General features: G+C 39.1%; 1 protein-coding gene and 1 pseudogene across 1 annotated transcript; both read left to right on the forward strand.

Moving 5' to 3' along the window:
* The first annotated feature begins 14,913 nt into the window (after nucleotides 1–14,913).
* LOC137766689 (nuclear receptor subfamily 2 group C member 2-like) lies at nucleotides 14,914–41,752 on the forward strand (annotated as a pseudogene).
* Nucleotides 41,753–56,540: 14,788 nt separating this feature from the next.
* SGO1 (shugoshin 1) lies at nucleotides 56,541–70,577 on the forward strand. Its single transcript, XM_068547300.1, has 8 exons — nucleotides 56,541–56,691; nucleotides 59,935–60,088; nucleotides 60,173–60,369; nucleotides 63,955–64,031; nucleotides 66,087–66,145; nucleotides 66,657–67,472; nucleotides 69,835–70,024; nucleotides 70,231–70,577. Exons 2-8 carry the CDS (start codon nucleotides 59,947–59,949, stop codon nucleotides 70,334–70,336), a joined length of 1,587 nt encoding a protein of 528 aa, XP_068403401.1. The 5' UTR covers nucleotides 56,541–56,691; nucleotides 59,935–59,946; the 3' UTR covers nucleotides 70,337–70,577.
* Nucleotides 70,578–72,089: the final 1,512 nt, after the last annotated feature.

Consider the following 72,089-nt stretch of genomic DNA (forward strand, 5'->3'; position numbering starts at 1 on the left):
CCTCAATGTGATGCAAAACAGTCAGGATGCAATCGAATTTGACCTAATTACAAGAGTGGCTTTTCATCATGTTGGCACTGATTAAGGGCTTAGTTTACATTTAGGGAATGCCCCTCCTTTAAATGGCATGTGCATTAATCCATCCTATGTTGCTGACAGGAAAGCTCAGTTGTAATGCATTGTCAGGTATTTTTATCTCATGTGAGAGCTTGCTCTCATGAGCAATTATAACCTAATTAAAGTCATTAACGTTTACTCTTCTGGAAAATACAGTTATTCATAGGTATCAGAATCTTTCATGCTTTTCTATCTCCTATACAATTTATATTTTGTTTCTCACTTCTGACACTCTTCAGGAGTTATTTTCCTGTCACCCTAAAACAGAAATGTACCCTGTGGCAATGTTTTCGATATAGCTATTTGCAGTTAAATTGAATAAAAAATGAATAATGTGTTTATTAAAAGTATCAGGAGCGGAGATGCAACTTTTCTCATTATGTTGTATTACTGTTTCTGCTGAGATATAAAATATTAATAATTTTATAACATAAATAGTAGATTAAGCTTTGAAAAGTCATAACATCTACTGGAACATATCTGGACTGGAAACTCTTTCACCCAGTGGCAATATCCTTTAAATCAAAGTAAAATATAAATAAGGTACAAACTTTTAAAATTTTATTTTCCTGGGAAGTGTTTTCATTTCTTAAAACTAGAATACATTTTTATACTGATATTATAATATTACTATAAATATTATATAAATGCACTCTCCAGTATACCTACAGGGTCCTTTACCAAATAATATACATATTGTAAAAGTAAGAAAGATAAAGAAATCATTTTATACTATTTGCTTAGCATTGCTCATGCTACATACTCTATTTCGAAAGACAAATAAGCTTAAATATTAATGGACAATAATGACTTATATGGCTTTTTTAAGGTTTACCATACCAGACACTGGTTTAAAATCTTTGCATCGCCTCAGTAACTCCTGACACCTTATTCATATTATCCTCTTTTAACAGAAGGGGAAACTAGGGCCCAGAAAGGTTAAGTAATGTGCCAAGAGTCAACCAGCCAGTAAATGATGGAGCCAAGGTACAAACCCACACAGTTTGACTCTAGTGCTCGACTTCTACTGGCTTTTCCTTGCTATTCTCTCTCTTAAATTTAGGGCTTCTCCCTTTTCAAAGTTGTGGTCATTCACGTGCTATCTACAAGTTTCGAACGCCCCTGCTACTCCTTCCCTGCTTCTGGGACAATATTGCAAGGTAGATTTTTTTAAGTCTATATTCAGACACCAAGCCTGCCACTTACATTTCATGGATCTAAGTTTGTCTTTTAAACTCTCTAAGCCTCAGTCTCCTCACCTGTAAAGCAGTAGCTACTTCATAGAACTGTCTGGAGGATTAAACATGGAACGCACATAAAGCACTTCACTAAGTGCCTGGCTGATAGCAAGCACTTGATAAACATTGACTATTACGATTACCATGGCTTTATGTTCAACAAAGGGCAGTCATGCATAGGATCCGCTGTTATGGAGGTTAGAGATTTTCCTACATCATCAAACCAAACACAATTTCATATCTGTTACAAAGCTGTGTTGGTTTTGGTTTGGGTTTTTTTTTTTTTTTTTTATTTGATCACTAAAAGGGAGGGTCTTTCAATAACGTGGATAAGCTCTGTGAAATAACCTATGATCTTCCTGTTGGAGTTGCAGATCTTTCTGATAGGTAAAGAATACAAATTAAACAATAGGAAAGTATCTGTGCCTTTTAAGCCATTTTTTTTCCATTTTTATTTACATTTATAACATCTTTATTGGAGTATAATTACCTTACAATGTTGTGTTAGTTTCTGCTGTATAACAAAGTGAATCAGCTATACGTATACAAATATCCCCATATCTCCTCCCTCTTGCGTCTCCCTCCCACCCTCCCTATCCCACCCCTCTAGGTGGTCACAAAGCACTGAGGTGATCTCCCTGTGCTATGCGGCTGCTTCCCACTAGCTATCTATTTTACATTTGGTAGTGTATATATGTCCATGTCACTCTCTCACTTCGTCTCAGCTTATCCTTCCCGCTCCCCATGTCCTCAAGTCCATTCTCTCTGTCTGTGTCTTTATTCCTGTCCTGCCCCTAGGTTCTTCAGAACCATTTTTTTTTTAGATCCCATATATATGTGTTAGCATACGGTATTTGTTTTTCTCTTTCTGACTTACTTCACTCTGTATGATAGACTCTAGGTCCATCCACCTCATTACAAATACCTCAATTTCGTTTCTCTTTATGTAAGCCAAATTTTTTAAATGAAATTTTCTAATGGTATATCGAAATAATGACAGTGAATCACAAAAATAAGTAAGAATTAAAGTCCTACTGCCTTTATTTACTTCAGCACTCTTTATTAAAGCCAACAAGCAATTCCTAGAAAACAGTATCTTGAAATTAACACCCTTATGTGTATGTTCTTATTTATACAATATTTTTAAGAATATTTTTACCCAAACTTACTATCCCTTGATTTGTGAGTGTTGTTAGCAATAGTGGTTTCCAGATTTTTAATCACTCTAAAGACAATGACAATTTTAACCATGTGAGGTGCATTATGATAGGATGATATTTTAAAGGTAGAATTACTGTGGAGCTAATGAAGTTTACATTACAGGCTCCCTGTTTGTCTGGGGCCCTTACAGAACCTCTGGGGTGTTCAGTTGGAGATACATTTAGTTTGAGTTTAGTGGGAGTTATTTATGTGGTTTGCAGTCACCTCCCTGCATAGTTATAATTGGCGTTCCTGATGTACAAATTGATTCCAAAATACTCCTACAGCCCACTGTAGTGAATTATCCAGCATCATTTTGCTAAGATGAGAGACAGAAGTCATATAGTGATATGAACATGGCTATGGTATCCAGGACTGCACAGCAGAGAAAAAGCGAGATTGTAAATATTTGGAGCCAGAAGATAGTCTGTGGAAAATTATTATACAGATGTACTGGCAGTTAATTAGCAAAAATATTGTTTCTCTAGATCTTGTGATGTTTTAGGGGTTTTTTTCAGCTTTTCTACATTTTCAATTTGTTACTTTTTCTGAATTTTAAATAAATGTGGACTTCCGTGCCCAATTTAGCTTTATAATTGTGTGTCCTTTTATAAAAAAAGAGCTCTAAACTGTATAGGGCTTCAAGGTCAAATCCCACAAAACCTGGACCTACCCTGAGAATAATAGAAGGCTAATTATCCTATTTCCACACTTCTCCCAGAGAGGGTCACCTACAGGGTCAAATGAAATCTTTCTCAAAGCAAAACAAAAAGAAAACAAGTCTCCTATTAAAAAAAAGAAAAGAAAAAATACAGGTATGAGAGTAGCAGAACCAAGGCAAATTAAGAAATCTTCAAAAACCCTCAATTATTCTTTTTCACATGTCATTATAATCATCCACATCTACATTAATTTCATTATTCCATTCATACAAAGTATACAATGATTTTATCTCAGCTAAGACATCTTCAGTATGAAAGATACTGATGTTATTTTAGAATCAATCTTTTGGAATTTATCCACTACCTGAGAGGAAAGGTTGGCAATATGTAACCTTGATAAAGGCACAAAACTGACCTACCCACACAATAATATAAATATAAAAATCTGTCTTTGATTTTTCAATTTAAGGAAGATCAAAGTAAGAAAGACTGTGACCCAGAATTTTCCAAAAGAGTTCAGTTCGTTCCTGGCAAGGAGCTCCCAAGTCTATAGTAGTCTTTATTTAGTGGCCACCTGAAAATGTTATCTTAAAGGTGTTGGTCAATATTTGAAGTAGCTCTAAAATCTCCAACCTGCCCAGAGAATCCCCAAGGCTGGTATCTATCAACAAACACTTGTGTAACATCTACCAGGCATTTTGTTCTTAGCATCATAAGCTACCTAAAAGCCCATCTTGATCTTACAATAATTGACGTGGCAAGTGAAATAATCATGGACTTTTAGGTGCCATATGAAATGTGCTAAGATATCATCCAATCAGTAGATATTATACCCATTTATCAGACTCCTGGGGTGGGAGGAATTACAGTGTTGAATTCAGCTTGATAAAAAGACTATAGTGAATATAGTTCCCTGTGCTATACAGTAGGTCTTTGTTGTTTATTTATCTGAAAAAGAATATATGTATGTATGTATGAATGTATGTATTGGGTTGGCCAAAAAGTGTCTTCAGTTTTTAAGTAAAAATAAAAGACACATCTTTCATTTTCACCAAGAACTTTATTGAACAATGCAGTCACACTTTTGTTCCACTACCTTCTGTCATTTCTCAGGCAACTTCATAATTCCATCTTTCCAAAACTTTTTATCTTTTTGAGCAAAGAACTGTTCCAGGTGCATTTTACAGTCTTCCAGGGAATTGAAATTTTTTCCATTAAGAGAATTTTGTAAAGACCTAAACAAATGGAAATCCAAAGGTGCAATGTCTGATGAATAGGGTGGGTGAATCAGAACTTCCCAGCCAAGCTGTAACAGTTTTTGTCTGGTCATCAAAAAACATGAGGTCTTGCGGTATCCTGATGGAAGACTACGCATTTTCTGTTGACTAATTCTGGACACTTTTCGTCGAGTGCTGCCTTCAGTTGGTCTAACTGGGAGCTGCACTTGTTGCAATTGTTTCATTTTCCAGAAGGAGCTCATAATAGAGGACTCCTTTCCAATCCCACCATATACACAACATCACCTTCTTTGGATGAAGACCGGCCTTTGGTGTGGTTGGTGGTGGTTCATTTCCCTTGCCCCACAATCTCTTCCATTCCACATTATTGTACAGTATCCACTTTTCATCGCCCGTCACAATTTGGTTTTTGGGGGGGGTTTTTGTTGTTTTTTTTTAACATCTTTATTGGAGCATAATTGCTTTACAATGGTGTGTTAGTTTGTGCTTTATAACAAAGTGAATCAGTTATACATATACATATGTTTTCATATCTCTTCCCTTTTGCATCTCCCTCCCTCCCACCCTCCCTATCCCACCCCTCTAGGTGATCACAAAGCACCGAGCTGATATCCCTGTGCTATGCGGCTGCTTCCCACTAGCTATCTATTTTACATTTGGTAGTGTATATATGTCCATGCCACTCTCTCACTTTGTCCACAATTTGTTTTAAATATGGAACGTTTTCATTACGTTTGAGTAGAGAATTGCATGTGGAAATACAGTCAAGAAGGTTTTTTTCGCTTAACTTATGTGGAACTCAAATGTCAAAGCGATTCACATAACCAAGCTGGTGCAAATGATTTTCAGCACTCAATTTGGGTATTTTGAGTATGTCGGCTATCTCCTGCGTGGTATAACGTTGATTGTTCTCAGTTATTGTTTCGATTTGATCGCTACCAACTTCAACGGGTCTACCTGGCTGTGGAGCATGGTCCAGAGAGAAATCTCCAGCACGAAACTTCACAAAGTACTTTTGACATGTTCCATCAGTCACAGCGCCTTCTCCATACACTGCACAAATCTTTTTTTGCATTTCAGTTGCATTTTCACCTTTCTTGAAATAATAAAGCATAATATGCCAAAAATGTTGCTTTTATTCTTCTATCTTCAATATTAAAATGGTTACACAAAAATTCACCAATTTTGATACGTCTTTTTTTAAATGGACGCTGATATGACAGCTGTCACATACAATCTAACAAAATTGTTTCCAATGAAGTTAAAGACAACTAAGTGCTACTAGAGCCATCTTACGGAAAAAAACCAAACAAACCTTTTGGCCAACCCAATATAACTGAACCAATTTGCTGTACACCTGAGGCTAACACAACATTGTAAATTAACTATACGTCCATTTTTTTTTAATGGTTATAAAAAAAAAAAAAAAGACTAATGTATTGACTGCAACAAGCAAAAGACTTTTGTGCCCAATAAAGTTGACGTTTACTTAAACTCTGGCACAATAATAAAGAATCATAAAACAGGCTTCCCCAAAGGCTATGTATCCCAATATTTGGCAACTGGGGGCATTAGTCTTAAATTTTGCCACTAAGCCATTTTTCCCAAGAAATCTGCTGAAAGAGCATATTGGAATTTCATAGTATTCTAGCTCCACCAAGTGACGGTTTCATCTTGTTGCTGTGTTCCTGCTCATTTGATAACCTCTGAAGAGGATGCTAACAAAATAATACTTTCTACATAAAATATACTCATCCAGCTGATCAAACTTGAGGGTATTTTTCTCTATTCATTCATGGTTTGAAAAAAATCTTGCATTTGAACTTCTGAAATTCTATCCTTCACTCTGCCTTTCTAAAATATCAATATATCAGCTTGAAATACAAAATCATATAATAACAGGATTTCTAAAATTCATTATTTCACTTTCCATTCTGAGTTTATCATTACTTTTGTTGAGGAAAAAAAATGAATGCAAGTTTCTTATTTCCCCCAGATATTTGTGTTTTAGAAATTAAAGTTTATATAACACAGAGCAGTCACCTTATTCTTAAAAAAAACTATCCCCATGTAAGAAAGCATCATAGACACTTTTAAAATATAATTTTTGAAAAGCAAGGGTTTCTGTAGCTCAAAATTCCTGTTTCTCTAGCTCAAAAACTACAGAATAATGGGAGAGGCCTTTTTTGTCAAATAAAAAGCTATATTGTATTTCTATTAATAAAAAGTAATATGGTCATTATTCAAAAGAAGTAATTAACTCCTGACATGGAAACATAGTTTTAAAAGAGAAAAAAAAATTAGAAACTATTTATAATTCCTCCAGCAAAAAGTAGCCAATATTACATTCTTGGTAGATAATATCAGGCTATTTGTTATACATACATTCACATATGTATCTGGGGGTACAAAAATAGTATCAATATAGTACAAGTAATTTTCTAGTTTTCTTTTTTTCTTTATGGAGGTTATAATGTATAACATTATTTTATATAAATGCACAGTCTTCCAAATATGAAATATATTAACCTTTGTATATCAATGTCTCATTAAGCATTTTTGTTGCTGCCAATTTTTTCCTATAACAGACAGCTGTAAATATACAACTTTGCAGAGTATAGTTATATTAATATCAAAAATAATCTTTAAAGCAAAAAGCATTATTAGAAAAAAAGAATTACTACTTCATGAGTAAAAGGGTCATTTCACCAAAATGGTATAAAGATTTTAAACGTGTACACACCTAAAGCATAGTTTTAAAATAAAAGCAAAAATTGCCAGAACTAAAATATGTTGACATTATACAAAGAGTTTTTATATTAGGGATTTTACATTATATAAAATGTATGTTATATATGGAAGTTTTACACACTTTTAGCTATTGCTATATTAGATTCTTATCTACTTACCAAAAAATAGTAAGAATATAGAAAATTTTAACAACATAATTAATAAGCATGTTTAAAAGACATATAAAGAATACTAAACCCAAAAATGAAAGAATACCTAGCCTTTTTCAGAACATAATAATGTATATAAAATTGACCATTTGTTATTAATAAAGCAAAATTCAATAATTTTTAATAATTGTTTTCATGTGAATCATAATGCAATTTTAAAATGACATTACAAAGAATTTTTTAATGCATTTGGAAATTAAGAAATTTTCTAAATAATTCAGACTAAAAGAAAGCATCAACATGAAAATTAGAGAATACATAGAATTGAATTTTAAGTAAAATAATATCTATTAAAATGTTATTATTTAGCTTGTTAGAAAAGAAGAAAAGCTTAAAATTAATTCATTGAGCTTTAACTTAAGATGATAGAAAAAGAACAAAATAAAAAGGTTAAAAAGATAGAAATAAAATAAACAGAAATTAATTTAATAGGTTAAAAAAATCTGAGAAAGAAGATCAATGAACTAAAAGTTGGGTCTTGGAAAATGCTGATAAAATTGACAAACTTCTAGCAAGGTTGATCAGAATAAAATAGATAACCCTTCTCTAAAAATGTTAAAAATAAAAAAGTGGAAATTACTACAGATGCATCATTATAGAGATTAAAAAGAGACTATTATGAATAACTTTATTCCAATAAATGTAAACACTTAGGTGAAGTGCACAAATTCCATACATACATATATATTTATGTATGCATATATACACATATACACACACACACAATCACACACTTTACCCAAACTGAGTCAAGGAGGAATTTTTTTTAACTAACTAATCAAACTAGTTAATTAAAGAAATGGAGTCAATAATCCAAAATATTTACACACACACACACACGCACGCACACACACACACAAACACACACAGGCCTATACATTTTAACAGGTGAGTTTTAACCAAAAATTTAAGAATTTCCTGGTCCAATCTCACATAAATTCTTACAGCTAGAAAAACAAGGTATACTCTCATTTTATGAGGCTAGTACAACTTTGATACCAAAGATAGTATAGGAGAAAAGGCAATATCACAAGTGAACATAAATAAAAATATCCTAAATAAAACATTAGCAACCTGAATCCCACAACTAACTAATTTAAAAGATAACACAACATGATTAGGCTGTGTTTCCTCCCAAGAAATAAGGTTGGTTTCACATTAGAAAACCTATTAATACAATTCACTATATTGACATTGAAGGAGGAAAGGGCATATGATTATCTCAATAGAATCACAAAAAGTATTTCATTCATTCATTCACTTAAGTATTTATTAGTGCTTACTATGTACCAGGCACCATTCCAACGGCTGGAAAAAAATCCCTGCCTCCATGAAATTTGTATTTCAATGAAAATACAATGAGATACAGCAGATGGAGAAAAATTAAGCAAGGGAGAGGATTGTAGGATGCCCAAAAGGGGCAGGATCTTGAAATTTTATGTAAGATTGTCAGGTAAAGCCTCACTGAAAAGGTTACATCTGAGAAAACCTGAAGGAGGTGAGAGACTATGCCCCAGAGGTATGTGGGGGTCTGAGAATTCTGACAGAAGGCCCAGCCAGGGCAATGGCTCTGGAGAGGAGGTTGCCTGAAGGATCTGAAGAACTTCGCGTCTGGGCAGAGTGGAGGGACATTTGAAGGAGTTGATAGAGCATACATCAGAGAGTAGGAAATGAGATCAGATTGCATAGAGCTTTGTAAGGACTTTGGCTTTTACTGCCACGGAGATAGGATGCCACTGAAGGAGTGTAAGCAAAAAAAAAAAAAAAAAAGTGACAAGATGTTATTATACTTTAACCGGATCACTCAAACGACCAGGATCACTCAAACAACCGTATCAGAATAGACTGTAGGTGGGAAGGATGAACCAGGGTGACTAGTGAAGATGCAACAGCAATAATCCTGGCAAGAGATGATAGTGGCTTAAACCAGGATGAGAACACTGAGAAGTCAGTGAATTCTGAATATATTTTGAATGTAGAGACAACATTCTTTGCTGACAAATTGGTTACGGGGTCTAAGAGAAAGAAGAATCAAGGGGAATTCCAAAAGTTTGACCTGTGCAACTAAGAAAATGCAGCATTTATTCATTATTTAATCATTTAAATCAAAAAAAAAACCTTTCACCAAGCTACAAAAATAAAATATCATTGCATTCAAAAAGAAAGTTTTAGGGCAACCACAGACAGGGGAATAAATGGAAAATAAACTTTTTCACCTGAATAGAGAATTGCATACATTCAAACTCCTAAAGCAAGCAGAGAAATGGGGAGTTATCAAGACACTTAGAGCTACAAGACCGAAATTTGCAAGCAAAATGAGTGCCAACTGGGACCACATTTCCTCAACGCTCCATTATGGCTGTCTCACATCAGTCCCCCAGTGAGAAATGGTCTGCCTTCCAAACATTTTTAAGTCCATTTTTTTTTTTGGAACTCAGGATATATTATTCTCATAAAAACAATGTTACAGGCAGGGTAGAACAGCCCACAGAAGTCCAGTTAACTCAAACCATAGATGAATTATATCGTTACTAATAGGCCCAAAGAACCCAACCATCATTAACAGTATTGTTCCTCAAGGAAAACCAAGGCCAACTTCTACCCCAGACACCATAGTGCTAGTTTCCTCTTGATGTACACCTAGGAGTGGGAAGGTAAATTGTCCCCACCTGCTATCCAAAGCCACAGGGAGGGGGGGGGGGATTCCAGTGGTTCCATAAGCATCAGGAAGAAAAATTAGGAAATAAAAAAGCATCCCCCAATCCTAGACCTCCCCACCCTCTTACCCCAACAAAATCTCCAGCTAGACAGTCTCACCGTAACCAGTGGCAGCCAGGAAGAGTCCCAAGCACACCTGGATGCCTCCAGGATCAGAACTTTTGGTCCAGTCCCAGTGAAATGGAGCAGGACGCTATGGTCCTTCCCTACCATGTCCTCCGCCTGCCTTTTGTCTGTGGAGAAACTCGCCAAACAATAAGTTTAATCAGAGAAATGAGAAAATGCAGAAACAAAGGGAAACAGGCAAATAAGACCAAATTATAATAGTTTAGTCATTAAGCAAAGTCAAGGACCTTTAGTCCCTCCTCAAGGGCTATAGATAATATTCTGAGCCGTATCCTGTGAGCTGTTTTGTAGATACTGAAACCCCCATCAGGTGGAAGACGTTAACTACATGATGACCAGACTGTAGGCACGACATAAGCTGCCACAATTCCGAGAGCTGGCCTCAAAAAATGGGAACAAACTGACCCTGGAACTGAAGACTAACTGTACTTAAAACACTCAAGATGACGCTAATCAGACCACTGATAACCAATTTCAAGATGACCGTCAGAGCGGCCTGTGCTGTTTCTGCATGTAGCCCCCTCCCTCTGCCTATAAAAGCTCTTGCTCCCTGATTGTCCGCAGGGGGAGTGAGACTTTGGACAGGAGTCTGCCACCCTCACCCCCAAGTTGTGGCCTCTGAAATAAAGCAAACTTTCCTTTCCACCAACCTTGCCTCTTTATTGGCTTTTGAGCAGCGAGCAGCAGGACCCCACTTTCTGTTACACCAGCTTGCTTTGTGAAGAGGACTTCTGGCAACCAGGCCTGGAGATGAGTCGTCAGGTCAAGATTCCTGTCTAAGATAAGTTTTTGAGTTCTGTATTCAATCAAGAGCTATCTGAACTGTAGCATATAAATATTATCAATAGGAGGTTAGGGGATAATAAGGTACTCCCTTTGCTGATGCAGAAGAAACCAAGAACACATTATTGGGCCAGAGAGGCCCACTGGCCTGTCCTTCACAGCACAGGACAGTGGGTAAATGGACTTCCTGCAGACGCTCTACAGCGCCCTTGGGAGACAAATGGGTAACAGTCACAGTTTCCCCATTTTTCATGAAGAGGAAATGAAGCCCAGAAAGTATAAGTGGCGGACTTCCAGAAAGGTTTTCAAAAAATAAGAAGCGAAACTTCCAAAGTCAGACTCGCCTCTCTCTAGGTGAAAAGTCCTGCATCAAGTGCAAGTATTTCCTGTTGAGACTTACTGAAAATTCTTTTGGGATTTGTTGATGAGAGCTAAGCATTGCTCAGGTCTCATGGGGTGGGGGGAAAATGATAATTTATAACTGTGACATTTTGCAAATGTTTCAACCTCTGCAGAGCTAATTATGTTTCCTAGGGCTTTTCCTAGATTTTTCTTGACTGTTTGAATTAGTGATGAATTACTTGGCATAGCTCTTCTGATTACATATGAAATTAAATCTTCTTACTTCTAGTGGGTTTTACTCCCTTTACTTCTTTTCTCATTATCTGGACTACTCAGAAAGAATACTGATATCTACTCTCATTTCACACAAATGTGTTAGATAATTTTTATGCATACATGTCAGACTTACCAAATTCATCTTCCAACTCTAGAAAAAAGAACCTTGTAGTCTACTTTATGCTCAAGTTATCTTTATATATCTTTATATATATAGATATAAAAGATCTTTACATTTTATTAGGTAACTCCACCTTTCCGTCACAAACAGGACTTCTCAGAAATCTTTTTGGGGCTGTAAGACGTAATACAGTTTTCAAAAGAACTACGACGAATACACAATATAGAAAAGATAAAGAGAAAAATGGACATGATAGTGACAATAGATGCCTCTTATTCTTCAGTTTTTATTTAATCTATAAGAAATTCTTGTTACACTTTCATCTGGCATCTCAGTTGAAGTTCTTCTTTAAGGCATTCAGCAGGCGTGCCTTCTAGAAACTTTTCCTCATTCTAGTAAAAAGAGTAATGTACACTTTAGGAGGGTTCATTTTTTTTTTTCAATTCACTTCTGAAAAGAGAAGATGCCAGCCTTCTCTGACTTCATATGTAATCAGATGGAAGGCCCTTAATATTCGCTGTCTCCCAGTGTTAAGCAGGCAGTTAGCTAGGCAGGAGCAGAGAAGGGGGTGGGGACACAGGCCAAATGGCCGGAAACCACGCATCTTGTAAACAGCGGGGGTCCTTGGGCAAACAAAGAAAAGCGGGAACCTCCAGACTGACAGGAAACCACATATTTTGGGGTGATAGCTGTCCTGCAGGCAGACAAAGAAAAGGGAGAAAAGGCAGGAATCTCTGGCATTCGAATGTAACTTTTTGCTCATTATGACTTCATTACAATAAAATTAGCCGTGCAGATAAGAAGTTCCCATCATGCACCACGGCAATGACACTTCCCTTCAAGGCTAAATAAGGACACAAATCCCTCCTCCCCTCGGGAAGGTGGAGCTGGGCTGAAAATCAGGGAATACGACCCCCCACACCCCTCCCTCCCAGTGACTATTCTGCCCTTTCCTTTCTGTGCTCCACATAACCGGCTTGCCAAAGACACTCTGGGCAGCTACTCACCTGAGCCTGCCCACTCTCCCCTTGAAAGCGTATTATGGCTTAAATAAACCCTCACTTTGCTTTCTTGACCTCCTCCTGTCTCATCTCCAGATACTTTCTGCAATGAGACAGGAACTTTTCACCAGGAACATCTTGGCAGAGGCAGCCAGGAGAACTCCATGAGCCTCAGCCTCTCGCCTCCCTTGTGCTTGAGGCACTGCCTGACTTCCCACTTCTCTCTCTCTGCACCCCCTCACCCCCCACCCCCGATTCTCTGTCGCATTTTGGTACCTACTGCAACTACGTGGCCACAGGTGGAGCCATAAAATCCCCTAGGGCGCTTGTCCCAAGAAATCTCCCACCAGAGGAGTGGGGTCGTGGAAGGGACTAGAGAGAGGATAAGTCTGTCTGCCCACCTCAAGGCGAGTTCCACGCGACGTTTTAGGCACACAGTTAAAAGCATAACACCGCCTCCTCCCCAGGGCTACCCTTATAGGCTTATTATTGGTCTGCCTATGCCTGACTATCCTCTCCTCGCTGCACCCCTACCTCACTCTTACTTTCGTGCCTTACTCTGCTGGAAACGGGAGAAAAGAAATCTGCCAGGCATTTTCCAACCTCGCCCTAGGTTTTGCACTTCTCACTGTACAGGGCACGTCAGGAAAAGTTTCCAGACATCTTCACAGGCAGCTAGGGACCTGAACCATAGGAGCTTTGCCCTCTGGGTTTGCCTTATCCACCATTTAATTAACTGTCATCAGGTCCAATTGTGTGGAAATATAAAATACAACCTTACTTAGAGTTTGTCCCGTGGTTGTGGCCGCTTCAGTCCCTTCAGTCCCTTCAGGAGCTCCGTGGCGCCGCGGGCGGTCTGTGCGTGTACCCCCAGGCGTTGGGAAGGGGGACAGTCCCCTGCAGCACAGTTGGGACCCATGGTGGTGGGACCGTAAGGGTGCCACTCTTCATCCCCCAGCGCTGGGCCGCAGTCCATGGACCGCCAGGCAGCGGGCATCTGTCCCCGCCCCCAACTCCACCCCCGCCTCGCCCTGCAGGGCGGGGCAACTCACCGCAGGGAGCGGGGCGCACATGGCCACTCTCTAGGGATACATGCCCAGGCGGTGACCTGCCCTGCGTCTGCCTCAACTATAACACCATCCTACAGGGACTTCCCTGGCGGTCCAGTGGTTAAGACTCTGCGCTTCCACTGCAGGGGGCTGGAGTGGGTTGGATCTCTGGTCAGAGGACTAAGATCCCACATGCTTCGCAGCACGGTCACAAAAAAAAGAAAAACGAAAATACCATCCTACAGTTATAAAATACCATCCTCTTTTGCAAAAGGCAGGGAAAATGGACAGAAGTTCCTTATGTTCAGGCTCTTAGGGCCCTAAGAAAGAACCCAGAGCTATGCAAGTCCTATGTTAGGGAAACCTTGCTGGCTGGGACTCATTCAGGCTCCACAAATGCCCTCTCTAGTGGCATCCCTGGAGGAACCCAAGCCCCATCTTCAGCCTCTCCGCCTTCCATACCAGAAGTGCAGCCAGACCTTCTTTGCCCCCTTCAGGAAGTAGTAGGTGGGCCTCAGGCCAAAGTCCACACCCCTTGTTCTTTGTCTAACCTCAACCACTGCTGCACTTGCTTAGACAGTTTCTCAGAGGACCCTAGCCGGTTCACCGAAGAATTCCAGGGACCGACTCTCTCCTTTGACCTTACCTGGAAGGAACTAAATATTCCTCTTTCCCACTGCTGCACCACTGAGGAAAAGACCCTTATTTGGCTCAAACATATGCTGATGGATTACTCATTGCCCAACCTCATCAATACCCTGTGGGCCTTACCCCAGTGCCTCTAATGGATCCCAACTGGGACTAACAGCCAGGCCAACCTGGTATCACTGGTAGGGATCACATGATCCTTTGCCTCACTGAAGGGATGAAATGATGCATAATTAAACCTGTTAACTATCATAAGTTTAAAGAGATCACCGAAGGCCAAAATGAAAATCCAGCCCTATTCAGGCCCAAATGGTAGATGCCCTCAGAAAGTATATGAATGTAGACCTAAACATTTTAGAGGGACACACTGTATTTGTAATTCACTTCATTAACCAGTCTGCCCCTGACATCGCCGGGAGCTTCAAAAGCTTGTCATGGGGCCCCAAGACCCCCTCAACCTTCTTACTGATACAGTCTTTAACAATAGAGACCAGGCTGAAGAGGAAAGGAAGAAACAGTGTGACTTAAGAAAGCAAAGATGGAAAGCCAGGCTTCTGGCAGCCATCATGACAAGACCTAAAACACCTCCTGGGAGGAGCTTCAAGAGGCGGAAGAGTAAGACGTGGAGATCACCTTCCTCCCCTCAAATACATCAGAAATACATCTACACATGGAAGTGCTCTTATAGAACACCCACTGAACGCTGGCAGAAGAACTCAGACCTCCCAAAAGGCAAGAAACTCCCCACGTACCTGGGTAGGGCAAAAGAAACAAGAAAAAATAGCGACAAAAGAATAGGGACGGGACCTGCACCAGTGGGAGGGAGCTGTGAAGGAGGAAAGGTTTCCACACACTAGGAAGCCCCTTCATGGGCGGAGACTGTGGGTGGAGGAGGGGGAAGCTTAGGAGCCACGGAGGAGAGCACAGCCACAGGGGTGCAGAGGGCAAAGCAGAGAGATTCCCGCACAGAGGATCGGTGCAAACCAGCACTCACCAGCCCGAGAGGCTTGTCTGCTCCCCCGCCGGGGCGGGTGGGGCTGGGAGCTGAGGCTCGGGCTTCGGTTGGATCGTAGGGCGAGGACTGGGGTTGGCGGCGTGAACACAGCCTGAAGGGGTTAGCGCACCACAGCTAGCCGGGAGGGAGTCTGGGAAAAGATCTGGAGCCGCCGAACAGGCAAGAGAGTTTTTCTTGCCTCTTTGTTTCCTGGTGCGAGAGGAGAGGGGATTAAAAGCGCTGCTTAAATGAGCTCCAGAGACGGGCGCGAGCCGCGGCTATCAGCGCTGACCCCACAGGCGGGCATGAGACGCTAAGGCTGCTGCTGCCGCCACCAAGAAGCCTGTGTGGGAGCACAGGTCACTCTCCACACCGCCCCTCCCGGGAGCCTGTGCAGCCCGCCACTGCCAGGGTCCCGTGATCCAGGGACAACTTCCCCGGGAGAACACACGGCGCACCTCAGGCTGCTGCAACGTCACAACGCCTCTGCTGCTGCAGGCTCACCCCGCCTCCTCCGTACCCCTCCCTCCACCCGGCCTGAGTGAGCCAGAGCCCCCAAATCAGCTGCTTCTTTAACCCCGTCCTGTCTGAGCGAAGAACAGATGCCCTCAGGTGACCTACACGCAGAGGCGGGGCCAAGTCCAAAGCTGAACCCTGGGAGCTGTGCGAACACAGAAGAGAAAGGGAAATCTCTCCCAGCAGCCTCAGGAGCAGCGGATTAAATCTCCACAATCAACTTGATGTACCTGCATCTGTGGAATACCTGAATAGACAACAAATCACCCCAAATTGAGGAGGTGGACTTTGGGAGCAATGATATACATATATTTTTCCCTTTTTCTCTTTTTGTGAATGTGTATGTGTATGCTTCTGTGTGTAATTTTGTCTGTATAGCTTTGCTGTTACCATTTGTCCTAGGGTTCTGTCTGTCCGTTTGGTTTTTTGTTTGTTTGTTTGTTTGTTTAGTATGGTTTTTAGCACTTGTTATCATTGGTGGATTTCTTATACGGTTTGGTTACTCTCTTCTTTCTTTCTTTTTTTTAATTACTTTAAAAAAACTTTTTTTAATAATTATTTTTTATTTTTATTTTAATAACTTTTTAATTTAATTTAATTTAATTTTATCTTCTTTCTTTCTTTCTTTATATTTTTTCTCCCTTTTATTCTGAGCCATGTGGAGGACAGGCTCTTGGTGCTCCAGCTAGGCATCAGGGCTGTGCCTCTGAGGTGGGAGAGCCAACTTCGGGGCACTGGTCCACAAGAGACCTCCCAGCTCCACATAATACCAAACGGCGAAAATCTCCCAGAGATCTCCATCTCAACGCCAAGACCCAGCTCAACTCAATGATCAGCAAGATACAGTGCTGGACACCCTATGCCAAACAACTAGCAAGACAGGAACACAGCCCCATCCATTAGCAGAGAGGCTGCCTAAAATCATAATAAGGTCACAGACACCCCAAAACACACCACCAGACACGGCCTGCCCACCAGAAAGACAAGATACAGCCTCATCCACCAGAACACAGGCACTAGCCCCTCCACTAGGAAGCCTACACAACCCACTGAACCAACTTTAGCCACTGGGGACAGACACCAAAAACAACGGGAACTACGAACCTGCAGCCTGCGAAAAGGAGACCCCAAACACAGTACGATAAGCAAAATGAGAAGACAGAAAAACACACAGCAGATGAAGGAGCAAGGTAAAAACACACCAGACCTAACAACTGAAGAGGAAATAGGCAGTCTACCTGAAAAAGAATTCAGAACAATGATAGTAAAGATGATCCAAAATCTTGGAAATAGAATAGACAAAATGCAAGAAACATTTAACAAGGACCTAGAAGAACTAAAGAGGAGACAAGCAACGATGAACAACACAGTAAACGAAATTAAAAATACTCTAGAAGGGATCAATAGCAGAATAACTGAGGCAGAAGAATGGATAAGTGACCTGGAAGATAAAATAGTGGAAATAACTACTGCAGAGCAGAATAAAAAAAAAATGAAAAGAACTGAGGACAGTCTCAGAGACCTCTGGGACAACATTAAACACACCAACATTCGAATTATAGGGATTCCAGAAAAAGAAGAGAAAAAGAAAGGGACTGAGAAAATATTTGAAGAGATTATAGTGGAAAACTTCCCTAATATGGGAAAGGAAATAGTTAATCAAGTCCAGGAAGCACAGAGAGTCCCTTACACGAAAAATCCAAGGAGAAACATGCCAAGACACATATTAATAAAACTATCAAAAATTAATTACAGGGCTTCCCTGGTGGCGCAGTGGTTATGAATCAGCCTGCCAATGCAGGGGACACGGGTTTGAGCCCTGGTCTGGGAAGATCCCACATGCCGTGGAGCAACTAAGCCCGTGAGCCACAACTACTGAGCCTGCACGCCTGGAGCCTGTGCTCTGCAACGGGAGAGGCCGCAACAGTGAGAGGCACGCACACCGCGATGAAGAGTGGATCCTGCTCGCCGCAACTGTACAAAGCCCTCGCACAGAAATGAAGACCCAACGCAGCCACAAATAAATTAATTAATTAATTAATTTTTTAAAAAAATTAATTACAAAGAAAAAAAATTAAAAGCAGCAAGGGAAAAACAACAAATAATATACAAGGGAATCCCCATAAGCTTAACAGCTGATCTTTCAGCAGAAACTCTGCAAGGCAGAAGGGAGTGCCAGGACACATTAAAAGTGATGAAGGGGGAAAACTTACAACCAAGGTTACTCTACCCAGCAAGGATCTCATTCAGATTTGACAGAGAAAGTAAAATCTTTACAGACAAGCAAAAGCTAAGAGAATTCAGCACCACCAAACCAACTCTACAACAAATGCTAAAGGAACTTCTCTAGGTAGGAAACACAAGAGAAGGAAAAGAACTACAATAACAAACTCAAAACAATTAAGAAAATGGTAATAGGAACATACATATTGATAATTACCTTAAATGTAAATGGATTAAATGCTCCAACCAAAAGACATAGACTGGCTGAATGGATACAAAAACAAGACCCATATATATGCTGCCTACAAGACACCCACCTCAGACATAGGGACACATACAGACTGAAAGTGAGGGGATGGAAAAAGATATTCCATGCAAATGGAAATCAAAGGAAAGCTGGAGTAGCAATTCTCATATCAGACAAAATAGACTTTAAAACAAAGACTATTACAAGAGACAAAGAAGGTCACTATATAATGATCAAGGGATCAATCCAAGAAGAAGATATAACAACTGTAAATAGCAACTGCACCCAACATAGGAGCACCTCAATACTTAAGGCAAATACTAACAGCCATAAAAGGGGAAATCGACAGTAACACAATCATAGTAGGCGACTTTAACAACCCACTTTCACCAATGGACAGATCATCCAAAATGAAAATAAATAAGGAAACACAAGCTTTAAATGATACATTAAACAAGACGTACTTAATTGATAATTATAGGACATTCCACCCAAAAACAACAGAATACACTTTCTTCTCAAGTGCTCATGGAACATTCTCCAGGATAGATCACATCATGGGTCACAAATCAAGCCTTGGTAAATTTAAGAAAATTGAAATCATATCAAGTATATTTTCTGACCACAACGTTATGAGACTAGATATCAATTACAGGAAAAATCTGTAAAAAATACAAACACATGGAGGGTAAACAATACACTACATAATAACCAAGAGATCACTGAAGAAATCAAAGAGGAAATCAAAAAATACCTAGAAACAAATGGCAATGAAAACACGATGACCCAAAACCTATGGGATGCAGCAAAAGCAGTTCTAAGAGGGAAGTTTATAGCAATACAATCCTACCTTAAGAAACAAGAAACATCTCAAATAAACAACCTAACCTTACACCTAAAGCAGTTAGAGAAAGAAGAACAAAAAAACCCCAAAGTTAGCAGAAGTAAAGAAATCATAAAGATCAGATCAGAAATAAATGAAAAAGAAATGAAGGAAATGATAGCAGAGATCAATAAAACTAAAAGCTGGTTCTTTGAGAAGATAAACAAAATTGATACACCATTAGCCAGACTCACCAAGAAAAAAAGGGAGAAGACTCAAATCAATAGAATTAGAAATGAAAAAGGAGAAGTAACAACTGACACTGCAGAAATACAAAGGATCATGAGAGATTTCTACAAGCAACTATATGCGAGTAAAATGGACAACCTGGAAGAAATGGACAAATTCGTAGAAATGCACAACCTTCCAAGACTGAACCAGGAAGAAATAGAAAATACGAACAGACCAATCACAAGCACTTAAATTGAAACTGTGATTTAAAATCTTCCAACAAACAAAAGCCCAGGACCAGATGGCTTCACAGGCGAATTCTACCAAACATTTAGAGAAGAGCTAGCACCTATACTTCTCACACTCTTCCAAAGTAGAACAGAGGGAGGAACAATCCTCAACTCATTGTATGAGGTCACCGTCACCCTGATACCAAAACCAGACAAGGATGTCACAAAGAAAGAAAACTACAGGCCAATATCACTGATGAACATAGAAGCAAAAATCCTCAGCAAAACACTAGCAAACAGTATACAACAGCACATTAAAAGGATCATACAGCATGATAAAGTGGGGTTTATCCCAGGAATGCAAGGATTCTTCAATATACACAAATCAATCAATGTGATACACCATATTAACAAATTGAAGGAGGAAAACCATATGATATTCTCAACAGATGCAGAAACAGCTTTCGACAAAATTCAACACCGATTTATGATAAAAACTCTCCAGAAAGTAGACATAGAGGGAACTTACCTCAACATAATAAAGGCCATATATGACAAACCCACAGCCAACATCGTCCTCAATGGTGAAAAACTGAAACCATTTCCACTAAGATCAGGAACAAGACAAGGTTGCCCACTCTCACCACTATTATTCAACATAGTTTTGGAAGTTTTAACCACAGCAATCAGAGAAGAAAAAGAATTAAAAGGAATCCAAATCGGAAAAGGAGTAAAGCTGTCACTGTTTGCAAATGACGTGATACTATACATAGAGAATCCTAAAGATACTACCAGAAAACTACTAGAGCTAATCAATGAATTTGATAAAGTAGCAGGATACAAAATTAACGCACAGAAATCTCTTGCATTCCTATACACTAATGATGAAAAATCTGAAAGTGAAATTAAGAAAACACTCCCATTTACCATTGCAAAAAAAAAGAATAAAATATGTAGGAATAAACCTACCTAAGGAGACAAAAGACCTGTATGCAGAAAATTATAAGACAATGATGAAAGAAATTAAAGATGATACAAATAGATGGAGAGATATACCATGTTCTTGGATTGGAAGAATCAACATTGTGAAAATGACTCTACTACCCAAAGCAGTCTACAGATTCAATGCAATCCCTATCAAACTACCACTGGCATTTTTCACAGAACTAGAACAAAAAACTTCACAATTTGTATGGAAACACAAAAGACCCCGAATAGCCAAAGCAATCTTGAGAAAGAAAAACAGAGCTGGAGGAATCAGGCTCCCTGACCTCAGACTATACTACAAAGCTACAGTAATCAAGGCAGTATGGTACTGGCACAAAAACAGAAATATAGATCAATGGAACAGGATAGAAAGCCCAGAGCTAAACCCACATACATATGGTCACCTTATCTTTGATAAAGGAGGCAAGAATATACAGTGGAGAAAAGACAGCCTCTTCAATAAGTGGTGCTGGGAAAACTGGACAGCTACATGTAAAGAATGAAATTAGAGCAATCCCTAACACCATACACAAAAATAAACTCAAAATGGATTAAAGACCTAAATGTAAGGCCAGACACTATCAAACTCTTAGAGGAAAACATAGGCAGAACCCTCTATGACATAAATCACAGCAAGATCCTTTTTGACCCACCTCCTAGAGGAATGGAAATAAAAACAAAAATAAACAAATGGGACCTAATGAAACTTAAAAGCTTTTGCACAACAAAGGAAACCATAAATAAGACAAAAAGACAACCCTCAGAATGGGAGAAAATATTTGCAAATGAAGCAACTGACAAAGGATTAATGTCCAAAATTTACAAGCAGCTCATGCAACTCAATATCAAAAAAACAAACAACCCAATCCAAAAATGGGCAGAAGACCTAAATAGACATTTCTCCAAAGAAGATATACAGATTGCCAACAAACACATGAAAGAATGCTCAACATCATTAATCATTAGAGAAATGCAAATCAAAACTACGAGATATCATCTCACACCGGTCAGAATGGTCATCATCAAAACATCTAGAAACAATTAATGCTGGAGAGGGTGTGGAGAAAAGGGAACACTCTTGCACTGTTGGTGGGAATGTAAATTGATACAGCCACTATGGAGAACAGCATGGAGGTTCCTTAAAAAACTAAAAATAGAACGACCATACGACCCAGCAATCCCACTACTGGGCATATACCCTGAGAAATCCATAATTCAAAAAAAGTCATGTACCAAAATATTCATTGCAGCTCTATTTACAATAGCCAGGACATGGAACCAACCTAAATTTCCATCAACAGATGAGTGGATAAAGAAGATGTGGTACATATATACAATGGAATATTACTCAGCCATAAAAATAAATGAAATTGAGTTATTTGTAGTGAGGTGGATGGAGTTAGAGTCTGTCATACAGAGTGAAGTAAGTCAGAAAGAGAAAAACAAATATTGTATGCTAACACTTATATATGGAATCTAAAAAAATGAAAAAAATTGTCATGAAGAACCTGGGGTAAGACGGGAATAAAGATGCAGACCTACTAGAGAATGGACTTGAGGATACGGGGAGGGGGAAGGGTAAGCTGGGACAAAGTGAGAGAGTGACATGGACATATATACACTTCCATATGTAAAATAGAGAGCTAGTGGGAAGTAGCCACATAGCACAAGGAGACCAGCTCGATGCTTTGTGACCACCTAGAGGGGTGGGATAAGGAGGGAGACACAAGAGGGAAGAGATATGGGGATATATGTATATGTATAACTGATTCACTTTGTTATAAAGCAGAAGCTAACACACCATTGTAAAATAATTATACTCCAATAAAGACGTTTAAAAAAAAAACACCTCCTGGTCACCCCAAAAGTACTCCCTGAAGACCCCCGCCAGGAAAGGGAGCCTGTTTTAGCTGTGAGAGCCCCAAACACTGGAGCAAGGAATGCTCAGGAAGCAGGTCCCAGCCTGTTAGGGAAACCACTGACTGAAACCTCCCACCCTGGCCAGGCACCACAGTAATCATCTGCATGAGTTATTTTATGACAGGAAATCCTGGTAAAGAACACGTAACTAACAAGCCACCACCAACCGGAAGAATTCGGCAAAGGTCAAAAGGAGAGAGGAGACCCCAGTCCATAAGTCCATATGTCCTACCAAGCTCCCAGAATCCTCCTTGCTGGAATCCATCTTGGCTGACCAATGCGCACGCCACCAGGAAGGACCCTGAGTCTGAATGATTGGCCAGAGACAACCTGGAAACTAACCCCATCACCATAAAACCTGAGACTGTGAGCCACGTGGCAGAGCAGTTCTCCTGCGTTCCCTTACCCTACTGCTCTCTGCTTGGGCGCCCCTTCCCAATAACATCTCCTGCTTTGTCAGCACATGTGTTTCCTCAGACAATTCATTTCTGAGTGTTAGACAAGAGCCCGCTCTCGGGCCCTGGAAGGGTCCCCGTTCCTGCAACAAGCCTACACCCAAGACGCCATGCCCACTCTGCAAGAAGATGGGCCACTGAAGGAGGGAATGCCCCCAGCTCCAAAGGGATTGAGGAAGCTCCCCGACGCCAGTCATGGCAATGGTTGACTGGGGGACCTGAGACGTCCCAAGGCTCCCAAGAAGACAGTCATCATCACACAGGAGGAACCACGGGTGACCATTGACATGGCAGGTAAACTTGTCCAGTTTCTAGTGGACATGGGAGCCACTTACTCTGTCCTGACTTCTCATGCTGGGCCCCTTGCCCCTGAAACTTCTATTGTCGGGGTAGAAGGAAAACGAAAGCTAAAACATTTCACCACCCCTCTAACCTGCACCTGGGGAAAGACACTTATAACTCACGAGTTTCTTGTCGTGCCTAATGCCCCAGCCCATTATTGGAAAGGGATTTTCTCCCAGCCTTGGGGGGCAACTCTTACTCTCCCTGAAAACCAAAACCAAGGAATATTTTTGTCTGCTCTATGTATTATACAGGACACAAAATATTCCCCCAGAAATTAAAAGAAACTTATAGATCCACAGGTCTGGGATCAGGGAATCCCAGGAAAAGAAAGTTTGTCACTCCTATAAAAATCACTTAAAGGAGGCTAATAACCTCCCTTCCAGGCATCAATACCCTCTATTTCCAGTAAACTCTCTATTTCTCTGCTCTTTTGCTTCTCGTGAAGTCACGTCTCCTTTAACCACACCCATCCTAAGGGTCCTCCTTGTTGTTCACATCAGCACAGCTCCAGTTGACAAACATCCACTATGCCAGGGGTCCCCAACAGCAGAAGGTGAGCGGCGGACGAACGAGCGAAGCTTCATCTGTATTTACAGCCACTCCCCATCGCTCGCAGTACCGCCTGAGCTCCGCCTCCTGTCAGCATTATGGTGAGTTCTATAATTATTTCATTATATTTTACAATGTAATAATAATAGAAATAAGGTGCACAATAAATGTAATGTGCTTGAATCATCCCCAAACCATTCCCCCACCCCCCAGTCCGTGAAAAAATTATCTTCCACGAAACCGGTCCCTGGTGGCAAAAAAGTTGGGGACCGCTGCTCTGTCCAACTCCATGAATGCCATTGCTAAAGTTACTACCTCATCTGACTGTTGGATCTGCCCCGGCAACCACACCTCCCCAGAGGACCTACATCTTTTAGGACTCCCCGCCTCCTTGGGCGACCTGATGGGCTAACAGCAAAATATGCTGTGTTCTCATTTACCACCCAGTAAGGAAGGAAGGACTGGGGCAGGAACCAACTGGGGGCCAAATTCTCTGGAACAGACACCTGCCTCCAAATCAGAGGAAAGGGTATTTCAGCTTTTAGGCAAAGCTAGCCTCTGTTTTTCTGGTATTAGCATCCAGAGACAAAAATTAAGATGGCTTAATGAAACATACTACAATCACACTCTAATTTTTAGTAATCACAGGTGGGTGACAGACACCAACTAGACTGCCAATATCCAACATGTGGGGGATGTCACTATCTGGTGGAAGAACCTAGTGACTGGAATAAACAAAACTAAAGCTCACAATAAAAACATGATAATGGTTAACAATACACAAGAGAAAGCCAACACAGGGAGTAGACAATATTCCAAACTAATGTTTAATATAACTAATAACTATATTCAGATGTACTCCAATTTCTCCCTGTTACAGCTGCTGTATCAAAACTTGAGGTGCCAAGGGAGAAAAAAAAAACACCACAGCTTCAAAAATCTCCAACGTTAAATGACGATGCGTCAGGATTTCAACACATCCCACCTGAAGATGGGGACCATGAACACCCACTGGACAAGGTTGCTGCTTCCTTCTACTCCCCACTAACCATCTCCGCCACTATAAATAACCCCGAGACCCCTCTCTCTGACAGAAAAGCAAAGAGATCTGGACCCTCAGGTAAGGAAAATGCCCATGCTCAGCTGGAAGCAGTTACAGAAGAGGGACTATTGACCCTTGACCCTTAAAAGATTTTAAGGGTCCAGACTCCTTGGGGGGGGGGAATGTTACAGCAGGCAGGTAGCTAGATACAAGCAGAGAAAGGGGGGAATGGGCCAGGTGTCAGGAAACCACATATCTTGTAAACAACAGGGGTCCTTGGGCAGACAAAGGAAAGCAGGAACCTCCAGACTGACAGGAAACCACACATTTGGGGGTGATAAGTGTCCTGGAGGCAAAGGAAGGTTGGAAAAGACAGGAATCTCCAGCATCTGAATGTAACCTTTTGCTCACTGTGCCCTCATTACAATAAAATTAGCCTTGCAGATAAGAAGTTCCCATCATGCACCACTGCTATGACACTTCCCATCAAGGCTAAATAAGGACACAAATCCCTCCTCCCCTCGGGAAGGTGGAGCTGGCATGAAAATCAGGGAATACGACCCCCAAACTCCCTCCCCAATGAATGTTCTGTCCCTTCATTTCTGCCCCCCACATAACCAGCTTGCCAAAGAAACTCAGCGCAGCTACTCACTTGAGCCTGCCTGCTCTCCCTTTGAGAGCATACTATCACTGTCAATGAGAAGGTTGAGGGACTTCCCTGATAGTCCAGTGGTTAGGACTCTGTGCTTCCACTGCAGGGGGCATGGGTTTGATCCCTGGTCAGGGAACTAAGATCCCACAAACTGCACGGTGCGGCCAAAAAAAAAAAAAAAAAAAAGCAGCATGAAGGTTGAGAGGGGTTTGGGGCCCCATGGCAAGTTTTTGTAGCTTCGGACGAATGTCACCAGGATAAGTAGCAAGAAAGAGTAATTAAAAACAACACAAATGCCAAAGAAGAACAATAAGAAAGGCTGGCCATTTTCCCAGTCTGAGGTACAGTTCCTTATGTCCCTGCTGTTGTTTGGAATGTGTGGACCACACTGGCAAATAGATGAAAAAGCCATAGGAGGTCACACAATCACAACAGTCAGCAGAACAATGGAGAGGGGAGAATAAGCCTAACCAAGGAACAAAGGAAGGGACCAGAGGCAAAATGGAATTCCTTCCATTAATCACAAGAGTCTTTGCTTCTTTATTCCCCGTGACACACCATTCCCCCCCAAATCTGAAAATGATATCTAAGAATAAAATGTGCATTTTAGTCTGGAGTCATTTTGTCTTCCACCAGAGGACCGGCCTCCCATGGAAACGGGGACAGAGGCAGGGGGAAGGGAAGCTGCTGGGTTTGCTCTCCTACGGGAGAGGGGCAGCTGCTGTCACAGACACCTCCACTTCAGTAAGAAAGGGATGACCCCAATCAGAGCTGGAGAGAGCTTCTGCTATAGCCAATGACTGGTGAGAAAAAAGTTAAGTCCCATATGTCTCCTACCTGCAAGAATATTATTTCAATATATAATTCAATTCTTTATTCCCTCAGCTTCTCCACTACCAGTTTTTCATAAGATATATATATACCAACATATATAATAATGAATAGGTATGGCCTATGATTTGAAGCATATAAAGTATAATATTTATTAAAATATTTCATATTTATACAATAAAGTATATATTCATTTATTCAACAAATAAATATGAATACATGTAATGAATGGGGTGTGGTCAGCTCTTCCCCAGTCTTGCTTCAAATCTTTACTGATGTTTGTGTTTCACAAAGCAAACAGAAACAGTTTGAAATAAATCATGAAAACTTTCAGGGATATAGCCATGTCAAAGAATATTGATTTATGGGACGAGATGGACACAGTATATGGCTAAGTTTAAAACAACAGTTTATCACTAAGGCTACAAAACAGCATGTCACAGTGTGTGACTTTTAGTTACAGTTATATATTCATTCATCCCTTCAACAAATGTGTATTGCCCATCTACCAGTAGCCAATCACTGTTATACTCACAAAGGTCCTTTGGCCTTGAAGAGTTACATTCTAGACGGGGGTCTGGGGGAAGCAAGCCTGGCAATAAACAATAGATGGAATTAAATAAGTATGTTCTCCAGTATGTTAGAAAATCCTGAATTCTGTGAAGGAAAGCAGAGTGGGGCAGACTAAGGAGGCCCAGAAGTGGTGGGTTTAAGGAAGTGTGGAGTGGGTTTTGGATTTAAATAGGGTTGTCAGGCTGGGCTCTTTTGAGAATGTGAGATCTGAGCAAAGACTAGAAGGTGAGGGGTATTTAAGGAGATGGTCCTGAGGCAGGAGATAGATGGGCTCCAGGCTAGACGTTTACAACCAGCCCCCTGTTTACACTTCCAGATAGAAATAACAACAGGAACAAGGTAAATAGCTGGACTTTGTCTCCAGTGGACACTTTAAAATAACAGTCATGGCAGGGGCAGAGAGGAGCTAAACCCTGCTTGGGTAAAAGATCAAGAGGTCACGTATTTCTCATCCTTGGGGCCAGGGAGGCCTTGACTGCACATGCACAGAAAGGCTCCTCGGGGGTCAAAAGCGGGGGGCCCTGAGTCAAAGAACAAAACAAGACGATTATCCAGATGGAAACAAAGACCGGGAAGACTACCCCTCTATAAATGATTTAAACTTCCCAAAGGCACGACTTTTCTCCGAGCTCACCTGTGCATCTGTCGGCAGGTACTCTGCTTTTGTAATAAACAACTTCCCTTCCTCTCTACCTTCCGTCTCCTTGTCAGAATTCTTTTTTTCAAGGCAGACAAGGACAGGAGCCCAGACTCTAGCCACTGGCCCTCGTGGTCCAGTGGTTAGGATTCAGCACCCTCGCTGCCACGACCAGGGTTCAATCCCGGGTCAGGGAACTAAGGTCTCGCTTCCAGCTGCTACTCACTGGTGTCTCTCGGAAATCAGTCCTACTTGCGAAAGAGCCAGGACAAGGGCCTGAAGATACAGTGTGCCTGGAGTGCATAAGTGACAGCAATGGGGCCAGGGGGCGCTCATGCTGGAAGAACCAAGAGCAGAAAACATGTCAGAAATGGATGGGGAGGGCAGATCCTGGGAGTTTTATAAGACACTGTGTAGTATTATTATCTCCGTATAAACACTAGAAAAGTGTAAGCCAAAAAGGTTGATTTTTTTTTCTGAGTGACAGGATGACAAATACTTCATACTTTCTACATACTTTGCTTTCCAGCTATACTGAAATATCGTTGATATACATCACTGTATAAGTTTAAGGTGTACAGCATAAAGGTTTGACTTACACATATTGTAAAATAATTACCACAACAAGTTTAGTTAGCATGCATCATCTCATACTGATACAATAAAAAGGGAAAGCAAATAAATTCATTTGTACTATTTTTTTTAGATTCCACATATAAGCAATATAATATGATATTTGTCTTTCTCTGTTTGACTTACTTCACTTAGTGTGATAATCTCTAGGTTCATCCATGTTGCTGCAAATGGCATTATTTCATTCTTTTTTATGGCTGAGTAGTATTCCACGGTATATATGTACCACATCTTCTTTATCCATTCCTCTGTCAACAGACATTTAGGTTGCTTCCATGTCCTGGCTACTGTAAATAATGCTGCTATGACCATTGGGGTGCATGTATCTTTTTGAATTATGGTTTTCTCCGGAATATGCCCAGTGGGATTGACATATACACACTGCTGTATATAAAATAGATAACTAATAAAGACCTACTGTATAGCACAGGGCACTCTACTCAATACTCTGTAATGACCTATATGGGAAAAGAATCTAAATAAGAGTGGATACATCTACATGTATAACTGATTCACTTTGCTGTACAGCAGAAACTAACAGAACATTGTAAACCAGCTATACTCTAATAAAAAAAAATTTTTTTTAAGGGAAAGCAAAAAAAGACGAGAAAGATTTTTTCCTTGTGATGAGAACTCTTCGGATCTACTCATTTAACTTCCCTGTACAGTTGACCCGTGAACGACATGGGTTTGAACTGTATGGTCCACTTATAAGCAGATATTTTTCAATAAATATACAAAAATAAACATGTAGAATATCATGCACAAGACTTGAAGTGAATAGCCTGTCTTACATAGGCATATTTATGTAAGTGATAAATATGAGGTGAGTGATATTTAATATAAAATGAATAATGTGTTAGTTTTCTTACTGTTTTATAACTTTGTTTTCAAAGAATTACATTACCGTACAGTATGTCTCTCTCTTGTAATTGGAGATATTGCATTATCAGCCTATCATCACAGGTAAGTGGGTTTTTTTAATGTAACAATGTTTCCATTACTATATTATGAATATGACTATAATACTGTACGCCATAAAAATTTTATAACGATTCATTCATTAGTGTACAAGCGAGGCTACTGTGAAACAACTGATTACACTAGGCTACCATAAAGCAATCATGTTGCTACTGCTTCAATATCAATGCATGAATTGATATACCTGTAAATAAACATAAATTTCTCTTCCACATTATCTTTTCACTTTGAAGTTTAGTGTTAGTCATAAGCATAACATCTACAGTGTATTGCATCACATAAGACAATATTGCTGTAGGTACTGACAGACAGATGATCTATCTTGTAGACAGACACAAATCTAACAGTATCGATAAACACAGTGCAGTACTGTAAATGTATTTTGTCTACCTTATGATTTTCTTAATAACATTTTCTTTTCTCTAGCTTACCTTATTATAAGAATACAGGATAATACATATAACATACAAAATATGTGTTAATCAACTGCTTATGTGATTGGTTAAGCTTCAGGTGAATAGTAGGCTATTAGTAGTTAATTTTTTTTTTTTTAATTTATGTATTTATTTATTTATTTATTTTTGGCTGTGTTGGGTCTTCGTTGCTGCTCATGGGCTTTCTCTAGCTGCGGTGAGCGGGAGCTACTCTTCATTGTGGTGCGCAGGCTTCTCATTGCCATGGCTTCTCTTGTTGTGGAGCACAGGCTCTAAGTGTGCGGGCTTCAGTAGTTGTGGCTTGCAGGCTCAGTAGTTGTGGTGTGCAGGCTCTAGAGCACAGGCTCTGCAGCTGTGGTGCACGAGCTTAGTTGCTCCACAGCATGTGGAATCTTCCCAGACCAGGGATCGAACCTGTGTCCCCTGCATTGGCAGGCGGATTCTTAACCACTGCACCACCAGCGAAGTCCTGTAGTTAAGTTTTTAAGGAGTCAAAAGTTACAGTTAGATTTTCCACTGTGTGTGGGGGGTAGGCGCCCCTAACCCCTGCATTGTTCAAGGGTCAACTGTATATTATATAGCAGTGTTAACCATAGTCATCACACTGTACATGACATCCTAGTGCTTATTTATCTTATAACTGGAAGTCTGTAGCTTTTGACCACCTTCCTCCAATTATGCTTCTTTGTGTACTGGTTTCACAATTAGGAAAAGAAGGAAAAGATATATATCTGATAAGGGGTTAATATCCAAAATATATAAAGAACTCATACAACTCAATAGTTTAAAAAAAATAACCCAATTAAAAATGGGCAAAGAACATAAACAGACATTTTTCCAAAGGTATATAAAAGGCCAACAGGTACATAAAAAGATGCTTAACATCACTAGTCATTTGGGAAATGCAAATTAAAACCACAATGAGATATCATCAAAAAAACAAGAAATAACAAATGCTGGTGTGGATGTGGAGAAAAGGGAACCCTTGTGCACTGTTGGTGGGAATGTAAACTGGTGCAGCCACTGTGGAAAACAGTATAGCGTTTCCTCAAAAAATTAAAAATTGGACTACCATATGATCTGGCAGTTTCACTTCTGGGAATATATCCAAAGGAAATGAAAACACGAAATCAAAAAGATATATGCACCCCCATATTCATAGCAGCATTATTTACAATAGCTAAAATACTTAGGAAGCAACCTAAGTGTCCATCAATGGATGAATGGATAAAGAAGTTGTGGTATATATATAATGGAATGTTATTCAGCCATAAAAAAAATGAGGAAATCCTATCATTTGTGACAACATGTATGAAACTTGACGTTGTTATTGTAGGTGAAGTAAGTCAGAGAAAGACAAATACTGTATGATCTCATTTATATGTGGAATCTAAAAACAAAAGAAAGAAAAACAGAGCAAAACAAACAACAACAACAAAAAACTCATAGAAAAAAATCAGACATGTGGTTACCTGAGGCAGAGGGAGGAGGGGGAAGGATTGGAGGAAGGTGGTCAAAATGTACAAATTTCCAGTTATAAGATAAATAAGTACTAGGAGGCAATGTACCAGATGATGACTCTGGTTAACACTGCTGTATGATATACATGATATTTGTTGAGAGTAAATCCTAGGAATTCTCACCACAAGAATTTTCTTTCCCTTTTTCTTTTCTTCTTTCTTTTCTTTATAGTGTATCTATATGAGATGATGGATGTTAGATGAACGTATTGCAATAATCATTTTACAACATATGTAAATCAAGCCATCATGCTGTACACCTTAAACTTATGCAATGATATGTGTCAATTATTTCTCAATGAAACTGGAAAAAAACCAAGTTTTTTGAAGTATTGATGCCTGGCTCCACTCCCCAGACACGCTGATAAATATAATAGGATGCAACCCAGGCATCAGGATTTTTTAAATCTCCCCCAGGTAGTTTTATATGCAACAACAATTGAGAGTCCCTGGCATTCAAAGGGCCAAAAGAGGGCCCGATGCCTGTGGGGAACTGGAAGGAAATGTAATGGGAGGAGTCAACAGATGCCAATTATACGCCAAATTTCCATACTAGGAAGTCTGGATATATATACATAGATAGATATAGAAAGAGTTAGAGATAGCTGATAGGTAAATGGATGGATGGATACATAGGTAAAGAGATAGATAGATGATAGATAGATGATAGATAGATAGATAGATAGATAGATAGATAGATAGATAGATCGATCTAGCTGTCTGTAAAAGTCTCATTTCTTGAATAGCTAATAGATATCTCAAAACTATGATGTAAAAATCCAAACTCCTGATTTCTACCCCCACCTCTACAAAAAAAATCTCCTTTCCTCCTTAAGTCTTTCCCATCTCAGTAAGTCTCAGCTCCATCCTTCCTAAAGCTCTAGGAGCCATCCCTGAAGCTCACTATTTTAGGCATCTTTATTTAATCCTTACTCTTCAGTAGTTCTCTTACCTGAAGCTCTTGAGAGTACATTACTGCTGCTTATTGAGCACGCTGACTCACAATTGTGATACAGGATTTCCTTATGTGCTTTGTAATTTTGCATTGTGAGCTCTTTAGGACTCTTTGGGACTCTCTTGGTGGGTATCTCGTGCTATCTGGATTGAGGGTACTCCTCCTGAGAGGCTTTACATTTACTTTGCCAAAAGCCTACCTTTTTCACAGGCTCGGACCTCTTTTACGTTAATTTATTGACTTGAAGTTTCCAGAACCATACAGCTAGAAAGATTTCGATCCCAACTCTGGGTGATAGGGATATAGTTGTGAATTTTCAGGAAAGACATTTTCTATCTAAAATCTAAATGAAGACATACAAGTGTCCTTCAGACACCATTCTGCACCACTGGATAAGTTTTCTAGTGTGCATCTTCAAAGGCCCCCACTTTCTATGGGGGTCTCAAATGCAACCTTTAAACTCATAGAATCCCAAGTCATTATCACCTATGCTTGTGTAGGTCCTGAGATGAACCTCTATGTGACTGAAACAAGGATTCCATGTTACCCTCTCATGATCCCATTCCCAGGCTTCCAGTGTGGTTTGGCTCTGGATTTCAGTTTATACTTCATTTTTAGCCCATTGGAAATGTCCTTACATGCTTTCTGGCTCGGTTACACATTTTAAAATGATATTTTTTTATATTTCCTCTAACATGTGCAAGTGTTTTCTAGCAGGAAGCTTTCTGGGTAATCTAGTTTGCCATATTGCCAGAAATAGACATAGCAAGTGGTAGCATGATGCCATAAACATTAATAGGCTATGTTAAAATGAAGCATCTCAAACCTGAAGAAAAACCATTACGATTTTTCAGGGATTTATAAAATCATGCAACACTACATATGGAATTTTACAAAGTGTCATGAAATGTGGTAATAAATATTTAGAAGTTTCTTTTGAGGTTTCTCATTTTAAAGCAAAGGTATTTTACAAATCAGAGCCACATTCATTGGGGAAACACTTGTTCTGTCACAGTTAAGGGCTGAAATAATACCAAAAAAGGCATATGGTGAAACCCAAAATGTATATCTTTGTCAGCCAAATATTGTTGGATGATACATGGAAAGCATTACAGAAGAGTAAAGAAACAAATGTTGGAACAAATTACATAGTGTTGAAGGTTTGCTATATATTTGGATGAAGCACTGATGTTTCTAACACATTTCAGCTTATGGTATTTTCTGGATTCTGTTTCCAATAACAAAATACATGAAGAACTATTTTTTGTGAGCCATGACAATAGAGGATGAAATAATATTTTCCCTCAGTTATAAATAACTTCTTTTAGAAAGATTACAATACATGGAAAAGAGCAGGAAACTACTTGAATTGGAATTTTAGAAATTCCCAAGCAAAGGTACAGATAAAGTACCCCACATGAACTGCATTCCCTCTATCATTCAAAGGCTAGCTATTGGCAGCAAAGATGGTGAAGCCATAAGACAGCAAAGTGCTACAGAATGTCGTGGGTGAGGTTAGACTTATAAAAACAAGACATTTTAAAATGTAGGGGCCTCTTTGCATTCTTGTAGAGAGAGTAACTTTCTTAGATCAGGTTCCCTGGGAAGCAGATTCTGAGAAAGAGTATCACATAGAAATTTTATTGGAGAATGCCCTTGGGACCAACTGTGGGGAAGTGAAGGAGGCAGGATTAGGCAGAAGGAGAAATTGAACTGAGATGCAGTTCCCACAAGGTCCTCAACCCATCCCCTGCGTAGCTCTGGAGCTGGGATGGCCCCTCAATGTGGTCCCATCTCGCCGCAAGCTGGCCCAGCCCTTAATCCAGACCCGACCAGTTATTGAATGAGAGCTGCCCCTGGGAGGGGATGTGACATTGGGTGAGGCGTCTTTCTTCCACTGAGAGCTGTACCTAGAGGATGACCTGCCAGCCACCAACATGACGTGAAGGGCTGGGGGAAGTGCCCTACAGCATCCACCAAAGCCACCACGCAGAGGATTGAAGGAGAGACTGTGGCAAAGTGCCTGAAAGAACTGGCCAACTGAAAGACGAGTTCTTCATTTGCCTCTTACAAAGAAATGTGCTGACCTTGGCTATAATGACAACTAGAAGACACAAGGATGTGACACACCACAAAAAATTCAGTCTAACAATAGACGAAAACATAACTACTTTTTTTTTTAACATCTTTATTGGAGTATAATTGCTTTACAATGGTGTGTTAGTTTCTGCTGTATAACAAAGTGAATCAGCTATACGTATACATATATCCCCATATCCCCTCCCTCTTGCGTCTCCCTCCCACCCTCCCTATCCCACCCCTCTAGGTGGTCACAAAGCACCGAGCTGATCTCTCTATGCTATGCAGCTGCTTCCCACTAGCTATCTATTTTACATTTGGTAGTGTATATATGTCCATGCCACTCTCTCACTTCATCCCAGCTTACCCTTCCCCCTCCCCATATCCTCAAGTCCATTCTCTACATCTGTGTCTTTATTCCTGTCCTGCCCCTAGGTTCATCTGAACCATTTTTTTTTACATGTTGTTTCCAAAAATTATGTAGCCTAAAAAACTCTAATGCATGCACATTTAAGAAACCTGGAAAATTGTTTCAACTTGTGCAAAAGCTTCAATAGTTTTGGTGCATGTTAAACCTAGATGTTAAACTATTTCAAAAAGATACATGCACCTCAGTGTTCATAGCAGCATTATTTACAGTTGACAAGGTATGGAAGCAACCTAAATGTCCATCAACAGATGAATGGATAAAGATAATGTGATATATATATATATATCGTGGAATACTACTCAGCCATTAAAAAAGAATGAATTTTTGCCATTTGCAGCAACATGGATGGACTTGGAGGGCATTATGCTAAATGAAATAAGTCAGACAGAGGAAGACAAATACTGTATGATATCACACATATGTGGAATCTAAAAAATACAACAAACTAGTAAATATAACAGAAAAGAAGCACACTCACAGATATAGAGACCAAACCAGTGGTTATCAGTGGGGAGAGGGAAGGGGGAGGGGCAATATAAGGGTAGGAGATTATAGGTGCAAACTATTAGGTATAAAATAAGCTACAAGGACTTATTGTACAACACAAAGAATATAGCCAATATTTTATAATAACTGTAAATAGAGTATAACCTTTAAAAATTGTGAATCACTATATTGTACACTTATAACATATAATATTGTACAGCAACTACATTCCAATTTTTTTTTTTAAAGATTTATTTTATTGATTAATTGATTGATTGATTGATTGCTATGTTGGGTCTTCGTTTCTGTGCTAGGGCTTTCTCTAGTTGCGGCAAGTGGGGGCCACTCTTCATCACGGTGCGCGGGCCTCTCACTATCGTGGCCTCTCTTGTTGCGGAGCACAGGCTCCAGACGCGCAAGCTCAGTAGTTGTGGCTCACGGGCTCAGTCGCTCCGCGGCATGTGGGATCTTCCCAGACCAGGGCTCGAACCCGTGTCCCCTGCATTGGCAGGCAGATTCTCAACCACTGCGCCACCAGGGAAGCCCCCAATTTTTAAAAAAAAGAAAAAAAGACCTAGATGTTAAAACTTTTAAAATTATAAACCTTCACTAGATAAAAATTTCCTAGTTATTGTTTAGCAATAATATTTAAGTAATTTTGAATTAGCTTTAAACAATGACAATCACAATTTGGAAAGCGTAGTCAAAGATACACTTTTTCCATTTGGATTAACATATTGTTGGAAGAACTTTTTCAACCATGACAGCCAATAAAATCAAGTATCTAAATAAATTGAAAACATAGGCTTTTGAATTTCTACATCACAAAATGTTAAACCAGGTTTTTTAATTGAAGTATCTGATCACGCAATGATGCGAGGCTTAAATTGCATACTTATTCAGAACCAGGATAATTCAGCAGCTCAAAGCTCCTGGGCTCCCACAGTTCCCCAGTTGAAATGCCCATTCTCTTCTTTCTAGGCTCCAGCTCCTAGACTGTGTCTGGTTATCCCCCTTAACACTTAGTATAGCAGCCTCCAAGCCTTTATCTCCATGTATCACCATCAGTAAAAAAATGTTTAAGCATGTAGCTCCTTTTATTTGTTCATAAATTATGCACATGTTCTACACTACTGACAAATTATCTATTTTATGTAACATATACAAAAATAGAAATTTAAACAGATAAGACAATTCTTGCCCAAAATGCATAAATTATGAAGAAACATCAGACAACTCCAAATGAAGAAAGAGTGTCTAATGTAAGTGGTATTTAATCTTCAAAAATGTCATGGTCCAGCTACATGTAAAAGAATGAAATTAGAACACTTCCTAACACCATACACAAAAATAAACTCAAAATGGATTAAAGACCTAAATGTAAGGCCAGACCCTATAAAACTCTTAGAGGAAAACATAGACAGAACACTCTATGACGTAAATCACAGCAAGATCCTTTTTGACCCATCTCCTAGAGTAAGGGAAATAAAAACAAAAATAAACAAATGGGACCTAATGAAACTTAAAAGCTTTTGCACAGCAAAGGAAACCATAAACAAGACAAAAAACCCTCAGAATAGAAGAAAATATTTGCAAATGAAGCAACTGACAGAGGATTAATCTCTAAAATATACAAGCAGCTCATGCAGCTCAATATCACAAAAACAAACAATCCAGTCCAAAAATGGGCAGAAGACCTAAATAGACGTTTCTCCAAAGAAGACATACAGATGGCCAACAAATGCATGAAAAGATGCCCAACATCACTAATCATCAGAGAAATGCAAATCAAAACCACAATGAGGTATCGCCTCACACCGGTCAGAATGGCCATCATCAAAAAATCTACAAACAATAAATGCTGGAGAGGGTGTGGAGAAAAAGGAACCCTCCTGCACTGTTGTTGGGAATGTAAATTGATACAGCCACTATGGAGACAGTATGGAGGTTCCTTAAAAAAGTAAAAATAGAAATACCATACAACCCAGCAATCCCACTACTGGGCATATACCCTGAGAAAACCATAATTCAAAAAGAGCCATGTACCACAGTGTTCATTGTAGCACTGTTTACAATAGCCAAGACATGGAAGCAACCTAAATGTCCATCAACAGATGATTGGATAAAGAAGATGTGCCACGTATATGCAATGGAATATTACTCAGCCATAAAAAGGAACAAAATTGAGTTATTTGTAGTGAGTTTGATGGACCTAGAATCTGTCATACAGAGTGAAGTAAGTCAGAAAGAGAAAAACAAATACCATATGTTAACGCATATGTATGGAATTTTAAAAAGCAGTACTGATGAACCTAGTGGCAGGGCAGGAATAAAGACACAGACGTAGAGAACAGACTTGAGGGCATGGGGGTGCGGGGGAAGGGGAAGCTGGGATGAAGTAAGAGAGTAGCACTGATGTATATACACTACCAAATGTAAAATAGATAGCTAGTGGGAAGCAGCCGCATAGCACAGGGAGATCAGCTCGGTGCTTTGTGACCACCTAGAGGGGTGGGATAGGGAGGTTGGGAGGGAGACACAAGAGGGAGGGGAGATGGGGATATATGTATACATATAGCTGATTCACTTTGTTGTACAGCAGAAACTAACACAACATTGTAACGCATTTATACTCCAATAAAGACATGAAAAAAATTATATTTTGGACAAACAATATGGGAAAAAGTACTTTTTATAATAACAAAATAGAAAATTAAATTTTTTTTTAAATGTCATAGTCATGAAAGACAAAGATTTAGAAACTGTTCCAAGTTGGAGTGACAACTAAATGCAATGCGTGATCCGGGGTTGGATCTTGAAGTCATAAAGGAAATTTTGGAGAAAATAGGCAAACTTTGAGTGGGATCTGTGGATTATATGGTCATGTTAGATGAATGTCAATTTCATAGTTTTGATTTTTGCATTGTAAATACACTCTAAATATTAAGGGTTACAGGGCATTATGTATGCAACTTATTTTCCAGTAGTTCAGGAAAAAATAAAACCCACAGTCAATGTATGTGTATGTATTTGTGTGTGTGTGTGTGTATGTGTGTGTGTTTGTGTGCATGTAGAGAGACAGAGAGTAAAAGAATGCAAATATGAACAATATCAACATTTTGAAAATCTGGCTGAAGGATATACAGAACTCTATAGATCTTTGCACTACTTTTGCAAGTTTTCTGTAAATCTGAAATTGTTTCAAAGCAAGAAAGGTTAAAAATTTAATACAAACCAAACAGAACAAAAAATCCTTTGAAAAGATGACACAAAAAATAGAAACTAGTTTTAAAGTTTCCAGTTATTATTAGTACAATACAATGTATTGATTTTATTAAATTACTAATAACTTTAACTAGTTTTAAAGTATTCTAGTTATTATTAGCACAAAATAATGTATCGATTTTATTAAAATACTAATAACTTTTTCAGTATGAGACTATTAATAGTTATAGATATTTGTCCTGTCCTCTTCTTTATGAAACTGTTCCAGAGGAAAACGTTCAGTGAACTTTTCATTCATAAAAAATTAAATTAAATTTCCAGATCATAAAACCAACCCCTCTCTTAAAACATTAGATTCAGTCCTTTAAAAGTAACTTTTTATGGGTTAACATTTAATATTTGAAAATTAATGAATCATAAGCAATTTAACAAATATATTTAACATCTATTTCCAACTGTTTGAAAGGTTTAAATTATTTTATTTAAGATAATGTTTATATTTTCTCAAGAAATAAAATAGAAATGATTTCCTATAAGACACTTAAAGTCATGTTCTAATCATTTTCCACATTTCTGGTTCTCTCTTCCCTGTTAGTTTCAAAACAGGGTGACATCCTCAGAGTAGTCAGGATTTGGAATATCATGTAGGAGGAAGTGGTAATAGTTTTTTGTTTTGTTTTGTTTTGTTTTGTTTTGTTTTTTTAATGTTTCTTCTGATTTTTTTTTTTTAATTTTTTTTTAATTAATTTATTTATTTTTTATTTTATGGCTGTGTTGGGTCTTCGCCTCTATGCGAGGGCTTTCTCCAGTTGCGGCAAGCGGGGGCCACTCTTCATCACAGTGCGCGGGCCTCTCACTATCGCGGCCTCTCTTTGTTGCGGAGCACAGGCTCCAGACGCGCAGGCTCAGCAATTGTGGCTCACGGGCCCAGCTGCTCCGCGGCATGTGGGATCCTCCCAGACCAGGGCCCGAACCCGTGTCCCCCGCACCGGCAGGCAGACTCCCAACCACTGCGCCACCAGGGAAGCCCCGGTAATAGTTTTAACTGCAAAAAGTTGTTCTTCCTGAGACCTTCCCCTCTACCCCCTCCTCTTTCGGATCCCCAAAGAATGGTAAAATGATACAGTCGAGGGCTTCCCTGGTGGCGCAGTGGTTAAGAATCCGCCTGCCAATGCAGGCGACACCGGTTCAAGCCCTGGTCCGGGAAGATCCCACATGCCGCAGAGCAGCTAAGCCCGTGCGCCACAACTACTGAGCCCATGAGCCACAACTACTGAAGCCTGCTCACCTAGAGCTCATGCTCTGCAACAAGGGAAACCACCGCAATGAGAATCCCGTGCACCGCAACGAAGAGTAGCCCCTGCTTGCCGCAACTAGAGAAAGCCCGTGCACAGCAACAAAGACCCAATGCAGCCAAAAATTAATAACTAAAAAGTAAATTTAAAAAAATGATACAGTCGAGTTATTAGTGTCATAATATAATCCCTCGCTGTCTCCTTACTTCAGCTCTTCTGACCTTTCTTGACCGGCTGACTCATGAAAAGGAAAGCCTGCCATCCCAAAATTCAGAGGGTTGGAGACTGTGCACTGACTTCAGAATAGCATGTGAGGGATTAACGTACAATCGCTTTAATTACACAAACAGACCGCAAAATGCATATCAACATAGATTATGTTTTCTTTGAGTATTCGTATTTCATTAGCGTGTAATACAAGTTATAGTGAGGGTTTGTGTAATTCTGAAATAAGGTTCTTGAATAACATTGTGGCATGTCTCCCCAGAGCAAAGGCCCTCAAACACTAAGAGCCATTTAATGAAGGTACCTACCAACAGCCCAAGTGCCCCAAAAACTCTGTCACAAATCTACTGTGTACACAACATTACTGAGTACTCTACACATGGAATTTGACGAAGAAGAGAGCCATGTGCAAGAAATCACACTTCAGCAATCTGCCCACGTACAGGTGTGAACACTCCTCCACAGATGTACAAGATCAAAGTTCCCAGACTCACAGACATAGAAAACAAACTTACCAAAAGGGGAAGGGTGGGGGGAGGGATAAATTAGGAGTTTGGGATTAGTGAACAGAAGCCCTTTGATGTGCAAAGGGAAAAACCAAGCAATTGTGCTGCTTCAACTGAGAAAAATCTTTATCCATAAGGATCCAGAAATCCTCTGATGGCCACTCCCACATTTGTGGCAGATAAAGTAGATCAAGACAAATAGGTCTTGATCCGGGATGCTTGTGAACTGGATGCAGCCTTTCATACATGAGGATGGTACCCTTCTCCTGACCACGGATTCCGAGGCTGAAACAAGCAGCTCTGGGCACACTGGCAAATGGAGTAACCTCCTTTGTCAACCTAAGTGAATCCCTTAACAGTGGTGATGCTTCAGAAATACAGCGGGAGGACCAATCTGCAAGTGAGATTACTCGGGCATGTGATACCTTTGCTAAAGCACTTAATACGACAGACAGCTCCGCGCCTCCAAGCCTGGCAGGTGGGATAGACACCACTGGAGGAGGGAACATCTATGCCATCAGTAGAGACCAGCCCACACTCATCATTCAGGTCCAAGCCCTCCTCCTTTTAAACACTCACATCACATGACCAGCCCAATTCTAGAGTACCTCAAAGTGTATTACCTCTGCAAGTCTACGTTCTGCCTGCTTTTCCTCTCCATGCACTGGGCCAGGTCAATCCCAGCCCTTCAGGTACTTGGGAAGGACTGCAAAACCAGCCTGTTGCAAGCCTGCTAAAATGAGCTCTTCACCCTTGGACTGGCCCAGATCATGAGTCTTTCCATTACCTTGGGGCCATAATCAATCAGCTGGAGAAGATATCCAGGAAGATAAACTTTCCGACAAGCAGATAAAGCAAGTCATGGAACACATCTGGAAGCTTCAGGAGTTGTGTAAAAGTGTGGCAAACCTGGGTATAGAAGACATCTATGCATCTGCATACCTTAAAGCTATAGTTTTCTTTACCCCCCATCATCCAGGTTTGGCCAGCACAGCCAGATTTTAAAATTCCAAGAAAGGCACAGATGGAGTTACAGGATTATTTTCAGAAAACCTACTCAGAAGACACCTACTGATTGGTCCAGATTCTCAACCGCCTGCTGGCCCTCAGGCTGATGAGCTCTAACATAACCAAAGAACTTTTTTTTACTGATCTCATTGGCAATGTTTCCATAGACAGCATAATCCCCTACATCCCCAAGAAGAAGATGGCAGAGTATAATGGCCAGAACACTGATGCCAATCTATAGAGCACACCACACACCTGCTGAGAAGCACAAGGATCCTCCCAGGACCGCTCAGATACAAAGAAAATGAAGTCGTGGTATTTTGGTATGTGCAAATATTTCCAGTATGTTAGTCATTTCCTACCTGGTTTCTTCTTACCTGTTAATATCAGACACAAGCAACTAAAAGACTAATAGGCTCTTTTCCTGCCATAAGAAATGTTTTAATGCCTTTTGATGAAGCAGCAGATTTTGGAACAATCTTTTAACTCAATCTGTATTTAGAAATTGTCAAAAAGCAAAAAAAAAAGCAATGTTTTATAATGTCAGAGACTAGTATTAAAGAAAACTAAGAGAAAACTCTTGAAAAACAAAGAAGCCTTATATTCCATGGTAAATTCTAATTCATTTAAAAAAATCTTAAGCTAGACATTTGCAAACAATTTGCCATTAACATTCCACTGAATGCTCAACTTAACTTGTCACCTAAGACGTTTTATGAATAGTGTTTTTAAGAACACAGTAAAGTAAGTAGGTAGGATGACAGAATTCAAGCCAATATTCTCCTGACCTCTTCCAAAGAAGAATAAAGCCACAAAGGATTACTATGCCCTTTTGCCTTGTACTTATTATAGTAATTTGCATTAATATGGTTTGTGATGGTTTTCTCATTATAGTCAAGAAAGCAGCTAATTGCCTATGAACAACAGTTGTCCTTTTAAAAGAAAAAGAGATTAAAGCTTAGCAAAAATAAAATTGTTTAGACAAGATCTGATTTTAAAATTTCAAGAAGTGGTTAGATAACCTGTGCTTTTATTTACTTATTATGTGTTAAGTAGACTATATTCCAATGTGTAGATAGACACATTTTTAAAAGTATTGCCCCCTTAAAATTATTCCTACTCACCGAATTTTCACTTACTTATGCCCTTATGATTAAGCATTTGGTGGAAATCAAAATCAACACTACATGTTGAAATAAGGAATGTATGTAAAATTACACTAAAACTCTTACATGCCTACTGCTTATTTTTAAAGACAAGAATTAACTATACTACATAAATGCTGTTAATTCACCTGGCAATAATTGCTATTATGTTGCCCTTCTTTTAGATGCAAAAAGAAAAGAAAATTAAAAGTTGACTACCATTAACTGGGCAAGAAATGAAAAAGTAGCAACTTCTATGGATTATTATTTTTAATTGAAATTTTATTGAGATAATTTTAGATTCACGTGTAGTCGTAAGAAATTATACAGAGATACCTTGTACACTTTGGACAGTTTACCCCAACGATAACATTTTGCAAAACTGTAGTATAATATCACATCCAGGATATTGACATTGATACAATCCATCAATCTTAATAAGATTTCCTCATTTTTCTTGTACTACTCATCTGTTGAGTGTGTGTATATATGAAGTTCTATATTATTACCTGTGTAGGTTTACATATCCACCACCACATTCAAGATAAATCATAAAAGCTAAAACTATAGAACTCTTAGAAGAAAACAAAGGTGTAAATCTTTGTGACCTTGGACTAAGCAATGGTTTCTTAGATATGACACCAAAAGCGCAGGCAATAGCAATAAAGAAATAAATAAGACTTTAACAAAATTAAAAACTTTTGTGCTTCAGTGTACACCATTAAGAAAGTGAAAAGACAACTTACTGAATGGGAGAAAATTTTTACAAATCATATATCTGATAAGAGTTTTTTATTTATTTATTTATGGTTTTTTTTAACATCTTTATTGGAGTATTATTGCTTTGCAATGGTGTGTTAGTTTCTGCTGTATAACAAAGTGAGTCAGCTATACGTATACATATATCCCCATATCCCCTCCCTCTTGCGTCTCCTTCCCACCCTCCCTATCCCACCCCTCTAGGTGGTCACAAAGCACGGAGTTGATCTCCCTGTGCTATGCGGCTGCTTCCCACTGGCTATCTATTTTATATTTGGTAGTGTATATATGTCCATGCCACTCTCTCACTTCATCCCAGCTTACCCTTCCCCCTCTCTGTGTCCTCAAGTTCATTCTCTACATCTGTGTCTTAATTCCTGTCCTGCCCCTAGGTTCTTCAAACTTTTTTTTTTTTTTAGATTCCACATATATGTGTTAGCATACAGTATTTGTTTTTATCTTTCTGACTTAACTTCACTCTGTATGACAGACTCTAGGTCCATCCACCTCACTTCAAATAACTCAGTTTCATTTCTTTTTATGGCTGAGTAATATTCTATTGTATATATGTGCCACATCTTCTTTATCCATTCATCTGTCGATGGACACTTAGGTTGCTTCCATGTCCTGGCTATTGTAAATAGTGCTGCAATGAACATTGTGGTACATGACTCTTTTTGAATTATGATTTTCTCAGGGTGTATGTCCAGTAGTGGGTTTTCTGGGTCACATGGTAGTTCTATTTTTAGTTTTTTAAGGAACCTCCATACTGTTCTCCATAGTGGCTGTATCAATTTACATTCCCACCAACAGTGATAAGAATTTTTTGTCTAAAATATATAAAGACCTTAAAGAACTCTTATGACTAAATAATAGAGAAAAAAAACCCAATTTTTTTAAATGGGCAAATTATCTCAATAGACATTTTTCCAAGGAAGAGATACAAATGGCCCAAAAACCTGAAAAATTGCTCAGTATCATTAGCACATCAGAGAAATGCATATCAAAACTAGAGTGAGACACCACTTTACACCCATAGGATGGCTAGAATCAAAAAGAAGGATAGGGCTTCCCTGGTGGCGCAGTGGTTGGGAGTCTGCCTGCCGGTGCGGGGGACACGGGTTCGAGCCCTGGTCTGGGAAGATCCCACATGCCGCGGAGCAACTGGGCCCGTGAGCCACAATTACTGAGCCTGCGCGTCTGGGCCTGTGCTCCGTAACAAGAGAGGCCGCGATAGTGAGAGGCACGGCACGCGCACCGCAATGAAGAGTGGCCCCCGCTTGCCGCAACTGGAGAGGGCCCTCGCACAGAGGCGAAGACCCAACACAGCCATAAATAAATTAATTAATTAATTTAAAAAAAAAAAAAGAAGGATAGTAAGTGTTGGTGAAAATGTAGAGCCATTTGAACCCTCACATTCTGCTAATAGGAATGTAAAATCATGCAGCTGCTTTGAAAAGCACTCTGGCAGTTCTCAAAGGGTTATATGTGGAGTTACCATATGACTTAGCAATTCTACTCTTAGGGATATATCCAAGAGAAATGAAAACATATGCTCACACAAAAAAAAATTTATACAAATATTTATAGCAGAATTATTCATAATGGCCAAAAATCAGAAAGAATCTACATGTCTACCGACATATGGATGGATAAATAAAATGTGGCATATCCCTACAATGACATATTATTTGGCAGTAAAAAGAAATAAGTTATGTATACATATGCTACATCATAGATGAACCTTGAAATTACTGTACTAAGTGGAAGAAGCTAGTCACAAAAAATCACATATTGCATGATTTCGTTTATATGAAATATACAAAATTAGCAAATCTATAGAGACAGAAAATCGATTAGTGTTTGCCTAGGGCTGTTGGGGGGAGTTGGAGAGAAGTAGGGAATGACTTCTAGTAGTTATGGGGTTTCTTTTTAGAGTGATGAAAATGCTCTAAAACTGATTGTGAGGATGGTTGCAAATATTTGTGAATATACTAAAAACCATTGATTTGTATTCACTTCAAGTGGGTGAATTGTATGGTATGTGAATTATAACTCAATAAAGTTATTATTTATTGTTTTAATGTTAGAAAAAAGGCAAATCATGAGGGCCCTTCATGTTGTGCTTTTATAACCATACCCACCTTTTCCCACCCCTTCCTATCCTCATTTCTATTCAGGGGCAATTATTAATCTGCCCTCTATTTCTAATAGTTTGTTATTTAGAAAATGTTACATAAATGAAATCATACACAGTGTAACCTTTTGGGATTGACTTTCTTTGTTCAACAAAATTTCTTGGAGATTCATCCAAATTGTTGCATGTATCAATAGTTCGTTTCTTTCTATTTGTTACCCTTGGTTTGGACGCACCATAATTTGTTTAACCATTCACCTGTTGAAAGACATCTGGGATGGTTCCTGTTTGGGGCTGTTAGAAATATAGCTTCTAGGAACATTCATGTACAAGTTTTTGCGTCAAAATAAGTTTTTATTTCTCCGTGGAGTGGGGCGGGATGTTGGTGGGGGAATGCCCAATAGGGCAATAGCTGGATTATATGGTAATCTGGTATACAGTTTTTTAAGAAACTGCCTGTTTTCCAGAGTAGCTGTATCATTTTACATTCCCACCAGCTATGTATGAGTGACCCAGTTTTTCCACATCCTCATCAGAATTTGGTGTTAGTATTTATTGTGTTAGTCATTCTGATAGGTGTGTAGTGAGATCTCATTGTGGTTTTAATTTGCATTTCCTTGATGGCTAGTCCTGTTAAACGTTTTTTTTCTGTGCTTCTCTGCCATCTGTTTATCCTCTTCAGTGAAATGTCTGTGCCTGCTTTTTGCTCATTTTCTAACTGGATTGTGTTTTACTGTTGAGTTTGTGATGTTCTTTATTTGTTTAAAATGCTAGTCCTTTGTGGATAGGTGTTGTATTAGTTTCCCAGCGCTGCTGGAACAAATTACCACAAACTGTGTGTCTCAAAACAATGGAAATTTATTCTCTCACCATTCTAGAGACTAGAAGTTCAAAATGAAGGTATCAGCAGGGTTGCACTTCCTCTGGAAGAAAAGCCCTCCTTTGCCTCTTGCAGCTTCTAGTGGCTGTCAGCATTCCTGGGCTTGTGGCCACTGTCCTCTCTCTGCTCTGTCTTCACATCACCTTCTCCTCTGTTTGCCTGGTAACTGCATCACTCCAGTCTCTGCCTCCATCGCACTGACTTCTCTTCTCTGTGTACTTGTCCAATTTCCCTCTGCCTTTTCCTTACAAGGACACTTGTGATAGCATTTAGGGCCCACTTGGATAACCACAAATAATCTTATCTCAAAATCCTTAGCTTAATTACATCTACAAAGACCCTTTTTCCAAATAAAAATAACATTTACAAGTCCCAGGGATCAGGACTTGATAGTTTTAAGCAGCCATTATTCACCCTATCACGAGTGGTTTGCAAACGTTTTTCTCCTAGGCAGTAGCTTGTCTTTTTATCCTTTTAACAGGATCTTTCACAGGGCAGAAGTTTTATTTCGATGAGGTACACTTTAACAATATTTCCTTTTATGGATCCTGCTTTTGGCATCCAGTGGATTACTTTTTTGAAGACGGGCTATTTGAGAAGCAAATAAGTGAGACCCGTCTATTTCGGCACTGGCTGAAGAGTCATGTCTGCAACCCAAAACAGTCATTACAGGAGGAAATGTGGGCTGCAATAGAAGTTAAAGAAAATTTATTTGTACCCTCTGTAATGTGTGAAGGCCTTGATAGCAAGTGGACAGAATAACACAGATAAAGCTATATTTTAAAAGGCAAAAAAAAAAAAAAAAAAAAGTTAACTTTGTCTTTTGCCACTTTGGGAAGTGAACTCAGCCATCCTGCCCCGGCATTATAGTAGCAAAGGATTAGAATCAAACTGAATCCTGAGGAACAAACTAACAGAGTAATTCTAGATTGATTATGAACCTGAGAAAAAATACAGCTATAAAAAACATTATTGTACTAATCAAAATTTGAATATAAATTGTAGATGAAGTAACAGCATTGTATCAATGTAAAATTTTCTGATTTTGATCATTGTGCTGAGGCTGTGTAAGAGAATGTCTTTTTTTCCTAGGAGATACATGATAAGGTTTTTTTTTAATTTTATTAAAGTATAGTTGATTTACAATGTTGTGTTAATTTCTACTGTACAGCAAAGTGACAGTTATACATATATATATATTCTTCTTCACATTCTTTTCTATTATGGTTTATCACAGGATACTGAATATAGTTCCCTGTGCTATACAGTAGGACCTTGTTGTTTATCCATTCTGTATAATAGTTTGCATCTGCTAATCCCAAACTCCCAATCCTTCCTTCTTCCACCACCCCCTTCCCCTTGGCAACAAGTCTGTGTCTGTGAGTCTGTTTCTGTTTCATAGATATGTTCATTTGTGTTGTATTTTAGATTCTACATGTAAGTGATATCATATGGTATTTGTCTTTCTCTTTATGACTTACTTCACTTAGTATGTTAATCTCTAGGTCCATCCATGTTGCTGCAAATGGCATTATTTTGTCCTTTTTTATGGCTGAGTAGTATTCCATTGCATATATGTACCACATCTTCTTTATCCATTCATCTATCAATGGACATTTAGGTTGTTTCCATGTCCTGGCTATTGTGAATAGTGCTGCTATGAACATAGGGGTGCATGTATCTCTTCGAATTATAGTTTTGTCTGGGTATATGCCCAGGAGTGGGATCATAATAAGATTTTTCGTAGTAGCGGAACCGTGTCTCCAACTTGCTTTCAAATGGAATAGATCTGTTTCCAGGTGGAGACAGGAACATAGATCACTCTCCAAAAAGGGGCTTAGAACCTAAGTGTCAAGAGGGTGGGTAGCCAAAGACACCAGGTGCCCTAGAGTTTGTCGCTTACCACAGTGGTTCTCAGATTTGGCTGAATCCTCTGGAAGCTTTTAAGAACCCTTAGTGCCTTAGCATCTCTCCATCTCTCTAGTCACCAAATCAAGATATCTGGGGGTGGGCACTAGATGGTAATTTTTACTATCCCCAGGTGATTCCAGTGCGGTGTTTGAGAATCACGCTCCTAGTTTTTTTGTTTTATTTTTTAAAGATTTATTGATTGATTGATTGTTATGTTGGGTCTTCGTTTCTGTGCTAGGCCTTTCTCTAGTTGCGGCGAGCGGGGGCCACTCTTCATCGCGGTGCGCGGGCCTCTCACTGTCGTGGCCTCTCTTGTTGCGGAGCACAGGCTCCAGATGCGCAGGCTCAGCAGTTGTGGCTCACGGGCCTAATTGCTCCGCAGCATGTGGGATCTTCCCAGACCAGGGCTCGAACCCATGTCCCCTGCATTAGCAGGCAGATTCTCAACCACTGCGCCACCAGGGAAGCCCATTGTCTTAGTTTTGCTCCTCAAAATGTGCTCCATAGACTGGCAGCATCAGCAACACCTGGGAACTTGTTAGAAATACAGACTCTCAGGTGCAACCTCAAGTCTACTGAATCAGAAGCTGCATTTTAACAAGATCCCCTAGTGATTTCTGTGCACACAAAAATCTGATGAATATATATCTGGAGAACTCATAAAGAAGAGAAAGGCCCAGAGTCACGAAGGTAGAATAAGGCCCATGCCTCTGTGTTTTTACCAAGTTCCCCAGTGAAAGAGTTTCAATACTTGACTGTCCCAGACTGTCTCTTAGATAAGGCAAAACTTACCTTCCCTCAGTGCATTGTCCCAGTCTGACAGAGTTCACTAACCACTGTTAAAAGGAATAATCCACTATTGAATGTCCTGCCACTGAGGCAATTTAATAGGATAATCCACAAGTGTCTCAAGTCAACCATATTTTATTTTTATTATAACTCCATACTAAGTCATAACCAAAGTCTGAGGCTATGAATAAACACTGCATTTCTATTTGAACAAAATAATATCTAAAACACAAAAATGCTGGAAAATAGTGTTAGCATTTTTTCCTGTTGTTTCACATTGCACATGAAGCTGAGACATTTCACGTGCAGCTAGCCATGCTCATATAATAGCAGTGCCATAGGTAATCTAAGAAATAGTGTGGGTTTTGGCAAGTGTGTGGGCATCTCTTGCCTATCCTACAAACCATATTCTGGTTGCCATGCCTCCTTTGCCGTTTGCCTCTTTCTCATTGTCAGCCCCTCCCTCATTGACACATGGTGCCATCTTAGGTAAAACTGACCTTTTCTTGCAGGGGTGGGGGGGTTAAATTAGGATATTGGCATTAACATACACACTACTATATAAAAAATAGATAAATAACAAGGACCTATTATATAGCACAGGGAACTCTACTCAATATTCTGCAATAACCTAAATGGGAAAAGAATCTGAAAAGGAATAGATATATGTATAACTGAATCACTTTGCTGTACACCTGAAACTAACACAACATTGTCAATCGACTATACTTCCATTAAAAAAAAAGAAAAGAAAAAAAAAAAAAAACCTGAGCTTCTCTCAGCCCACATTTCCTTTCTAGTCTTTCAGCAGTTTGTAGGGCAAAGAAAGATTCTGTTTACTGGAAGAAAGGTCTTCCAAAAGAAATTATAAAATAACATTAAATGGAATTAAGATTTCTAAGGATAAACCACAATGTAGATACTTAGTAATATTTTGTATAACAGCAATGAATGTTGAATAAACATGCTTCTCATCAAAAGTGGATAGAATTAAGGGTGTGTGATTCAGAAAGTTTTAAAAAACTGAAAAGAGAAACTATCAGTTTCCATCGTTGTGCACTTACTATTAATTTCTCTTTACAAAAAATGGATTGAGAGGGTATTGGAAAGAGGAGAGCAACAAAAATTTCAGAGTTTCAGTGTTTCAGGACTTTTCATGAAATTTCAAAATAATCTCTGACACTGTTTTTTCTGCTTCTCCTTGTGCTAGAATAATTGCCATACCACTCTGTAATGGGTGGTTAAATGAGGGGAGATGAAGTGGTTAATAAGGTGAGGCAGGAGCATGTGGGGGAAAAAATACAAGAAATCACTTCAAGAAACTGTGAGACTTTCCATAAAGCACTTAACTTGCAAAATCTATAACTTGAAGGAGATTGAACTAAACAAACTGGTTTCATTCCCACTTTAATGTTCTGATTATTCCTTTAATGCTTATTACATCAACACATAACACAAAATCAAACTTCACAATAAAAGAGTATAAAGTTAGTGATTTGTGTTTATAACATAAAGCTGAAATGAAAATGACACTTCTCCAATATATGTGTGTCACCTCCCCTATGGCATGCCTATGACAGTCATAACAAATTGGCAATGGCATTATTTCCCCTGAGTAAAATAATAACTCAGAATCCTTCCCAACACAAAGTTCAGATGGCCATTGCTTCATTCATTCATTCACATTCATTCATTTATTCATGCAACAAATATTTATTCTGTGCCTCTTCTGAGGTCCACTGTACACAGCCCCTGGCCTCAGAGAGCTTACACATTTTAGGACAGACACTGAAACAAGTAATTACAGCATGATGACATGTGGCATGAGAGATGAAACCTTTTTTGCTCTATCTGGTTTAGGATTTAGACTCTTCTTAAGACAGAAGCTTAAGAAAATAAATAGGTCACAGAATTTACATAGTTTCCCATATAAGGACTTCCATTCACACTAGGTATTTCTGTGACAGGGAACTTTGAAATGCTCTTTATAGCTGGTCGCGTTGCTGCTTCAACGATGCTGAGGTTCTACCATTAAGAGAGAAGACAAGAAAGAATATCAGGTAGGCAAGAGCCTCTCTGCCTTTGTGTTTAAAATTACATTTGTTCTGGGAATGAATGAAATCAATTAGAGTCATTACATTGCTTCCATTTCCTCAACTAATAACATTCATTTTCTAATTCTCACCTGGCAATATTCAGTTCCTTATCATCTTATAAGTTCATTAGCTTTCTTAGTTATGAAATAACTGTTACCTAATTTTCCACAGGATTCTGTATCTTTTTCCCAACTAGATTAAATCCTATATACACCTTTTCCTTTTTATTTATAGAATACTATCAGTGTACCATAAATTATTTCACTTAATAAGTGTGTTAGTCCAATCAAGCTGCTATAACAAAATATCATGTTCTTGGGGGCTTATAAACAACAGAAATTTATTTTTCATAGTTCTGGAGGCTGGGAAGCCCAGGATCATGGCAGATTCAGTGTTTAGTGAGAGCTTCCTGGTTCATAGACAGAGACTTCTCGCTGTGTCCTCACATGGTGGAAAGGGCTAGGGATCTCTGTGGGGTCTCTTTTGGAGGCTCATTAATCTCATAAGGGCTCCGTCTTCTTGACCTAAGCACCTCCCAAAGACCCCCACCTCCTAATACCATCACATTGGGCATTGGGATTTCAACTATGAATTTGGGGGGAACACCATAGCAATAAGTAATTCCCGATATGTGAAGGAATAATATACTTTAGAAAAGAGATAAGGGTAATAACCACTTTCTAGTATGATGATTAATTACTGCATGACTCGAGTTGTTTTAAGGGTGCTCCTACTGTGGATTTTTTAAAGTATATCAGCATTGGAGAGGGTGTGGAGAACAGGGAACGCTCTTACACTGTTGTTGGGAATGTAAATTGGTGCAGTCACTATGGAGAACAGTATGGAGGTTCCTCAAAAAACTAAAAATAGAATTGCCATATGATCCAGAAATCCCACTCCTGGGTATATACCTAGACAAAACTCTAATTTGAAAAGATATATGCACCCCCATGTTCATAGCAGCACTATTTACAATAGCCAAGACATGGAAGCAACATAAATGTCCATCAAGAGATGAATGCATAAAGAAAATGTGGTGTATATATACAATGGAACATTACTCAGCCATAAAAAATAATGAAATCATACCATTTGCAGCAACATGGATGGACCTAGAGATTGTCATACTGAGTGAAGTAAGTCAGACAGAGAAAGACAAATATCATATGATATTGCTTATATGTGGAATCTAAAAAAAATGGTACAAATGAACTTATTTACAAAACAGAAATAGAGTCACAGATGTAGAAAACAAACTTATGGTTACCAAGGGGGGAAGGGATAAATTGGGAGATTGGGATTGACATATACACACCACTATATATAAATTAGATAACTAATAAGAACCTACTGTATAGCACAGGGAACTCTACTCAATACCCTGTAATGACCTATATGAGAAAAGAATCTAAAAAAGAGTGGGTATATGTATATGTATAACTGATTCACTTTGCTGTACAGCAGAAACTAACACAACATTGTAAATCAACAATACTCCAATAAAAATTAATTTAAAAAAATAAAAATGATGGGAAACAAGGACCTCCTGTATAGCTCAGGAAACTATATTCAATATCTTATAATACCCTATAATGGAAAAGAATCTGCAGAAGAATAGATTATATATAATATAGATGTATAACTGAATCACTTTGCTGTACACCTGAAACTAACACAACATTGTAGATCAACTATACTTCAATTAAAATATGGTTTAAAAAAAAAAGAATGAGATAATGCCTTTTGCAGCAACATGGATGGACCTAGAGATTATCATACTCAGTGAAGTAAGTCAGACAAAGACAAATATCATATGATATCATTTACATGTGGAATCTAAAATATGATACAAATCAACATATCTAGGAAAAAAAAAACCAGATTCACAGACATAGAGAACAGACTTGTGGCTGCCAAGAGGGCAGGGGGTAGGGGAGGGATGGATTGGGAGTTTGGTATTAGCAGATGCAAACTATTATATACAGAATGGATAAACAACAAGGTCCTACTGTATAGCACAGGGAACTATATTCAGTATCCTGTGACAAACCACAATGGAAAAGAATATGAAAAAGAATATATGTGTATATATGTATAACTGAGTTATTTTGCTGTACAGAAGAAATTAACAGAACATTATAAATCAACTATACTTCAATTAAAATTTTTAAAAAATTAGCAATACATAGACATGTTAAAAACCTAAAAAAAAAAAGTATATCAGCATTACTGAAAAGAATCAGGAAGCTCTAGTTAAATCTAGCCAAACATAATTCCAATTAAACATATTTTAAGAGGGTGAAATTTGAATACATGACAAAGTAAAGGGATGGAAAAAGATATTCCATGCAAATGAAAGCCAAAAGAGAGTCAGGATAGCTATACTTATATCAGACAAAATAAACTTTAAGCAAAAACTGTAACAAAAGACAAAGAGGACTTTTTCACACCATATACAAAAATAAACTCAAAATGGTTTAAAGACGTAAATGTAAGAACTGAAACCATAAAACTCCTAGAAGAAAACATAGGCAGTACACTCTTTGACATCAGTCTTAGCAATATTTTTTTTTTAATATGTCCCCTCAGGCAAGGAAAACAAAAGCAAAAATAAACAAATGGGACTACATCAAACTAAAAAGCTTTTGCACAACAAAGGAAACTAAACAAAATGAAAAGGCAGCCTACTGAATGGGAGAAGATATTTGCAAACAATATATCTCATAAGGAATAAATATCCAAAACATACAAAGAACTCAGACAACTCAATATCAAAAAAACAAACAACCCAATTTTAAAAATGGGCAGAAGGGGCTTCCCTGGTGGCGCAGTGGTTGAGAATCTGCCTGCCAATGCAGGGGACACGGGTTCGAGCCCTGGTCTGGGAAGATCCCACATGCCGCGGAGCAACTAGGCCCGTGAGCCACAACTACTGAGCCTGCACGTCTGGAGCCTGTGCTCCGCAACAAGAGAGGCCGCGATAGTGAGAGGCCCGCGCACCGCGATGAAGAGTAGCCCCCATTTGCCGCAACTAGAGAAAGCCCTCGCACAGAAACGAAGACCCAACGCAGTCATAAATAAATAAAGAAATAAAATTTAAAAAAAATAAAAAAAAAAGAGGGATGAGAGCCAAAAAAAAAAAAAAAAAAAAAAAAAATGGGCAGAAGACCTGAATAGACATTTTATCAAAGAAGACATACAGATGGTCAACAGACACATGAAAAGATGATCAACACCACTAATCATCAGGGAAATGCAAATCAAAACTGCAATGTGATAGCACCTTATACCTGTCAGAATGGCTATCATCAAAAAGACAACAAATAACAAGTGTTAGTGAGGATGTGGAAAAAAGGGAACCTTAGTACACTGCTGGTGGGAATGCAAATTGGTGCAGCCACTATGGAAAACAGCATGGAGATTCCTCAAAAAATTAAAAATATAACTACCGTATGATCCAGCAATTCCACTTCTGGGTAAGTTTTTGAGGAAAAAACACTAATTAAAAAAGATATATGAACCCCTAGGATCATTGTAGCATTATATATACATACATACATAACTTGCAAAAAGAAAATTATAGATTTTGCCTTTCTTCCATAGTATCCGTCTCAACTTGTCAATGTGTATTTTCATTTGACATTAATGTCATTCTAAGTGAAGGAAAATTTAAAATTTCAAGCATTAGCATGAATTTTACCATTCATCTTTATATTGGTCAATGCTAGTTTTAAATGCAAATATAAGAGCATTTAACTTGCATGTGCAGAATCACCAAAATCACATAATTCATATTTCGTAGCTCTTACATGCATATGTATTTCATTCTTACCAGAACAGTAGAAATGCTGCACAAGACTAACTGTACTGTTTATATTTCTTTATATGTACACATTCTACCAACACTTTACCTTCAGCTTACTAATGAGATGGACTGAAAAGGAATTATGAATTGTCCTATCATTCATTTTCCTTCTATGTCATCCTTTTTAGAGTGAATGGTTAGAAAGTACAGTTAGAAAATAATAACGTTCCTCAGTTATTCATATTTCATAGAACACCATTGCCATTCTAGGTCCAAAGCAAGTTCTGGCTCAGAAGGAACCAGAAAGGCCTGTCAGCACTGTCAGCACCCCTGTGTCCCCAGTTATAGAGGTACTGATATGGAACCTGCTCACAGAACTCCAGTGGACCTACAGAGCATTCTCAAAAGTAAATTCAGAGAGCATTACTTGATGTGAACATTTTATTAGGCGAATCAAACTGCGAGTCAGGAGACTTCAAACTAGAAGTGGTTAGAAGCTCAGCTTTCAGCAGTTACAGCTCAGTTCATAAAGCATGAATGAAGGAGTTAACTTTTTAAAATGTGATTAGTTACTAAAAACTTCCATTTTTTTAGAGTAGTAGAATTATTAAACTTACTAGTTTGTAGCTGATGGGCTACAAACCAGTCATTAACATTAACATGTTAGTGGTAAGATCACACTAACATGGAGAAAGCTTAAATTTTCTTTAAGGTCAGAGCCAGCATTTTGGGGAAATCACTCTGACAACATAACGGGATGGACTCTGCCGTCAGAGCAGGTACTAACGCACTTCGTAGAAAGGGATTAGGTAGGTGCCTGGATTAGAAGATGGAAATTAGTGGAGTCTGGACCTGAATAATACTTAGAAAGTAGAAGTGACCGGACTGCGTAACTGACTGGACGTGGAGAAGCTATAGGAGAATAAAAAATCCGGAAGATTCCCCAGTCTTCTGGGCAGGTAACTGCATGGATGCTGGTGTCACTGCCTGAGGGGAAAAAAGCCAGAGGTAGTCGGGCAAAGAGAAAGAACCTGGATCTGAATATTTCAGATATGTGCAACCTCCCTAACAAAATCCCGTTAATCCAAAAGCTGCTCCCTATTTTGGTTTGAATATCCCTTTAACCGCCTCCGTGCGGCAGGTTGACTGCTTGGGCGGGCAAACAACCGAGAAGATTCGTCTCACAAGAGGGAGCCCTTGCGCATAACCTCGAAGACGGGCAGCTGTAAGACTAGACAAACAGGAAGCTTTTGAACTCCCTAAAATACCCGCCCTGAAAGGTGTCGGAGAGGTTCCATCCTTAAAAACCAACAACTCCAAGCCGAAAAGCGCCGGGCAACTGGCTCCGCCCCCGCGGGAGGGGGTGACGGATGCCGGGATGCGGATTCTCGGCGGGATTGCGTCACATGAGGCCGCCCGGCGGGGCGGGGCTCTGCCTGCGCCGTGGGCTGCGGCGCAGCATCACGTGACCGCGACCAGCCAGCCAATGGGTGAGCGCGGCGGAGAATTTCGAATGTGGTTGAAGCGGTCAGCGGCGTTGAGAGAGGGTCCCTGAGACTAAGGGGTCTCGGAGCTCGGGACGCGCACGGCCGGACAACCTCGCGGAGCCTTGGAATGTGAGGAGGAGGGCGACAGCTGTGGCAGAAGCCGTTGCCAAGGTACCGTGGTGGACGTCCCTGCGGGAGGCGGGTCTCCGGGCCTCTTCCGGGAGCCCCCACCCCCGTCCCGCTTTCTCAAGAGGAGGCTGCAGGTTTTTCGGGTGTGACACAGGGGCATCTTGACCCCTGTCCCCCTTCTCTCTGGGTCTCTCTGTTCTGAGTTCGGTGGCCAAAAGCTCAGGCTGTGGCGTCTGCCTGACCGGGTGCCTCTCTCTCCTCAGCCCCCCGACCTGCGCTTTGCGATGCTCTTATTTCCTCTCCTGTTCAGTGGGCCCGTAACCTCGCGCCTCGCGGAACTGTGTGACTTAAGTGATGTGAAAGTAAAGCGTTTACAGTAGTTTAAAGCGAGGCTCAACGTGAGGGCACACAAACTGGCAGATATTTTTTGTGTGGCGCGATGCCTTTGACGTCCTTTTCTTTTGCTGCTTCTCTTACCCTGGAAAAGCCGGCATTGGCCAGTGTCCTACAGCAAGAGTGATGAAAGAATTATGATGGAGATCAAATATTCTAGGTTCTTTTGAACCCAGGCCCCTTACCCGAGTACTGTACAGATTGAGACTGCCGTCCGCGCTGTGACTGTTTTCATTCCTTCTCTCCACCACACCCCCTTTTAAGACCATCAGCCTAGACGGGAATGAAACTCCTGATAGGGCACATGTTTCTTTTGTAATTTTAAGTTGATTAAATGTAAGAACGAAAGTTTTTTACATAAACTCTGCTTTTCAAGTAACCAAACCAACTTGCTCAGTTACCTAATCTGCCTGGCTCTCAAACATCTCCAGGTTTGAACTCCAAAAACTCCATTGTGGTAGGGTATTTTATACAACCCACTTAACGTTAGTGTTTAAAAATAATAGTTGTGCTTGCTCTACTGGAAACATCACAGTATATATTGTATCTGTATTGGCAGAAAGAAAATATTTAATGAAATCTACAATATCTATATTTAAGACCCCAGAGGAAAATAAGGAAGGCCTGGAGAAAACGTTCAAGAAAATGTAAGATTCAGGAAAATATTTGACTAAGAGGAGATGAAGGTGTCCTTTTGTAGTGAAAATTGTATACGTAGATTGTGGTAGGAAACAGGAATTATTTTTTGCAATTTTAAGAGCTGCAAAATACAGTCTAGGGCAAAAGAGGTTCATGAAAAGTAGTTTGACATGCTTAGTAGCAAAATACTAAAGCCATCTGATTTGCAGCATTGAAAGATTTACATATACTTACGTACTAATACACTCAATGGCATGGTCTCCTGGCACTGCATGTTTTGCTACTTTCAACAGTATGTAGAACAATAATTATATAATGTCTGCTGTATGCATGATCTGAGTTTTAAAAATAACTATGAGAAAATTGGCATGTTCCTCCACCCCAGTTCCTGCTTTTTCTAGCTCTGTGATTGTTATAACAGCCTAGTGAAATTGTATATAGTGTTACATTGTATGACTAAACCTCTCAAGATCGCCTGACTTTCTTGAGCATGTGTGCGTATCTTAAGTAACTGGAAAGCAAAGCCCAGATACATGTTTGCCTCTGAACTAATGCTGTAAGCCTAATAAACATTAAAAGTTGGTCATAAATATTGTCATAGGAAACATAAATAATCATAACATCAAAATATATTAAGCATTTCCCTTAATGCCTCGTATTGGGTTGGCCAAAAAGTGCCTTAGATTTTTTAAGTAAAAATAAAAGACACGTTTTTCATTTTCACCAAGAACTTTATTGAACAAGGTATTCACCCTTTTGTTCCACTACCTTCTGCTATTTTTCAGGCAACTTCATAATTCCATCTTCCCAAAACTTTTTATCTTTTTGAGCAAAAAACTGTTCCAAGTGCCTTTTACAGTCTTCCAGGGAATTGAAATTTTTTCCATTAAGAGAATTTTGTAAAGACTGAAATAAATGGAAATCCGAAGGTGCAATGTCCGGTGAATTTAGCGGATGAATCAGAACTTCCCAGCCAAGCTGTAACAATTTTTGCCTGGTCATCAAAGAAATAGGAGATCTTACGTTATTCTGATGGAAGATTATGCATTTTCTGTTCACTAATTCTGGACACTTTTCGTCGAGTGCTGCTTTCAGTTGGTCTAATTGGGAGCAGTACTTGTTGGAATTAATCATGGTTTTCCGGCAGGAGCTCATAATAGAGGACTCCCTTCCAATCCCACCATATACACAACATCACCTTCTTTGGATGAAGACTGGCCTTTGGTGTGGTTGGTGGTGGTTCATTTCACTTGCCCCATGATCCCTTCCTTTCCACATTATTGTACAGTATCCAGTTTTCATCGCCCGTCACAACTTGTTTTAAAAATGGAACGTTTTCGTGTCGTTTAAGTAGAGAATCACATGTGGAAATACGGTCAAGAAGGTTTTTTTCACTTAACTTATGTGGAACCCAAAAATCAAAGTGATTCACATAACCAGGCCGGTGCAAATGATATTCAACGTTTGTTTTGGATATTTTGAGTATGTAGGCTATCTCCTGTGTGGTATAACGTTGATTGTTCTCAACTATTGTTTCGATTTAATCGTTATCAACTTCAACTGGTCTACCGACCGTGAAGCATCGTCCAGCGAGAAATCTCCAGCAGGAAACTTTGCAAACCACTTTTGACACGTTCGATCAGTCACAGCACCTTCTCCATACACTGCACAAATCTTTTTTTGAGTTTTGGTTGCATTTTTACCTTTCTTGAAATAATAAAGCATAATATGCTGAAAATGTTGCTTTTTTTCTTCCATCTTCAGTATTAAGATAGCTACATAAAAATTCACCAATTTTGATGTATTTTTTTAAATGCATGCTTATATGACAGTTGTCACATACGATCTGACAAAATTGTTTCCAATGAAGTTAAAGACAACTAAGTGCTACTAGAGCCATCTTATGGAAAAACTGAATGAACCTTTTGGCCAACCCAATGTATAGTAAGCCCCCAATGAGTATTTGTTAAAGAATAAATAAGTGGCATATTATAGAGCCTTTGTGTTGGAAATCCATATTTATTAAGCCTTCCCTATAAAGTACCCGAGGAGGATAAAATTATGCCACAAATATTAATGTAATTTAAAAGCTGCAAATGTAGGTTATTACCAGATTGGCTATCTACTTTGGGCTAATTCTACAGTTACAAAGTCTCTATTTAATCCGTTTTTTATGAATAGCCTGTGTTTTCAGTTGTGTTTTATATTTGATATCACCCCTTGAAAAATTAAATATTTTCTATTGTTTTAAAGTCCTAGCAGAAGATGGCCAAGGAACGATGCCTCAAAAAGTCCTTTCAAGATAGTCTTGAAGACATAAAGAAACGAATGAAAGAGAAGAGGAGTAAAAACTTGGCAGAGATTGGCAAACGAAAGTCTTTGATAGCTGCGCCATGCCAAATAATCAGTAAGAGATTTTCATGTTGTCCTTTACATCACTGTTTAAGATTAGATTTAATAACTGATAAAAAAACTTTTTATTCTCTTTTAGCCAACACTTCTACACTGCTAAAAAACTACCAAGACAACAACAGAATGTTAGTCTTAGCTTTGGAAAATGAAAAGTCCAAGGTGAGAGAAGCCCAGGATATCATCTTACAGCTGAGGAAAGAATGTTACTACCTCATGTGTCAGCTGTACACACTGAAAGAAAAACTTACTTCACAACAGACAGAAGAACCTGCTCAGGTATTTTGATCACAAAGGCTCGATTTCTTGGGAAAAATGTTAAAACCATGAATTAGTAGTTTAGATCAGTTATGTTTTTTAAATTAATTACTGATAGCTCTGTTATTAGTGAAGTGATGAGAACATCTTTCTTCAGTGCTGCAGCCCAGTTGTGTGTGGGCCAGTTAAGAAAGCTTCAAGCATATACCTGTAGCTGATTGAGGCTTATACTCATATAACTTGCTTCTGAAAGCAGGTAGCAAGACAACGTATAAAACAAATAGTTTAGCCTCTTGCACGGCCAGACCCTTTGAATGGCAGCAATGTGAGTCAAAGGTAGGGGCAACCAAGCCAAAGGTCTAAAAGTGGTTGTGGAAGCAGACTAGTCCAAAAGTTTTAATCAGTGCTATTAATCTTAGCTTTTCTATGTAGTTTTGCTACACCAGTGGGGTTTTGAAAGGACTACCTTGACTGGGGAGATGGGAAGTATTTAAGTGCTTTATGGAGAATCATTTTGGCTAATCATTTTGGCTAGTTGGCTAAATAAGGACAACTATATATTAACTCCCAAACAAGAAATATCCTGAACATTTTGCTGCCTGCTTTTCAGTCTGATTCTGTTTGTGTCCAGGAATGTATAGAAAGGCCAGCCGAAACATAAGAGACTTGGAGAAATTTTGATTTAGGATCTTATCTGGGTCTCGTCACACATTAATTCCTAGAAGAGAGAGGACGAGCCAGTTTTACCTCTCCTTTTCCCAGAGGCCACTGCCAGGGAAACTGCATGGGGCAGAGAAAGAAAAGAGCAGTGGCGAGTGTCAGGTGTTAACACTTGGGTGTCCATCTGTTTGCCACGTCAGTGAAGACAGTTGTGTTGGCACCTAGGGCAGGAGAAGAAGCCAGAGCCTAGTGACTAGGGTAGGGGTCTGGACTCAAGAAAGGAATTGTCACCTCTCCATTGAGAGGAAGAGTCAGTGAAAGAGTTCTTGCTTCCCTGCAACTAAGGTGATTCCATATTTTTTCTGTGTATGATATATATAGAACCTGTGTGTGTATACACATACATATGTACACATATAGCAACATATACATACATAATGTAGTAGAAAATTGTCTATAAAGATTAGATACAATTTTTTTTTTTTTTTACCTTCATGTGAGGGTTATTTAAAATATTTTTCCTTCAGAATGTAATCTTTCCTAATTTTTTTCTTTTCCTTGTTTGGTCAACTAGTGAGGAAAAAAATTTCTCCAAAGACATTTGAATCTTCCTTTTCCCTTTCCAAATTTTTGCTGAAATCACACAGAGTAGTGTCAAGTGAGTACTCAATGAGATAATCACAAAAACAGTGGTGAAAAAATTCTGTTATTGTAGGCCTTTTGACATTTATCAGTGATTCTTGAATATTTATTAAAAGGTATTGTTAGTTGCTGGGTGAAAGTATTCCTAGCATTTAAAACATCAGAGTTTGTTTTCTGCCACGTACTTGCGGTATGTGACTCATTCTCAACCATCGTTGTATACGTGTGCATCCTTGTTTATCAAGTCAATTTTGCAGTGCTGGAGAACTTAAAATGCTTTAATAAGAATGTTTTTCTTCCCTACCAATAATTAACTTACCTTATAAGGATTAATCAGGAAGTAATTTCTAATAGCATTTTGTTCCCTAAGTTTTATCATGGATCTTTTAAATAATTTTTATCTCACTCTGTAGTTAAATATCCTCCTTTACTTATCTTCAGTAATAATACTAGCTTTAGAACATTAGCTATATTGATAATAAATTTAAAACTTTTAACAGGATTAAATTTCTAGTTGTTTCTGATGAACAGTTTTAACCTGTTCATTATAATGTCTTCATGTCATATGTACATCAAATTTCATAAAACAACTGCACTGAATTGGAGTGACTTTTAAGGAATCAGACTGGGCCACTCGTCTTCCTAACAGAGATCTACACACCTTCCTGTATCTACACTGTGTTCTCCGTCTTCCTTCCTGTGCCACTGGCAGAAGTGTCTCTGCTCCTATCCAAGGCCAGTCCCTCCCCTTGTGCATCAGATTCCCTTCTTTTCATCTCCTTTAGGACTTTGCTCCTGAAAGTTTGCACCCTCCTCCAACATTTATCTCCCTCTACTGAATCGTTCTAGCTACATACAAATGTGCTTCAGTATCTCTCATCTTAAGAGGAAAAGAAAATAAATGGAACCTCTCCTGATCTCATTCCTCCATCTCCTCATCTCTCTGCTTCCATTCACAGCAGAACTTTTCCAGAGAGAACAGAGCACTTACTGTCTTCCCTTGCTCAGCGTCCCCTCACATTTGAACTCACTCTTATCAGGCTTTCATCCCCACCATTCTGTTGTCGCTGTGTGTCAAGGTTACCAAAACCTCCGGGGTCACTTCTCTTTTTTGTTGGCCTTGAAGTAATGCATAGTATAGGGATGACTCTTTGCTGGAAACACTTTGATCTCTTAGCTTTCTTACCATCATACTCTCCTTGTTTATCTTTCTGACTGTTCTATGTCCCTCTCTTCTGCTGGCTTCTTTACTTTTAAGCATCAGTTGTCCTAGGCCCATCTCATCCGCTCCCATAGCTTTAAATATTGTCTGCCTGCTGGTGGCTTCCAAATTTGTAGCTCAAGACCTACATAAACACACACACAGTTACTACTTGATATATTCACTTAAATATTTATAAAGGATCTCAAATATATTTTGTACAAAGCACAACTCTTTATTTCCCCCCTCCCAAGACATTGGACTTCTGCCTCCCTCTGTAAGTCTTACTCAGCTCAGTAAGGCAACCCACCCGTTTGCTCAAGTCAGAAGCATAAGAAGCTTCCTTCTCACTCTGTGTCCCTACCTCCGCCCCTATTCAATGTGAGTGCACTGTTATCGCAGAGCCTTCCCCTGGGCTTCACCTCCACAGCCACAGGATTCCTGTCCAAGCTGATATGTCTTGCTTGATTTACTACGATGACTTCCTTACAGCCTGTGCCCTTGGCCCTTTTCAATCCATGTTTCACACAGTGGCCAGACTGATCTCTTTAAAACTCAGATCATTTTACTTCCCTGCTTAATATTCAAATGACTTCCCATCACACATAGACTAAAATCCAAACTCATGGTTCTCAAGGCCCTACATTATCTGGCCTCTGTGTGCCCACCTCTCACTGGTCTTTTCACTGTCTATGTTCCAGCCCCAGTGGCCTTTCTTTTCTGAGCACAGCAAGGTTTTCCTACATCATGACTTTTGTATCTGCTGTTTCCACTTCTTCCTCCTTCAATGGCTGGCGCTTTGCATTCTTCAGGTTTCATATGAAAGTCATCCCATCTAAAGGAGACCTCCAAAATCAGTTACTCTCTGTCATTTCAACCTGAGTGGCATTTATCACCATCAGCTTTTTTACACTTCATCTCCCTACACTAGCATGTAAGCTTTAAGAGAGTAGTACTTAATCTATTTTGTAGCTATAGATTCAGTTCCTAGAACAGTCCCTGGCATCATAGCAGACTGTCAATAAGTACTGTTGAATAAATGAATGCTTTGTTATGAATATTTCCATTGTACCAGTGTTTTCTTTGTTTTAATACATTGACAGGACCGGGAAGCATGTCCCTCTGGAATGGACTCCAGTAGCGACAGCAACTCCAGGAATTTACTCGTGGAGGATTTACCGTTAGTGTCAAATTCATTATTATGATTATTAATGCCAAGAAGTATTTAATTCTGTGATCCATTTATGAAAGGAAATTAGCATTATATTGACTCTTGTATTTGGGTCTGATGTTCTCTCTAAGAATGTATTTAAGAAATTTTATATGTTGAAATTCTGTGCTGTGTAGCCAAGCCAAAGCTTTCTTCTATTTAGTTACTTTTTTGATGTCTAGGAATAGAAAGCTTCTCCTGAATTTTTAAACTATTCCCTTCAGTTACATTTTTCTTTTATTGTGTTTTTATTCTAAGGATTGGTTATTCAAATGATGGTATTTTGCCAGTACTACAAATAGTCTGGTTTAGAAAAGAAATCTAATAAAATATCATATTTAACACAGCTTTCACACTGTCTTGCTAATCCAATTCATTCTTAAATACCATCAGACCTCATATACCTTCTTCTTCTCTTGGATTAAGGGTACTTTATTTGTTTGCTTATGAATTACTGAGCTATAATTAGATACAGTAAAATGCACAGATCTTAATTACACAGTTCAGTAAATTGGACTAATGTATACCCCCGTGAACCAAAACCTGAGTTAAGATGCAGAGCGTTGCTGTCACTCTGGCCCGGGGTTTCTCAGTCTAAGCGCCTCTGACATTTTGGGCTACATCATCCTTGCTTGTGGGGCTGCCCCAAACATGGTGGGGTGTTTAGCAGCATCCCTGACCTCCACCCACTAGAGGCCAATAGCAGCCCCCCTCGAACAGTTACAAGAACCAAAATGTCTCTCAACATTGCCAAATATCCCGGGGGCGTTGGGGGGAGGGGGAGGTTAACTGTCCCCAGGTGAGAGCTACTGCCATAAGCCATTCCCTCATGTCCCTTTCGAGTCTGTGCCCCCTCCTTGCAGAAGTAATCACTAATATGATTCCTATCCCCATATTAATTTTAATCATGAATAGTTTTTAAACTGTTGAATGTTAAGATGTGACGAAATATTTATGTGATGATCAAAAAGCAAGATGAGGTAATTGAGTTTTTATAAGGTTTCTAAAATTGTTATTAGTTGGTTGCCATAACTCTGTTACCTAAACTTGTACTTAAGTTTTGATGTCCAGAGGGGGAAATTCTCTACAGAAAATAGAGAATAAAATTATAATTAGAATGAAACGGCTATATTAAAGCATAAAGAATGGAAATTTCTTTCTTTTTTTTTTTGTGACTAGGTCGGTTCGTAGCTCGAGCACACACATTCTTTTTTTTTTCTTTTTTTTTTTTGTATTGATTGGTTGGTTGATTGATTGATTGCTGGCTGTGTTGGGTCTTCATTTCTGTGCGAGGGCTTTCTCTAGTTGTGGCGAGCGGGGGCCACTCTTCATCGCCCGTGCACAGGCCTCTCACTGTCGCGGCCTCTCTTGTTGCAGAGCACAGGCTCCAGACGCGCAGGCTCCGTAGTTGTGGCTCACGGGCCTAGTTGCTCTGTGGCATGTGGGATCTTCCCAGACCAGGGCTCGAACCCGTGTCCCCTGCATTGGCAGGCAGATTCTCAACCACTGCGCCACCAGGGAAACCCCAAGAATGGAAATTTCTTGTTCCATGAACCAAAGGGGGACAAAATTTTTAAAGAAAATGAACAGTATTAACTTCAGAGGAGTCAGTAGGTAAGCACCGTAGAAGTGTGCACTGTCTGCAAATCACAGCTCGGCTAGTGATAACGCAGGCTCCTAAATAAGGATCTAACTGAATTTCTTAATGTATTTTATAAGTCGATCTGATTGGCTGTTTCTCCAGTTAAATGAAATGGTGAGTTATGGAATGTTTTCAGGAGGAACTGTCCAATTTGATATGTTAGTTCCTCCAGTGGCAGTTGAATGCCAGTCGTAACAAATCAGCCTCCACGTAATCAGCATAAGTGTTTTTTGGTTTCCTTTGATATAGAACAGATGTACTGATTTAGAGTGGAATTATGAAAAGATACTAAAGAAAAAAACTTACGTTGTAGAAAATCTTAAAATTTGTTTTTATTACATAATTGTTAACTAAATTTTTGTTTTTTATTGGTACTTTCTAAGGCAAGTTCCTATTCAGGACGCTGACTTTCCAGGACAAGAAGAATTGTTCCAAATAGAAGGTAATACAAATGAAAATCTAAAAATACTGCTAAAGGCAAGATGAGATCTTTGGGAACAAGTAACATAATTAAATTTCTCTAATTTTTATTTGTTTACCTTTTTAAATCTTCTCGTCTGGTACTCTGCTCAAAGCAAATATCTGTTTATTTTACACAGAATAACAAGAGTTTTAAAATACATCCATTTATTTTTCCAAATCTGTAGTCAGAAACCTTGGCTATAACTGTGGCTGCGGTTTACTGAGCCTACTATGTGTTAGGCTCTGTGTTAGGCATTTAACATATGTTACCGTAGTTAACCCTCATAACAACCTTGGAATATATAGATACAGACAGTCGGAAGGAAGTAAATATTATGCTCCCCAGATTTTTATTTATTTATAGTAAATGTGGGGAAACTACAGGATGAATTTTCATTAGTTCCATTTTTAACTTTGAATTCTAAGATTCTTGAAATTTAAATTTCCATAAAGTAAAACTGTCTTTCTCATTTATTTTTTTAAATTCTCAGAGCCAACACCTACTATTTCTCAAGACAGACTGGGATTCGATTTGGATTCAGGTGAAGATAAGTCAACTGATAATGTCTTACCTAGAACTGTATCTCTCCGTCGCAGTTTAAAGAAACATGTCAACAATCCATGTCAGTTCAATGCCTTGGATGATTTTGGAATCAGTCATTTGTCAGAGCAGTCTTTGGAATTGGAAAGAATTAGATTTGTAGACTCACCAGTAAACACGCACATACCTGAAAATGTAGAACAAAATTTTTATCAATGGAACAAGGATCAAATTTACTTATCAACAAGGCTAATTCACCCAGGACAATCTACTAAAACAAAAGAAGACATTTTAGAGTATAAATTAGACCAAACTAAAAGTAAGCACAGAGCTGCCCAAGGAAGAAAAAGAGAAGAGAAAAGAAAAGCTAACAAAAGGAGAAAATCAAAATCTGTCTCAAAGTATAAAGGGAGCAAAAGTGAATATAAAAAAACTGTTTCCCAAAAAAAGTTGGATAAATCTGTCACCTCCAGCGATGCTTACAATTTTAATTTGGAAGAGGGTGTTCATCTCACTCCTTTCCGACAAAAAGTGAGCAATGATCCTAAAAGAGAAGAAAACAACAATGAATCTGAAGTGAGCATCTGTGAATCAAGTGGTTCAGGAGATGATTCTGATGACCTCTATCTGCCCACGTGCAAGTTCAGTCAAGATCTCACCAGTGAATCAGATAGGAGTCCAGTCACCAGGCCTCGATCTAAAAGAGCACTGAAACATAGGGGTGAAAAGGAGACAGAGGGTTCTGAGCCAACAAAAACTCCTCCTAGTAAGTGATTTACTTGTTTGCCTGCATTTTTAATGTTTATGTTAAATGATCACTCCTGGTGCTTATATACTATACTTACCATCTGTTTCTCTGGAGGAGGTTACAGACTTACCATCTGTCTCTTTGGGGAAAGTTACAGTCAGATTAAATAGTGGGGGGGCTGTGGGGTGGAAATCACAGTTGTGTTGCTTCGACATGCTTTAAGCTAATTTAAATCCTCTTTAAGAACAAATACTACTTGTTATGGAGAAAGCGATTTTACTTCCAGTAAATGAAACCTTCCAAGGCGAGGAAAAAACTTTTGTGGAGTTAAGTTGAATTAAAATACCTACTACATACTCCCCTGAAACATCCCGTTGAAAATGAAATCAAACTTGAATCCAGTGACCTGTAATTTTAATGGCTTTGCTTTATATAGTCAACTTGACAGGAACCACAATTTAAAATAATTTTCTATTTAGTGAAGGTGGCCTAATTAGACCAAGAAAACCTTTTCCTCAATTGATGGGCTTAGTATTCTTTTGTAAGATATTTGTAAAATATCTAAAAACTGTGGCTTAGAAAAATCTTGCTTTTATTGGTTAGATCAAAAAGTAGGCATGGTTCAAATGTTGATGATACAGCCTGCACCTGCCCACAGAGATTCTCACCTGGGAATTTTAGTCTGGGGAAACTAACATAAACAGGCAGGTTTTATTCTCAAAATATTGTCATGCTAGTTCATTTGATCCTCAGAACAACTCTGTGACATGTAGGTGTGATCATGCTTGTTTTGTTTATAAGGAAACTAAAGCCTAAAAAAGCCAAATGACTTTCCAAGGTCAACCAGTTAGGTGGTGGTAGCGTGCAAACATCTTTTTAAAAAAATATGCTGTAATGATTTTAGAGTAAATCCAACACGATTGGCAAAATGTTGGTAATTATTGAAGCTGGGTAACTGGGGGCTTATCATACTGTTGTCCCCGTCTTTGTGTATACTTGAAATATTTCATAATAAGTTTTTAAAAGAAAAGAAAAAAACACTCTAAAATATTGTTACTCAGAATTTGGTCCCCAGACCATCAGCATCAGCATTACCTGGAAACTTCTTAGAAAAGCAGAATCTCAGGCCATACCCCACATCCTTGAATCAGAATCTCTATCTCTCTAACAGAATCCCCAGAAGATCTGTATATGCTTTGAAGTTTTCGAAGTTTTATTCCGGAATATAGCAACTGATCTGATGTTGTAGTTTAACCATATTTTCTAAACCAAAAGTTGGAATAATTAGTATAGTACAAGATGCTTATGTAGGGACAAGAAAGACAGAACATTTGAATCCCAAGTAACCCTGGACAACGGTTAATAAGTATAAAGTCACTTTATAGTTACAATTTAGTTTTTCTTGGGAAATGATTTGCTTTTTAAAACTGTTTTAAGAGCTTGTTTGTCTTATAGTGTTCTTAACCTGTGTGCTGGGTAGCTGTCTCCCAACATAGATGTAGCTCCAAGTAGAATAACTTGGATGTTTATGACAGGAAAAACATTGGGTAATTTTTTTTTTTTAAAGGTAAGTGTTTTTATTTATATTTATTTATTTATTTATTTATGGCTGCGTTGGGTCTTCGTTTCCGTGCGAGGGCTTTCTCCAGTTGCGGCAAGCGGGGGCCACTCTTCATCGCGGTGCGCGGGCCTCTCACTATCGCGGCCTCTCTTGTTGCGGAGCACAGGCTCCAGACGCGCAGGCTCAGTAGTTGTGGCTCACGGGCCTAGTTGCTCCGCGGCATGTGGGATCCTCCCAGACCAGGGCTCGAACCCGTGTGCCCTGCATTGGCAGGCGGATTCTCAACCACTGCGCCACCAGGGAAGCCCCTGGGTAATTTTTTAACTGACTAGCTTTACTAGAGGGAACACCTTTTCTCCTGGTTTACCCAGAGAGTACGATTTAGAATTCTCACTTATTTAATAGAATGAGTTTGAGTGGCTTTATAAGACAATAAGAAGTCACTTGTTGATAAACTTAGAATTGAAAGAGATTGAGGCCTGGATGATTCTAAAGAGCAAGGTGTGACTAAATGAAATTGCATAGTTTTAAACTAACTCATTGTGCCCAAGCTATCCTAGAAGAATTTTAATTTTTTCTTTAAGTTTTAAGAATTTTAAGTTTTAGTAAACTATTGTTTTAGTCAGTTCTTCACAGCTACAATAATTAATATTTCAGTGTTATCTGGGAGGAAAAAATGGTGAACAAGTTTTTAAAAATCTGTGTTGTAAAATGCTGGATTTTGTATACTTTTAATATGTGTAATTGCATACAGTTTTAGTTCCTGTGTTTGCTTGTTTGTTTTTTGGAACCATATTCAATAAAACTTGTTTTCTGTAGGTGCACTACCTGAAACTCACCAGTCACCTCATTTTCGCCTGAAGGATATCACAAATGTCCCCTTGTATCCTGTAGTGAAAACCAGAAAACTTTCTCTTTCTCCAAAAAAGAATGTAGAAAGCCCACCAGTGTCTTTGCGTAAACGTAGGTGCACAGCCAGTGTGAACTATAAGGAACCCACGCTCGCTTCGTAAGTATTTGGCTTGTGGGAACTAACTTTTAATGATACACATGGGGGGATTAAGGTTATGGAGCCTTATTTGAAATACACCATTTTGATGAAAATCTGAACCAGGAATATTAACAATGGCATACTCTACAGTAAATTTATACTCAAGAGTAAGTTAGTATTGGGATGCTTATAATTATGCCTACGAGTTCTCTTTACTCTTACAGGAAACTGAGAAGAGGGGACCCTTTTACAGATTTGTGTTTCTTGAATTCGCCTATTTTTAAGCAGAAAAAGGATTCCAGACACAGTTCTAAAAAAAAAAAAGCATGAAGCAAGTACAATGAAGTGTTTGTTGGATGTTGTTTAAATTCATCCTACACCCTCTTCTGTGGTGCCGAGAGAATCTGTAAGATAGTGTTCAAGTGGGTTGAACTACTGCCATAGAATATTCTCTTGACAGTACTCTAGATCGTGAACATTTCTTCAAAACTATGCTTCAAATGTGATGGTTTTTCTTAAACCTTTGATACATTTGGTTTATTTTTTCTTTTAGGTATAAATAATTGGACTTAAGCACTATAATAGTTTAGATTTTTTTATACTGCCTAATTTTAGTCAAAATGTATCTTATACCAACATTTGGAAATTAATGTTTCTTCAAATTAAGATGTTTTAATTATAAGGCATCTTTATTTTTCCCTTAAGTAGGTAATACTATGATTGAATGAATGATTTTGAATGAATGATTTTTGAAGACAGGCTGAGGATCTTTTGAAACTCTTTGTACAATATTTGAACAAAATAAATCCTTGTCATTCACAGTAGGGTGTACCCTAAGCTATTTGTGGATCCCTTATACTATTGTTGTATTTGGTTTTTCAGGTAAAATGTGTATTAGATCATGATTAGAGAATTGATGGTTGCTTAGGCTCAGGGACCAGATAAGTGACTAGCTCTGAACCCCCAGCTCCAGGTGTACATTGTTCAAAGGGATACCTCAGCAAAATCACAAATTATTGTGTCATGGCCTTTCAGTATAGTTACTTGTTTAGTCAAAAATGCCAAATGTTAAATGTGTGAATGCCAAGGGCTTTTTTGTATTTTTGATCAATTCCTAAGGCCATGGCCGGTGGCACCGCCAAGTGACAGAAGTGAGGGATGCTTGAACTTGCAGAAGCCATGAATTCACTCAAGCTAGGTCTTCAGACGAAGTGAAGCCAGTTTGCAACCAAACAAACCTGGGACCAGGCTGTAGAGAGCAGACTGTGGCCAGAGCTGGAGTGGGTCAGGCCTGGCTTAAACTCTGCTGCAGCCTAACAAGGAAAAGCCAGCTGGTTTTGGGTCTCTGCCTTTGCCTTTAAATCGTGATGTGACTTCTTTTCCCCAAGGTTCCTAATTAAAGAGTAAAATTTTAACTAGTTTAAAAAAAAATTAATTCAGTGAGAGGGAATTAGTTCAGTTCTGAGAGTTTGAAGCCTACATTTGTATATACCTCTGTAAAATTTAAAGTTATTCATTTTTAAAGAGCAATAAAGTTTGTATAAGATAGTGCTTGTGTTTTTCTTCCGCTCTTTAAACATCAGAGGTAGCATATCTCCCTGGTCGTCTTTCTCTCCAGCCTTCACCACTCTCGCCCTTGTTGGACATTTCTCTCCCAAACCTTGGTTTTCTCTGTTTTCCTCGCCCCCATAGGTCTCCCATCCTCACACGTCACTTCTCTTTCAGCTTCTCGTTGTGGAACTGCCCTGTCCATGATCAACAATTTCTGTTTTACTGGGTGACTCTTCTAACCCTGACCTCAAGTTTTCTTGACTGCGTCTCCACATCTTCCTGCATTCCATGCCAGTCACACCCAAAATCCTTTCCATCAGCCCAAGTTTTCCTGTCCCTGAAGGAATCACTGGTTCATATGCCCTACTCTCCCATCACAGTCTCTTATTTTTCTAGTTTGTTTGTTCAGCCACTGCCCTTACACCTGTTCTTTGAATTCATAGGAACTCTAGAATGGCTATCTTAATTAAGATTGAATACAATGTAAAGTTTAATTTCTCAGTCACAGTTGCTGCATTTCAAGTGCTCAGTA

This window comes from Eschrichtius robustus, chromosome 6 (genome assembly GCF_028021215.1).
Source record: "Eschrichtius robustus isolate mEscRob2 chromosome 6, mEscRob2.pri, whole genome shotgun sequence".
Classification (NCBI taxonomy): domain Eukaryota; kingdom Metazoa; phylum Chordata; class Mammalia; order Artiodactyla; family Eschrichtiidae; genus Eschrichtius; species Eschrichtius robustus.

Excerpts from the sequence above, each read along its gene's own strand:
- SGO1 (XM_068547300.1), top strand. The coding sequence starts at position 59,947 with ATGGCCAAGGAACGATGCCTCAAAAAGTCCTTTCAAGATAGTCTTGAA. Across the intron at positions 64,032-66,086 it reads TTACTCGTGGAGGATTTACC|GCAAGTTCCTATTCAGGACG; the intron begins GTTAGTGTCAAA and ends GTACTTTCTAAG. Across the intron at positions 66,146-66,656 it reads AGAATTGTTCCAAATAGAAG|AGCCAACACCTACTATTTCT; the intron begins GTAATACAAATG and ends TTAAATTCTCAG.